The sequence below is a fragment of the Eumetopias jubatus genome, unplaced genomic scaffold (assembly GCF_037043125.1).
Source record: "Eumetopias jubatus isolate StellerSeaLion01/CBP00866 unplaced genomic scaffold, mEumJub1_p1.0 scaffold_11, whole genome shotgun sequence".
Taxonomy (NCBI): Eukaryota; Metazoa; Chordata; class Mammalia; order Carnivora; family Otariidae; genus Eumetopias; species Eumetopias jubatus.
The window spans coordinates 92,541,216-92,612,626 of record NW_028274817.1 but is presented as its reverse complement, the minus strand read 5'-3'; positions in this window follow the sequence as shown (position 1 = coordinate 92,612,626).

Here is a 71,411-nt window from a genome sequence, read left to right as displayed (position 1 = left end):
GGTGTGCTCTTGGGCTGTGCCCTGAGCTGTGCCCTGGGCTGTGCTCTGGGCTGTGTGGCCGGAGCAGAGGAATCAAAGAAGGAAGAGAGGATGAAGTCAAGCAGGTGACTGCTGGGTAGACACCACTAAGGAACAATAGAGTTGCCATTAGTGTTGCTTTCACTCTGAGTGAGCTGGGAAACTTTGGACAGCTTTGAGCAGCCGAGTGATGTGACCTGACAGAGGCACACCGGCTTTGTCACTGAAACTTGACTGCAGGGGGCAGGGGTGACACAGCAAGGAGTCACAGCCGAGACTCAGGGCTGGGCCCAGCCTGTTGGCAGCCACCCATGAAAACAGTCTGGGGGTGTTTTGATGGGGGAGGCCAACAAGGTTTACTAACCAAGCAGATGTGGAGCAGGAGAGAAGGAAGAGAGACAGGGGGTTCCCGGGGGTGTGGGAGGAAGGGGTAGCTGTTTACTGAGATGACAGGTGGGGGGAGGGGGCTGTGCTGGGGATGGGAAGAGGGGGCACTGGGGAGGGGACTGTCAGGAGACACTTGAGGAGCCTTTCTGGCATCTTGCTGGTAATGTCAAGGAAGTTGAGCAGGCTTCCAGGCCCTGTTTCTGAGCGTTGGACCCTCAATGCTTCCCCCCGACAGCCCTCCATCTCCCTCCGCCAAGGAAAAACAAAGCCCCCGGGGCCCCTCAGCTCTTGGAAATGCCAGAGACCTCGTCACCTCAGGTCAGCCAACCCAAGGAAAGTCCACTCAGAGTGAAACCACTTCAAAAAGAGACCAACGTTCTGGAGTAAATAGTGAGAGAAAAAAAAAAATGTTTACCTGGGACTCGATCTTGAAAATGACACTTGAATCGAAAAAACAAGTTGTTTTATCTGTAATAAAATGGAGCTTCTAAACGCAACGGGGCACCAATTCTTAGCAGTAACAAAGTGCAAACAAGTTTGGTTGGAAGTCCGAAGCTTCCCTTTCCCCACGCCATTCGCCGCCCCTCCCCCGCCGAAACATCTAGAGGCCCACCGGCCTCCACTTCACCCTTGACTTTCACACACCATCTTAAAGAGGGGCATTTTAGCAAAAAGATTCAAGGCCTTCATCAGTTATCCCAAGGGTCTCTCTTGACTCTTTGTTCTTCAAAGGGCCCTCTTTTAGAAACTCCCATCATGCCTCCTGCTTGGGGGCCGCCTCTCCGGTGGGGGCCGAGCCACTCACTCGGCCAGGCCCTGATCAGTGGCTCCGGGGACCATGGGAGCGACTCGCCTTCCTTGTTTGCACGGACTCCTCCTCCCCCAGGGCAAGAAGGACGCGGCTGGTGAGGCAGGAGGGAAGTCTGGGCAGGGACAAATTTCATGCAGTCAGTTCCTTACCAAATATTTCTCCAACGTGACAACGTCTGCTTACCTACACAACCACAGAGCCACGGCCACCCAGAGAGCAAATGTTTGGAGAATGAGGAGCCCCTGTATGTGGCCAAGGGCATTCTAGAATGCCTGGATCCTGACCCCGGCTGCCACCCCGCGAAGGCCACCGTCATCTAAGACGCCAAAAATGCGTAGACGTTTCCCCATCCTGCAGCTCCTTTCTGCAACCTCAACGTCTTTCTAAACCCCGGGCTCTCGCATTTTCTCCTTTGTTTGCCTGCGTTTTTTGTTCGTGGGCCCAACTCCCGAGGCAGGGTATTACCCCTGCAGAACTCTTCCCCCACAAAGCTACGTTTTATGTAATCATTCCAAAACTCACAGCCTCTGAAAACTTTGAGGAATGTTATTAGGCCCTGTAGGCCAGAAGGGCCGTTTCCAGGGTAACAGCAGCTCCACACTAAGGAAGCAAGGCCTTTCCTGTCCTGCAGGCCTCTTGGGGTTCAGGCCGCTGGAGAGAAACACATGCCCGGAGCCGGAGGGACACTTCCAGGGGCCCTTCCCCAAGGGGCCTAGCACCCACGACCAGGACACCCCTCCAGTCCCCATGCACTCGACGGCCACACCTCCTGCCTCAGATAGCCCATCCCCGTGGTCTTGTCATAAATCCACCCATACGTGTCCATCCGCACGCCCCAGTTGGTGGTCTGGAAAAGTGGGCATAGGCGTGAGAGAGACTCCCGCGCAGAGTTGGCTTTGCCACGGTGTAGCCCGAGGCCGGCCTGGCTTCTGTCTGGAGCAAGGTGGAAATGAAAACCGTGTCTAGATGGGAAAGAATGCTCTTTCCAAGTGATCAGGTGACTCCAGGCCTGGAGAGCTTGACTGTGCTGTGCCTCTTTGACCTTGGCCTGAAGATAGAACACCAGTGTCCTTCTCGTCTGAACAAGACACATGTCCTTCATCTGATAGGGAAAGTTGGAAATGACGAGGGTGGCCCTCAGGGGAGCATTCTGGAATTGCTGTCCATGTAAGGCTTTCTCTCTCCCCTGTGTTTGTTGGCCTTCTACGTTGCCTGATCCAGCCCAGCTCTGGCAGGACTGCTGAAGGAGACCCAAGTTCGGCCCGTTAAGAGATACCCCAACGCCCCCACTCCTGCCACGGGATTCATGACATCTCGCTGAAGTCCAAGAATTGGACTGTAGAGCTCACGGGGCCAAGGCCAGCCTCTGTGCGCCCCACCCCCGCTGCCCCCATCAACAACAAACTTGGCCTTGGCCTTGAGTTTACTTACAAGTTTCTTAGGAAAATTCTGAGCTACGGCTAGAGAAAACAGATGTTTCTGCCAATGACACTGAACTTGCCCTGATTCATGTGGAGTCAGACCTTCTGATACCTCCCGGGTGTCAAGGGACAAAGAACAGGGAGCCCTTGGGATTGTGGGCTGTTCCCTTGAGAATGAGAGAGCTCAGAGAGAAAATTAACACGTGAGACAGCGTAGGGGGCAAGGGCAAAGCTCAGTGGCACTATTAAAATTCAATAGTGGACACCTGGGTGGCTCAGTCGGTGAAGCATCTGCCTTCGGCTCAGATCGCGATCTCAGGGTCCTGGGATCGGTCCCAAGTTGGGCTCCCTGCTTAGTGGCGAGTCTGCTTCTCCCTCTCCCTCTGCACCCCCTCAAATTAATAAATAATATCTTTTTTTTAATTCAATAGCAATTCACAGAAGGAAGCTTTCAGGACAGGCCAACTTGAAAGTGGGGGGACGGGTGGGAGGATCTCGGCTAAAGGAGAAGATTTCCACAGAAGGGGGCAGCCAGGCCGGGGAGGGGCGGGCAGCAGAGCCAAAGCACAGAGGTGGGAAGGCCCCTGGTCTGCGCAAGCAGAGAGAACAAGCCACAGGAAAACAAGATCTGCTTACTTCATTTGGAGGACTTTCTAATACAGACCGAGCCACTCAACCTTTACCAGTACCCTATTATAGGGCACCTGCTATAGGCCAGGCACCATGTTGGGATCCGCAGGGGATCTGAGGCTGGTTCAGCAGCACCAGGACAGAGCAAACCAGGACAAAGGATCAGAACAAACAAAGTAACATGCTGTGTGAGTTTGGGTCCCCCAGAAGCCCACACCGAGACAAGGATCCGAGTAGAGTGGTTTATCTGCACCCGAGTGCAGGCAGGGAAGGGAAGGCAGCCAACAAGCAGGTGACCACTGTGGGCTACTGAGACTCAGTCCAGCTGGGGACCTCTGAGACCCCGCGCAGAACAATCATTCCAGAATGTTCTGCCATAGGGTGACAGAGCTGGGGTGTTCACCCACCAGCTTCCAGGGGTCATCGGTTGAGGGCTGCTCCCAGGGAGAATTAGTCCCCTGGCACTTCCTGCCTGCTGGGTGGCCAGAGACAGCCCCCAGGCGTGGGGACACAGGTGCTGGTAGCTGTGCGCACAGAAATGGGGACTCCAAGGGCGTGTGGGTGAAGCATCGGTAGCATCTGCTGCCCATGTGGTTGAAAGGGGGGGGAAGACCCAAAACAAGCCTCGAAAGATCCTCGGTGTTAGATATGCCGAGCAAGGGGGGGGTGGGGGGAGTAGTGCATTCTCTGTCATAGAAGCAGCATGAACAAAGGCAACCAAACAAGGGTCCTGTCTGAGGGGGACCGAAAGGTGGGGCTTGGCCGAGAAGATCAGAGGGGGCCCCGGGTCACCCCACAGAGGATGCAAGGCCTCTGTGCCAGCCCACAGCGTTACTCCTCATTTCCTGAGCCACGGGCAACCACGGAAGGCATCTGAGCAGGGGTGGCGTGGAGCCGTGTTTGGGGAACATTAACCTTGCCAAAAAGCAAGGGCAAAATTCAGAGGTGGGGCAACTGGGTAAAAAGCCCCCACACGAACCATGTACTGGCCACGGAGCTGATCTTTTGGCCAGGGAGAGAGATGAGGGGCGCTCCCTGTGGCTGGGGCCCCAAGCGCAAGGCCCCTGTTACAGACTCGAGTGGGAGTTGCTCAAAGGGGGACCAGCCCCTCGGCGGCCCATCCCGATGATTCCTTCCGGCAGAGATGTGGGCGCGCTCATTTCTCTTCTATTTTCTTTCTTCCAAAAAATCGCTTTTGGCCTCTGCTTTCCAAAAGCTTTGCTCAGTGAGTTTAAACAGCCTCTCACAGCATGGCCGAGCAATCACAAACAGCGCCTGGTGGCTCGCCTGCTGGTGGCTTAAAAAACAATTGATGACTTTTAATCAGCTGAATGAGCATGGGACAAATGACAGCATGGCCCTGAATACGGCCCAGACGTCATCGGCTGACATCAGTGGGGAGGAGGGACGTGCCCTTCTGGCGAGCTTCGGAACAAACAGAAGCAGTTTCCTGGCCTCTCGGGGCTCCAGGAGGCAGCCCGGCCCACACCCCAAAGCCACAGCCTCCTTCCACACCTTCTGGGGAGACCAGGAGAACCAGCGCAGGAGCAGCAAAGGGTAAGCTTCCAGAAATTACAGAAACCCGCACGTCATGGCGGGAGACCTGGAAGGCCAGGGCTCCGGGCCTCTGGCCGTCCCTGGTAACCTGGTCAAGTCGGTTTGGCTCCAGACCTCAGTTTTCCTCTCTGGCAAATGGGGGCAATGAAGACAAGCTCGCTTCCTCTGTTAGGTGGCCCCACACGTGGGATAGCTTTAGGAGCGGATGACTCTCTAAATAGAGGACTCAAGTGAAGGGTCCCTTTGTCTGTGTACTCCGCCCCCCCACCCACCCCCAACCCCGCGCAGTACCACTGCCACAGGCCGCCCCCCGCCTCCCCCTCTCCACACACCAGAGGGATACTCGTCAAGCCGTTCGGACGGAGAAGCGCAAAATTAGAGCCAGTGAAGCAAAAAAGGGCTTGAAAATGAAGGTATCTGTTGAGTGCTTCCTAGGTGCCAGGCCCGGCGCTGAGCTAAGTTTACGCCATCACTTCATGATCCCCATCTTACAGACGAGGGAACAGGCCCCGCCCCCACACAGTGTGAGGGGTCTGAACCCAAGCCTCCCTGGGGCTATAGCTTTGCTCTTGCTCACTCGTCCAGCTCAAACCACAGCAGCAACGTAAAGAAGTTAAGAGGCTGGGGGGACATGTGGTCCAGTGCAGGAACATATAAATTCTATTAGAGAAGTGCCAGAAGTCTGACTGGGCAGCTAAAAGCAACACTCGCAGGCCATGCCTCGGTCAGAACCATAGCAACGCGAGACCTCTATGCCCCTATTCCTCGCTGATCATCACAAATGATGGATCAAGAATCTGCTTTCCAGGATTCTTCTTTGGCTTCCGACTATCTGGACAGCAGACTCTCCCGATACCTTTGGTGCCCACAGGGCGCCTTCTCCGTTTTCCTTAGACCGCTTCCTGGTACAAAGCTGCCCCTCTCCTCTCCCAGCCCATCCCTGGGTCCGTATCTCAGACCTAGTTCCCGTGCACAGGACGAAATGCAAACTCTTCAGCCTCCCCACAGGTTAACACCTACCTGCCCATCCCCCATGCGATCTGCAAGACCTGCACACGGTTTCTCTCCTGGAGAAGGACCGCCTGCCTTGCAGGCTTCTGTTGGTTTGCCTGGGAGATGGACCCCAAGATAGAGGCCAGTGTACAGCCGGTTGACTGGAGGGAACAGCTCCTGTGAGGGGCTGAGGGCAGCAGGACAGAGCGGAGAAGGTGGACTACTTGTGCCGTGGCAACAGAAGCCTCAATCAACCCCATGGAAAGTTCTGGGGCAAGGCTGGCCTTTTAGAGATGGCCCAGATTGAGGCAAGAGTGAACCCTTGGATCCCCCCTCCTGTAGACCAGTCATTGAATACAAGTTGGCCCCCAGGGAGGGGGGTGTGATGTTGGATAAGGCAGCTCAGCACCCATGAGCTAAGGGCAACTCTGAGTGGGCAGCCATCCCCCCTGCTCCTAAAGGGGGGGTGGGGTCTGGGTGGTGCACCACAGCACCCACTACCCCATCCAACAAAACTCCTGCTCACCCTTCGACTGGCAGCCCCAGCCTGATCCCTCCTTGCCAGACTCCTCACCACTACCGGAGCACCTGGGACTCCCCACTATTTCAGTCCTGATGGCTCACGCTTCCAAAATGTCAGATAACACCTAATCCTCCGTCTCCAGACAGCGGTAAATAGGGATCACCTCTACCACCCGAGCCCAGAACACTGTTCCTGGCACACAGAAGTCCCTCCCTAAGTGCTGAGTTAGATGGATGTTGCATGAGAGGTGCCGGCAGGCCCATGGGAATGTCCCAGCTTCCACGATTTCCACTCTGTCAGTGCCTCAAAGTGTCTACGTGGCTTATGCCGATGACAGGCAGGCACAGAGAAAGCTTGCTTCTACAGCCAACCTGGCAACCTCTCTTGGTCTCGGGCCAAGAAAGTCCTGTCCTTGTTCCCTTCCCTGTCCAGCGTTGTGCTGCAAGTCCAGTTCCTAGCTAAGAGGGCCAAGTGCATTTAGAGACCTCCGTGCCAGGGAAAGCCCAATGCCACTGCCAACAGCACTACGTCGCCGTTCTTCTGAAGGAAATTACTATTGATCCCACAGCTCTCCTCCCCATGCTGTTTGCCGGGGACAGCCAAGGATTCCCGTGCCAGCTGGGCTCCCACACGGCTCGCCTGTTCCTGCACCAGATGGCCAGACCAACACCCTCTGGCTGCCGCACGCCCCCGGGAGACTAGGCTCTGACGTCTATCCGCCTGGCTTTTTATGCGCGGAGGACGGCGGGGTCAGAGATTACAGGGCCAACCACATTGCAATAAAAATCTCGGCGCAACGAAAAGATTTCCAAATCCCGGTCATTAGCGATGTAACCAATGAGGCAGGAACACTTTTTCTGTAGCCTTGACTTTCACTGCTCATTCAACGGATATCAGCCAAACGCCTACTTGGCCAGAGGGATGCAGTGGCAAACGAGACCGTCCCTACCCTCAAGGAAGTTACAGTCTAGCGGGGTGTAGGTAGGGCCACTACATCATTGCTCGTTCAAGCCCGGGTCGCTTTGGACAACATAAAGGGGTGCGATTGATAGTTAAGCCAGGGCATTGGGCATGAACCAGGACTTGTCCCAGGCCAACGGGGACACTTGGTCATCCCAGATATAGACACAACATGACCCAAATGGGGGAGTTCAGATCATGGGGGCATGGTAGTGTTAGGTCGTGCCACAAGGTGGCGCAATTGAAATACTCGTAACCTTTCTTTGTTTTTGTTTTGTATCTTGATGAAATCTAATTTTTCTTTCCTTTGCCACAGAGCAAACAGAACCCTTCCATGGCGCGCTGGAGCCAGAGAGCGCTGGTTATGTGAGAGCCCATCCCTAAGTGTTCACTAGTGTAGCAAGCCAATTGTTAGAGACACCCATTAGTACAAATTAAATTAAAATACTGTCAACTTCATTTAAATTTAAATAATTAAAAATATAAAATTGAATAAAGCACATTAAAAACAAAGGTAATAAATACTCAAAACTCATGCTTTCCTAATGACTTCTCTACAGTTCACAATTGCCTCCGTTTCTGAGGTTACGCCGTCGTATCAGCGTGGGAGAAATGCTATTTAATTGTGTGCTACTGCACACCTCTTCCCAGCTCCACGGTCGGAGCCATTGCATGAGACTAGCCTTGGTGAATATTTACATCATGGAAATCAACAGATGCTACAAATCCGGGCTTTGTTGGGGGGGGGGGCGGACAGCCAGTTGCTAAGCATTTACCAGCATGCTGCTGAAACCCACACTTAAGCTTCATCATTTCTGTGGCCAATTTTCATGTACTCTGGGCAGTTCTATCACATTCCCCCAAATTACAATGTCTTCCCGCCTCAAGAAAACAAACAAAGTTGGGGAAGGAGGGGGTCCTGTTCCTCCCATAACCTCATCTGGACACTCAGGAAGGGGGAGCCCATAAAGATCGGCCAGTTCAGTGCTAAATGCCAGGATGGCGGTGAGTCAGGGGGTCCCACAAGCCAGGCTCTAGGCTGCTATGGAGAGCTTACCACCCCCCCACCTCCCCCACCCCGGGGTGTAATGGACACCTAACATTTGCATGTTCAAGTTGACTGGCGGGCGGGCAATGGCGGGGAACTCAAGACGTCTTGTCTGTGATTGGTGAGATGACTTTGGGACTGCCCAGGGCACCACCACTCCTGCTGTCTGAGTGAGTCAGAGCCACGCTCCACAAGAGGGTTAATTGGAAAGAGTTTAGCAAAGGGACTATTTACAGAGGTGTGGGCAGACGGCAGAAACCACAAGGGCTAGGGAAGTGCCCTAGGAGGAGTGACAGCAGCAAGCTGCTCCCAGGCCCCTGGGCTGAAGAGGCGGGGGGGGGGGGGGGGGGGGGGGGGGGGGGGGGGCTGTTAACACAACAGAAGAGACCACGCAGCCCCTCACCAAACTGCAGCCCCGCCCCGGGGGAAACTGATTCCCCTGCCTCTCGACTCCTCCCACCAGCCGGACTGCCTGTCACTGTGTCTCATTGCCCAGACCCAACCAGAAGCCAGTGGCCAAGGCTGCCCAAGTGATCTAGTCCCCGAGGGCCAGCCTCCTGGGATCCACAGGAAGCCGATGGGGGAGGGTGGGGGAAGGGAGGCAAACAGATCTGCCCACCAAATATGGCACTGGCCTCCCCAGTCTGCAGGTCCCCAAAAGCACATGCCAAGGACCCCTCACCTGCATGAGGCCTGACCCAGCAGAACAGACCGCAGGCTGGCTGCCGGTGTAGAGACAGACAGGCCATGGCCTGACAGAGCCATACCAAGGAGCCAAAGAAGAGCCATCATCCAAAACCATGCCTCTGACCCACGCTTCACATGTGGAGGTGTCTTAGCTCCACACGTGCCCCTAATTAAGCCTCTGCACAGCTGTGGATTTTACAGTCATGCTAATAAAGCTTATTGTGTAGGACCCTTCGCTTGCGCAGACCTTTTCCAAGGCCCTCGTAGGGCCTTGGCCATTATAATTTGGACCTCCGCACTGTTTTTGTGAAAGAAGGCCCCCAAACTCATATATACATCTTTAGGTCCCCAAACTGGGATCTGACCATGCCCATGTGAGAAGAGAGGGATTGGGCTGGTTACTCCGGTCTCTCCCGCCAAGGGTAAGCCCACTCATGGGGTCCGGGCAGGCAGAAGTCAGGCCACAGGATATGAGGACTCTCTTGCCTCCCCGTCCTGTGGAGAAAGAGGGGTTTCTGGGCTGCTCCCTAGAAAGCAAGACCTAGGAGAGAAGGCTGCACCCCTGCCCCCACCCCCTCCTCGTCTCTCAGAGAAGCATTTCCCAAAATCCCCTTCACCCGGTTCTGGAAGAGGGTTACCAGATATGGGGGTAGGCAGAGGCCTTTTGTGGCCAAACACTCTGGAAGAGATTGGCACCCCCTCACACATGCAAGATTCACAACGTACATTAGCATAGTGAAGGCTCCGGAGAAAGAAAACGTTTGGCTCTGTTTACTGTGGGGGTTGCCCGAACTTCCTGGAGCTTCAGCGGAAAGCGAAAGGATGGGTTGAAGTGAGAGAAGAGCCCTGGAGGCTGAGGGCGCGGCCCAAGTCAAGGCCCAGACTAGCCTGGACAGCTGCACAGAAGAGGCCGTGGTGGCCGAGCAGGGTGGGCTGGGCTGGGGGAGACGGCTCAAGCCAACGATGCACTCGGAGCCAGCACCCCCCCACCAAACCAAAGCAGCTCTCCCGGTCCCCCGCCCCCTTGTCATCTTCTGTGTGTAAGCAATGTCTGGGGGGCGGTTAGGCATGGAGGCAGACCTCGGGATGAGCACATTCTCATGGAGTCTCTCCTCCAGAGCATCTGGCTCTCTTCCCCGCAGAACCGGGGAGAACCACAGTGCCCGGGGCCCCCTGGCAGCACATGGCCCTGCAGGCCCCTCCGACGGGGTGTACACTTCAGACTGGTTTCCCAGGAACCGAGGAGGGTCTGGAGATACCCCTGACCCCCTTGTGACCAAAGGTACTGTCCCCATGGGGCTGCAGCCTGGCACCATCAAGTGAAATTCGGCTCCAGGGGGAAAAAAAAAAAAAGAGCCTATAGGGGTGGCACTGGCCGACTCAGAGGCTCTACAGCCCGGGGGGGCCCCGCTGGGGGCCGGCCGCAGTCCCTTGAGCCCTCAGCACTGCCGGGACGGGGGAAGGGACGGTTCACAGACTTAGCCTCTTTGCAAAGGTCGGAGGATGAACAGAGGTGCTGTAGGAACAGCTCGCAGAACATCTGACCTTCGAGAAGCATCCCTCCCGGCCGCTCTCCTTCCTCCCTATTGAGGGCCTGTCCTTTCTCCCCAGCGAGAGTATCTGCGGATTACATCTCCCAGGCCAGAGTGCAGATGAGGCTTTGCTGTGCAGCCTCAAATTACCACCCTCCTTATGTCAAATATAACACATTCTCCAAGCTAATGACCTCTGCCCCCTCCTTAATAAAACAACCCTCCACTTTCCTAGAGCAGGCAGAGACTCGAGCAGTCCCTTTGTTTTCCAATGAGAGGCTTTTTCTCCCTGATTCCCGTCCTTTCAGTCTGATTTCTGCCTGTGTCTCCTCTCCCAGAGCAGGGCTGCCCCAGCCTCCCCCTCACCTTGACCCCGGGTGGAACCCAGTCTGGGGGGGGGGGGGGAGTCTCTGATTCAACATACAGATTGGCGGGGTTGGCATCTGGCTCAGAGTGGCCATTCAGAAAGAGTTCTGGGTCAGAGTACGGTCTGGCCTTGGGACTGACTTTCCAAGAGCAGCCGGGCAAGCTGGTGGGTAGAGCCAGCCTTTTTGGCAGCAGGGGCCCTGGGCAGAGATGGGCCTGACTATACCCAGGAGCAACGGGAACAATAAATACAAGTCACAAGCAGCAGCTCGGCCAGAGTGTGGCGGCTGGCCACCTAGCCCTAGAGGGGCGCAGGAGAGCGCCCGGTGCCTACAACCTTCTGGAATGGAGCAGAGGCGTGGCCGAGAGCTCCCGGCCTCCCCCTTGACTGTATATGGCCCTACACGCACGAGGGTCCTAACCTAAAATGATGGAGAGCCCGGGAATCTGAGCGTTGCTCACTGTGGCAGCTCAGGTCCTCCAGGTAGCAGACACCAACATGGAATCAGACGTTCAAGAGATTTACTGAGGGAAATGCCTGTGAAGGATAAGTGGGGGAGGGGCAGGAGTAGGAAGGGAGAACAAGTCTGACCCTTGAGAAGAGAGGGAAGGAAGGCGGTTGGCGTGGGAAGGGCCTCAGGCACAGTGCAGCTCTGAGAAAGTCTCTGCCAGGCCGATGGGGAGCCGCAGAGCAAAGACAGCCGGTCCGAGAAGTCCTGTGCCAGGCAGAGTGGCCCAGCTCTGGGGCCCCCGTCGTGCTCAGTCATTGGGTGGGAACGGCCTGGGCAAAATGGGACCTCAGCAGGAATGCTGCAGCAGATCCCAAAGGGAAGATGCAACAGCTGGGGCTTGTCAGCTAACAGGCAGTCCTTCCAGAACATTCCTCACTGAAGGAAAGCCTGGGCGGTGCCCTCCCATGGCTGCCACCATCCTTTTGTGCCAAGGCAAGAGAATGTATCAGGGAGGGGTGCTGGCTGTAATCCTGGTCTCATGACCTCAGATAAATTTTTCCCACTTCTAGTTTCTTAGTATGTGGATGAAGAGAATTACCCATCACCTCACGGGTCCGCATCTCTGTGAGGAGGCTAAACACCTTCGATTCTAGTTATCTTAATCTTGGAGCTCCTTGAAGGTAGATACAGAATCAGAAAGGATCCAAAGGATCCGGGGAATGAGGGGACTCCACCCTAGAGACGAATACATTCGAGTAGAGTAGGAAAGGGTCCCCGACCCTCTTGTCTTTGCAAGTCCAGAAGGGAGGTGGGGCTGGCCTGAGACCACTCAGACACCCAGTCATTGATTTGATTATTCCACAAAAAGTGTACTGAGCACCTGCTCTGTGCAGAGGACTACTACGTGCCCACAGAAGGCCTCGAGTCTCCTGAGGACAAGAGGGGCTTGAGCAGGAAGACCCTGTTTCCCGCTCCCCCACCCCGCAGGCTTCCTGTTTTCAAAGGAAAGGGGCAACGTTCCAGATCAATCCCACTTGGTTCTAAGGGAGAGAGATGAGCGGGTTCAGAAGTTCCCAAAAAATGGAGAGTATAATCCCAATGGTTCCCCCACCACCAATTCACAAAAACATGTGAGCGCATGCACACACACACACACACACACGCACACACGCACACACATACACACACGCACGCACACACACATACACACGCGCGCGCACACATGCATACACACGCACACACATACACACGCACGCACATACACACATGCACACACATACACACGCGCGCACACATACACACATGCACACATACACACGCGCGCACACATGCACACACACATGCACACACATGCGCACACACACATACACGCGCGCGCACACATACACGCGCGCACACATACGCACACACATACACACACACACAGAGAGCCATCTCTGGCATCATTAATAATTTACCTTTGTAGAACCCTGTACAGTTTACAAATATTAAAGCATTATCTCATGGTTTTAATCACAACAACCGCTTTGGGGTAGCCTCACTCCTCCTGATAATGAAGTTAGGCTCACAGATAAGCCGTCGAGTAGGGTCAAACCCTTCCCTCAGAAAAATGCGTACCTGCTCAAAATTTTGCCCACACTTTCTTGGGGCTTTGCAGTTCTCTGCTCCAAGTCCCTGCAGGGCCGCCTTGGGGGTTCACCCTCCTCCTCCCAGTCTTAAGCTTTGGCCTGGTGGGACTGAGGCAGCTAGACCGGGCAGTCCCTGGCTGACATCCAGAAGAGCATCTGTGACACCACAGCAGGATTAAGAAGAAATCTCCCCGGCCAGGATGGGCACGGAAGGGTTAAGGGGGTGTAGGGTTTTGTTTTTCACCTCTGAGGACTCTGTTATGGGTCATTAAGAACACACAAGGCCGAGGGAGCATTCCATTGGCTGGGCTGGCCTCCGCCGCCGCTGCTCGGCTTCCCAGCCAGATAAGTCCTGTGCAGGAGGACAATCCAGCTTCCCAGAGAGGCAGATGGGAAATGGCCCCCAGATAAGGGCTGTCGCTCGCAGTGCGGGAGCCACCGAGAGGCTGCATTTCTTGTTGGCTAAGGAGGGGGAAGCCTTTCCGAGGAGTCCCCTGCACACTGCCGTTCTAGGCTGCTCGGGAGGGATCCTCCCCGGGGTGCAGCATGGTGCCAGGCAAAAGCGGGGCCGGGTCCCCGCGGTGGAGAGCGGTTGGGGGCGGGGGGGGGGCTCCAGCGAGGCCACGGCCACCCCGGCCACCCCCTGCCGGGCCCAGGTATAGCTTACCACCCGCCACACACCCGGGCCTTCCAGCAACCTCGCCCCCACCCACCACCCAGGTGGTACCTGTGCCCGTGCAGGTGAGGAGAAAGGCCTGTGGAAAGCACCATTACTGATAAGTAACAGCCCCTTTCAGGTTTAATGACACGTTGCATCCATCCTAAAGCTCTAAAAAAAAAAAAGAAGAAGAAGAAGAAGAAAGGAAAAACAGCCCTCTCGAGGGACGGCGCCTCGCGCCTGTAAATAGGAACGACAGGCCGGGGCGCGCGCGGGGGAGGGCGCGCGCGGGGGAGGGCGCACGGCGCGGCGCGGGTGTGTAAATTAACTGGGGGCCGCCGAGTAAATACATTACACACGGTATTTATTATGCGCGCGGACCTCGGAGGGGCTCTCCGGCTCCCGGACGTGGCCAGTATCGTCCCGAGCGCCGCAGGCCGTGCCGCCGAGCGGGCCGGAGGGCGGCAGGGGCGCGGGGGGTGGGGGCGGCTCTCCGTCCCGCGGCCCGGAGCCCCCCGGGCAGCCCCCTCCCCGCGGCCGGCGGTGGGGGCGGGGGCGGGCGGACGGCGGGGAGCCGTGGCCCCGGGCGCCGCGCGGGCGAGGGGCCGGGCGGGGAGGGCGGCGGGGCGGGAACGGGCGGCGCGCCCGACCCCTTAGCATTCCGCCGGCGCGCCCGCCATCGCCGCGTGCGCCCCCGCGCCCCGCTGTAATTACCCCGATTACCAAATGAATCTCGCGCTTTTGTGCTCGCCGGGCGGTGGGTGCGGGGAGGCAGTTCTAATAGTTGTCATTAGGGCCAGGGGGAGGCGGGGCGCCGGGGGCTGGGGGTGGGGAGCGCGGGGGTGGGGGGAGGCCCGCCGTTCCCTCGCTCGCTCGCTCGCTCGCAGGCGGTCCCGGGCGGCGCGCAGGCCGCTGCCGGCTGCTGAGTAATGATTTTTTTTCTAATTGGAGGCGAACAGCGGCCCTAATGGATGGAGCAGCTCTCGGCGCGCTCACTGCGCCCGCCCCTCAATCAATACCGCTCGCTACGACCGCCGGGCGAGCTCCCCCGCCCTTCGTGGTCGGAGACGCAGCGGGGGCCCCCGATCTTCCCCCCAACACACACACACATACACCGCGCCCCCCACGCCGCCTCGGCCCCGCCCCTTCTGTCCTCACACCACGCCCAGTCGCCCCGGGCCCGATGGCTTCTCAGCCCGCGCAGGTTGGGAAGAAGGCGCGGGGCGCAGGGGGAGGTCGGCCCCGGGACGGCCCCCTCACCCTCCCTCTGCGACCACGCTTCAGCAGAACGCCCCAGGCCCGGAGCAGAACAGGGCGCGGGCGGCCGCCTCCGAGGGTTTGCGCCGGCTGGTCCGGGAAGGGCTCGCTGAGTGCAATTAAATCCCCACGTTCTTTCCTCCCTGGGCCCTCTTGGGCCCCTTCGACTTTCCGTTGGAATAGAACCGTGGTGCATAGACACACACCCTGGGGTACTGCTCTCCCAGAAGCCTCCCCCCCCCCCCCCGGTCTGTTGAGCTTGGAAACTGGACAGGGAGAAAAGTCCTTGGGGATAAGGGGTCAAACGTTCCCCCCGTTTGGCTGGCCCGGTTCCTGCCCGGCTACTAACTAGCTGGTCCTCTTGGGCAAGGACTCCAACCTGGGGGCCCTTGTCCTTACACCCTTGGTCACTGATGTTTATCCAGCCCTATAAGCTGGGCGCCTGGGGTACAGCACTCAAAGGAATGGCCAAACCTTCCTACTCCTCTCTGTAGTTTGCAGATCCTCCCTCTTCCCCCGCCCCGTGAGAAAATCGGAAAAGCTGGACTCCTGGAAGGCCCAAGCTGCCCCACCTTCTACCCTTGCTCCATTCTGAGCACTTTCTGTTGCTGATGGTCATTCATGCATAGCATTTAACACCGCCCGACAAAATAAACACTTGTTTACTGCCAGTCTTCACTACCATGTAATCTCCGTAAGAACTGGGATTTTTGTCCCTGAATCCACGCAGCACCTAAAACAGAACTTGGAACATAGTAGGTGCTCGATAAATATTTGTTGTATGAATGAACTGAAGGAATTTGAACTTGGCCCAGCTTCTTCATCTCCTCTCCTGGGAACAGACAAGACCTTGGTCTCTCACCCCTTGGGCTCTGTGGCACATTGCATTTTCCAGAAATGGCCACAGCCATATTTCTGGTCCCACGTGGTTCTGCTCTTCCAGAACCTTGCCACGAGCCCCCTCCAGCAGGAGGGGGCTATTCCTCCTTCACTTGAACCTGGCCCAGGCTTTGCAACTGCCTCCATGAACAGACTGGGTCCCAAGTGCTGCTGACTTCCTAGTCTAGATCATAAAAGGTGATACGGCATGCATCTGACTCTCCCTCTCAGTCACCCTGAGAAGCCAGCCACCATGTTATAAGGAAGCCCAGGCCACATGAAGACGCCAAGGCAGGTGTTCTAGCCAACAGCCCCAGCTGGCAAACAGCCAGCCCAGCCACCAGCTAGGCCAACGAATAAAACTTCAAATGATTCCAACCCCCTGCCTTTGAGCCACGCTAGTCAATGCCAAGCGGCATCAAGCAAGCTGCCCAGCTGACACTGAGTGGAGTAGACAGGCTATCCCTGCCAAGCAGTGCCCAAGTAGCAATTCATGAGCAAAGTAAACGTTGCCATTGTAAGTCACTACCTTGTGCGAGTTTGCTGCCCAGCAGCAGAGAGCTGGATCTCCCACTCCAGTGCCTTCTCTTCGGCCCCCAACCTCCTGGGCACACCATGGGCCTCCTTGTCACCAGACACAGAGCTACCCCTCCTCTGAGGCCCTCAGCTCAGGGCACCATGCCGTCAGCCAGCCACTTTTTGGAGGGTCCTCAGTCCCCCACCCCACTGCCGCGGCCGCCTCCATAAATGTCAGTCCACGAGGAAGCCAAGCTGGCCCTTCTCTGGGCCTGCTCCTGAGAGGCCCAGCTCAGCAGAAGGAAATGCCTCTGCCTGGCTGATTGGTAGCCCCTCCACCATACCTACTCATCGTGTTACCTCTTCCCCGTCAGCTCTCTCCCAGCCCACACCACCCCCTACAGCAATGCCCCGCGTTCTCTGCTCAGCGTGCACCTCAGCCCCACACGTTCCTCTCCCCTCCTGCTTCACGGAGGCCATGGGAGTCACGGACTAGAGCCCCCACCCTGGCATCTCGCCATCACACATCTGTCCACACCACCCTGTCCACCCGCCCTCCGGTTCTGAAAGGAGAGCATCTCTCTGCCCATCTCACAGCCAGTCCCACCCTTGGACTCTGAGCCCCACCTGCTCAAACTCTAGGGCCCGCCATGCCATAGATCTCTTTGGGATGGTGGGGCTAATTCTATGTCTGTGCCTTCCCCGCCACTAGCCGCGTGGCTCCTCAGCACTTAAAATGTGGCTAAAATGGCCAAAGAGCTGAGTTATTTTATTTTATGGTTTATCTTATTTTATTTTAAGTAACTGAAAGAGTTGACCATGGCCAGCGGCTCCTGTATTATGTGGTGACGTTCTGGAGATTAGTCCCTCCCTCCCGCACCGCCTGAGCCTCACCCTGCCCATCAGCAATTAACAGGTTCTTCTCTCTCTCATCCCCTTCCAGCTATGGCCCCCCTCATCTTTCTCTCGTCCTTTGCCGCCAAACTTCTTGATGGATCCGTCTCCGTGGCTACTTCTCCCACTCGAATATCAGCCCACTACCATCCAGTCCCCCACACCTGCCCCCTCCCTGAGTCCCGAGGTCTGCACGAACTGACTCCTTCCTTCTCAAGTCCTCCCCACCTAGTGAACTCTGCTCCTCTTGGAAGCCTCAAATGAAAAGTCCCTTCTTCCAGGAAGCCTTACCTGATACTCCCATCCCCAAGATAGAGTGGGTCTCCCTGCTGTGTGCTGCCAGGGTACCCAGCTCCCTGGGACTGTGCGCATCATCGTTTATCACAATTGTCCGTGTAACTGTCAGGCTTCCCTGCAGACTGGTTGCCCCGTGAGGGTGGAGACCAAGCTCCCTCACTCACCACCAACACCCCTGCGCCTGTCCCAGGCACATAACGGGTGCTCAGGAAGTATTTGTTGAACGAAAGCCCTGGGAAGAGGGGGACCAAAAATCACAACCTGGGGTGGACGGGGGGGGGGGGAGACTATAGCTCAACAAGCTCGTGACCCGCTGCCTCAGTGGAGGGCCCAGTGGGTGGGTAGGAGCCCTGGGGAAGTAAGGGTGGGGCGGGGAGGTGGAGCTGGGGGTTGGCAGAGGCTTCCCAAGAAGGTGACACCTCCAGCGGAATTATTGAAAGGACTGAGAGCGTTTACCAAGTGGGTGGGGCAGGAAGTTATTCCAGGGAAAGGAATGTCATGAGCAAAAAGCCAGACAGAAAATGGTAAGGAACAGAAAGAAAGGGAGTGTTGGCATGAGGGGTTCTGGTTCGATGCCCTCTCTCTGCCACAGCCTTACTTCCCATCCTGGGACTGCCGATCCAAGATGCCCAAGGAAAAAGGGAGATTTTCTCTGGCTTTCAGGGTGATCTGTGCCCTCGTGCCCTCAGCTCAAGAGCCTAAAAGATGGTGTTTGTAGCCAGAGGGTCAAAATACCTGAGAAGGGCTTAGGTAAACATGCAGGGCGGGCTGCATCTGGAGAAGAGCCCACCCAAGGCCTGCTTGAGCCTGCACCTGGCCCTGCCCGTGTTCACATCGAAGGCCTCCTTGCGAAGAGGGTGCAGTCGTGGGTCATGCTCCTCGAAGCTGCCCCCGCCCCCGTGGGAGTCTAGCAGTGGGGTGCTGCTGAATGTTTAACAACCGGCTCTGGGCTGGGGGAGTCTTCATTTCTAGCATTTGCCAATTTCCATAAAGTAGATCCTCCTTCCGTAGCCAGTTCGAAGCTCCTGACTTGTCACTGGACGCAGAGGTCGGAAGAGATACCCACAAAGCTGACTTGGCTGCCGGGAGCCACAGCCAGCCCCAACACACCAGTGGGTCTAGCCCTGTGACTGAATGAGCAACAGGGACTCCTAAGTACAGAGGGCCGGGATGGGGGGCCGAGGAATCAACAGGAAGGGACAGAGTAGGAGCCTCCACTGTGGGGGGGGGGGCATTAGCTGGGCTGAGGTCCTAGAGGTGGCGGCACCAGATGCCAGATCCCAGCCCAGGGCATCGCTGGATGGTCTGGCCCAGCATGTGCTCATGCCTTGGCTCTCTCTTGCGGGTTACTCTCTAGAACCCAGGCCTTACATGGGGTGAACCCTTGCTACATTTCTAATTGCGAAGCATGTGCAAGAGCCGATCTGGACCTTTCTCCCGCAGGTGTCAGGGAGAACGGCTCTAGAAGGCTGGCCACAGGCTTGGGAGAATTGCTCATGAAGACAAGACTCCCAGGAACCCCTTGGAGCGGGCTGCATCACCCTCAGGCCACGTTCTCCCACTCCCATCCCCTCCCCCCCTCTGCCCCCACTGAGTCAAGATCCCTTTTTATTTTTTCCTCCTTTGTACAGAAAGGAGAGGGTAAGTCCCGCTCAAACCGGCTACTGTCCAGGAATTGGTGAGAAGGAGACTGGATGACACGGTGCACACGGCAGAGGACAGGCCAGTTCCCGAAGCCCCGTATGGTCCCTCTGATAACTGCCCTGGTGGCTCTTCTTCATGCTGGCAGCTCATTAGGGTTCCTGGGGCCAGGCCAAGAAATTGCCAAGGACAAGACAGGCAGCCTCCTCCTGGAAACTCCGCGGAGCCCACTCCCCTCTGAGGCCCTTCCTCCAGTGTGAGCGAGGGGGTGAGTTCCGCTGAGCTAGAACCGCGCCTGACAAGTGACACTTTGACGAGAGACGCGTTGACGAGTCCCTGGGGAAGCTGTGGAGTCTGGTTCCTGCAGACGGTGTCTCCCCTGAGGCAGTCTCCGTGCTTGAGTGCTGAATGCGTGTGTGTGCGTGCGCGTGTGTGTGTGTGTGTGTGTGTGTGTGTGTACACATCCTGCTTCTCTGAGGAAGATTCTCAGAGCTCCACATGCAAGCTTGACAGAGGCCCTCCTGCACACTCGTGGTACGCACGGGCCTGGCCAACAGATGGGACAAACCGGCCACGGGCCGCGGCGTTGAGGAGATCGCCCCTGGGGTTGCCCTGTCCTCACCCACTCGCTCTAAGCCGGTCCCTTCTGGAGCTGCAGATCCTACCCGCATATGGCAAGGGAGGGAAGATCCAGCCTCCAGGCAGGTAGAGAAACACAGAAAACACGGTCCCTCTCTTTAGAGAGCTTGAAATCTAGGCGCTATAGAAGATGGTAGGGGTCATGTGTTCCATAGAAGCAAGGTCACAAGGAAAAGCTTTCTGAAAGAGGTGGTATGTGAACTTGGAAACTGCCCAGGCTGACACCAGCCCACGGAGATGGAGCGGGAAGGAGGGCTGGTTTTATGTCCCAGCAGGGGCCTTCTGCGGGGAGCCAATGGAACAAATGTGCGAGAAGAAAAGAATCAAAGAAGCTCCAGAGGCGGGACAGTGTGCCAGGCCTCTGGTCCCCCGGGTCGCCTTCCAGACATCAACAAGCAGCTTCAGCATTTCCTTGGTGTCTTGCAGGGAGCGTGCCAAGGTCACACGTGGTCCCCTTATCGGATGGCTCTCGGTGTCACCGAGCCTCCCCCTGTACTGAGCCAAAAGATGTGGCTCCCTTGCTCTTCTCCCCAGGGGCCTGGGAGGGCAAATCCTACTCTTCCACAGACAGCCTTTCAAATATTTGAAACAGGGCGCCTGAGTGGCTCAGTTGGTTAAGCGACTGCCTTCAGCTCGGGTCATGATCCCAGAGTCCTGGGATCGAGTCCCGCATCGGGCTCCCTGCTCAGCGAGGAGCCTGCTTCTCCCTCTGACCCTCCCCCCCCATGTACTCTCTCTCTCTCATTCTCGCTCTCTCAAATAAATAAAATCTTTTAAAAAAAATATTTGAAACAGCTCTGTTTCGGTTTTCTACCGCTGCCTAAGGAGCATCGCCAACGATCGTGGCTTAAAATGATTGACTTTTTCTCTCGATGGATGAGCCACCTTGCAACTGCACCCGGCTGGGGGCCTGGCTGGGTCGGGGTCACCCCAGAAGGCCGCGGTCACATCTTTGACAGTCAGTGCTAGCCGTTGGCTGAGGTGCCTCTGTTCTCGCTGGGCCCCTCACCAGCAGGATGGCTCAGACTTAGCAGGCGTTCTGTCGGTTCAGCGGAGCACAGGCAGATGTTGCCAGACCTCTTAAGGCCCCGGCTCAGAAGTCACGTGGCAGCGCTTCTACTGCATTCTGGTTGGCCGAAGCAAGTCACGAGGCCGGATTCAAGGGGAGGGGAAATAGACTCGCTCTTTGGTCTTTTGGACGGGACCAGCGTCATGCACACGCAGAGATGGGAGGAATGGCCAAATTTGTCGACAGGCTGCCAGAAACCACAGAAGGCACTGAGGCACAACTCCCTCAGCCTGCAGAGCGCACATGCTTCCAGAAGCTCCTGACAGGCCCCAAGTTCTTTCTTCAAAGCTGTCCCTCCCTCTCTGAACCCACTCTGGGTTGGGCATCTCCCTTTTAGGCCTGCCCGAGAACCTCCTTCAGGGGGGCGGTGGGGTCATCTGAGCAGCCTGGAGTGTTGACGGCTTTCAAGAGCAGATCGGGGGAGCTGAGCTGAGACCAGGGCAGGCTCTAACCTCTAAGGCAGCCCCCCAGATTGACTAGGGCCAGAGGATGGGGTGAGGGAGAAGGACCTCCTGAGAATATTTAGAGCTCTCCTCATCCGAAAGGCCCTTAGGAAAGAAAGCTTCCTGGCTGGTAAAGACTCCGGAAAACCTGTCACACAGCGGAACAAAGCATTCTTTAAAAAACCCTAAAGACTCTCCATGTCCCAGCTGGTCCCTGGGAGCAAACACGGCTGGTTAGGAAACCCGTAGTGCTTAGTTGGCAATTAATCACTTAAAGCGCTGTGCTGTCCCACGTATTGTCCCAGGTCGTTAACTTAACTCTGCCAGGCGCTGGGTGGAGCCTCGAAGACAGACTGCAGACTGACCCAGGACACCTTCTTCCTGGCATTTTGGTTTTCTATAACAAATATATTAGCCTTTCATACCAAGATAAAAATGGTATAAACACATTCAAGGAGCCCCTGACAAAGATGTTCATTGCCGTATTATTTACATTAACAGAAACATGAGACTAGCATCAGTGTCCAGCCACAAGAAAATAGCTAAATAAATGACGACAAATTCAAACCATGACGGATTTGAAGCATGACGAATTCTATGGGGTGCAAATGCTGAAGCCACTCAAAATGATGCTGTGTAAGAGTTTTTCGTGATAGGGGAAAATGCTCATAATAAAACACAAGACGAGAAAGCACACAGCATACAAAAATGTTAAAGGATTGGATCTCATTGCAATACATGGAAATTTGCTGGTAAGAGCTAGCATTTATTAAGCACCTACTATATGCCAGCCCTTACAAGACTCAAGTTTATTCCATCCTGGTAACAACCCTATAAGGTAAGTCCTATTCATATCCCCATTTTATTGTTTTCAAGATTTTATTTTTAAGGAACCTCTATACCCCACGTGGGGCTCGAACTCACCACCCCGAGATCAAGAGCCACACGCTCCCACCCACTGAGCCAGCCAGGTGCTCCTCATAGCTCCATTTTAAAATAAGAGGGGCACCTGGGTGACTCAGTCGCTGGAGCATCCAACTCTTGATTTTGGCTCAGGTCGTGATCTCAGCCCCACATTGGGCTGCATGGTCAGCACGGAGTCTGCTTGAGATTCTCTCTCTCTCTCTCTCTCTCCTCCCTGTTCCTCCCCCAACCCACTCATACTCTTTCTCTCTCTCTGTCTCTCTCTCTGTCTCTCTCTCTAAAATAAATAAATAAAATCTTTCAGAACAATAAAGACGATAAAGCTGTGGCACAGAGAAGTTAAATAACGTATCTAAAATGCCACAGCTCATGTTAAAGGGCACGGAATTGAACGCAGAGAGCAAGATTCCTCTCCAACACTCTTAACCGCTACGCTGTGTACGCACTTGTAACAGGCTGGAAGGAGATGTGTTAAAATGTTAACAGCGCTAATGTCTAGCTAGGGAATTACAGGTAGTTTTTACGGTCTTTGTTACACTTTTCTGTAGGTTCTAAATTGTCCACAATAGGGCATGATTTACTTTGATCACCGAGAAGAAATAATAATTATTTTAAAATAAGAATAAAAACAAATGGGATCCTTCGCCAGCCAAACTTTACCCACAGGACTTACAGCTTGCAGCCTTCCTTTGATGTTCAGACCGGCCGTCCTGGCTCCCGCTGGTTCCCCGTCTTGGCTCTCTCCTTGGGAAGCAGAGGCATAAGGCCCCTGCTCTGTTCTTGGCAGCTCTCCCCAGCATTTGACCGGACACCTCAGGTCCTAAATGACTGCAGAGAGGCAGCTGTTGCCCCCACGCAGAGCGCACCCCCACCCCTCCCGCCACCCCACCCCCACCCGCGCACCCCCCTGGTTTCACGGCCCCGGCATCTGGCAGACACGTGTGGCTTATCCCCACTCCTCCTGGTGCGGATCGTGCCTTGCACACATCCTGCCATCACCCACGGCAGTAGGCGTCTGAAAACACATCCACCCACTGGCTGCCCGACACAGGGAAGCCCAGAAACACTTGGGCAGTGCGGACAGCTCAGGAGATGATGGTGGGAGGGAGCATCATGCCAGACACAGATAGCCTACAGGGTGGGGAGGGGCGGGAATCCAGAAAAAACTACCTCTCGGAGGAGAGACACAGCATGGGCCAGTACAAAGCTGTTGGGGGCGGGGGTGGGGAGAGGAGCAAGGAGGGCCGGAAACTCTATTCCTGAGATAAAACCTGGAGGTGGGGTCTTGCCATTCCTCACAACCAGGAGGTCATCTTCAGATTCATTGACATTCAGCCCAAGCCCTAATGAGATTCGCTTTGTCCCTGTGAATGTCAGCCTGTATTTATCAGTCAGTCAACAAATATTTATTGAGTCCAAGGCAGGAAGTTACAAGGTACTTGGATTCGTGGGGGGGTGGGGAGGTATAGTGGGCCCCTCATCTGCCCCACTCACTCCCCATCACACACGGACACCAGCGCACGCGCGCACGCGCGCACGCGCACACACGCACGCACACACACACACACACACACACACATTTCGTAACTACTGACGTAGGGACTTAGGAGATTGGTTGGCAGATTTCATATGGTTTTAATGGATGGTTTACAGGCTGTTGGATAGAGCGATAGACCGATCATTGTTTCCTAATCTTTCTCCCCTCCCTGCATTAGAATGATCCCCCCCCGCCCCCCTAGACGTGTGATTTTGCAGTTTTTCTCACTAGAAATGGAGTATATTTCCCCACCCCTTGACTTTGGCTTGAGCGATGAGATGTTGGTAGATGCGATACAAGCAGAGGCTTGCATCGTGCTTGCAAAGAAGGGCTAGCCTTGGTGCTTCTGCCAGCATCGTGAGAAGAACAGGGCCCAGCTACCAGGAGGGCGCAAGGAACCAACCCAGACTGCCCTCCACCTCCCCCTGGATCTAGCACTACCGCGGCTAAGACACCAGGCTACGAACGGGAACATCCACTGTTTCTCTCAACAGCTCCACGAGGCAGGGCCCTTTTTACAGACAAGGAAACTAAGGCACAGTGAAGTCACCTAACCAAGGTCACACTGCTAGGGAGCAGCAAGTGAGGATTTGAACTCAGTGGTCCAGCTCCAGAACCTTCCAGGTGAGTCACTGTGGTGAAACATTCTCTCATCTCTCCTGACTCCCTGGGAACTTCACCAGCCAGTCGATTCTGAGCTCCTGGATCAAGTCCAGGCCAAAAGGAACATTCCTCACCTGTGGTGACCTGGTAGCTGTGTTTCGTCTCAAGCTCTGGCTGATAAAGACTCTGGAACATTCCTGCCCACTACCACCACCACCACACTCACCTTTTTCAGAGGCCCTGGGCCGCCAGAACTGGCCTGTGGCCCCATGACACCCCAGGAGGTGCTGGGTGCTGAGGATTGGCCTCCTGGTGAGCCCCACCGTCTCCCACACTGGAATGGGAAACTTCAGGCAAGGAATTAGACGACCACTTTCTTCAAGCCTCCTACCAGGGCCATGGGTTCCCTTGGTTACAGCCACCAGGGCCAGGCCCTGGACCCTTATCTCCAAACCCCCAGGCCCATCACAGGACTATCAGAACAGGGCTTCCACACCCTGAGAACTGCAAGCACAGTGTCTTGGCTTTACACTAGGAGAGGTCCCTCTCCATTCTACAGCCCTCTAAATGTCCCTATGGTTCTCTGACATGCCTGTGTGCATACAGCTAATATGTACACAGATATCATTTTCATTTTGATCTCTAGGTCTTGAAAGGAAGTCGGGGGGGGCGGGGTGATGGAGGTACTATCCATTACTATTAGAAAAGGAGATTTATTTTAGCCCAACACTAATGCATACCAAGTTCAGAAAATGGCTAAACAGTCTATCACTTTTCCCGAGTCCCTTCAAGCCCATGGGGAGCAGATCTCCATGAGTTACCACAGGATTTGGCTCTGAGCGACAAAGATAAAAATAAGAATGCCTCAAATGAGTCAAAAGTGTATTTCTCCTCAAATTCCAAGCTAGGCGGTCAGGGCTGGTACGGTGGCTCTGCTCCCTGAACCCCCCAGGACTATGGCAGGTCCTATTTTCCAGAACTGGCCACAGGGGTATCTCTCATCCCTCACGTTCTTGTGCAACATGACCTTGTCATTCCTCCCATGAGGGGGGCGGGGGGGGAGTCTAATCCCCCCCAGTAGAGGGGACTGTTTTGGCCAAGAGAGTTGGCAGAAGTGATGCTAAGAATCTTCTGAGAGTGGATCATAAAAGGTCGTGCAGTTTCCTTCTTGTTCCCTGGAACATTTCTGCTTGGGGCTAATGGAGAACATCCAACTACCCTGAGGCCGCCATGCTGTGAAGACGCCAAGCACATGCAGAAGCCATGCATAGGTGCTCCGGTTGGCAGGCCTAATCTTTAGTCATCCCCCAGCCCCCAGACATGCAAGCGAGGCTGTCTTGGGTCTTCCAGACCAGCCCTTCAGCCAGCTGAGTATCACTGAGTGACCTCAATCAACACCACCAAGAGCCAAAGAATTGCCCAGCCAAGCCCTGCCCGAATTCCTGACCCATGTAATCTACGAGCCAAGAAAATGGCTATTTCAAGCCACAAAATCCGGGGTGGTTTGTTACATACCAAAAGTAATGGAACAGGGATTCGGGTTCCATCCAGCTCAGTGTTCTGCCATCCTTGCGGGCAAGGGGGTGAGGGGGTGGCCTTGTCCTCATTGTTCAAAACGTTGTCTAGAGCTCCAACCATCACATCTGCGTTCCAGACAGTAGGATGTTGGGAGTGATGAAGAAGGGCAAAGGGCATGACCCAGCTGTCTGTTGAGGAAGATGTCTCAGGACATGACGTCATACTGGCTAGTATTTGGTCACACGGCCATACCTCACAGGAAGAGAGGGTGGGAAACATTGTCTTTATTTTAGATGATCCTGTGCCTAACAAGTTCTATTACCTGCGAAGATGAAGAAAAAGAATATTATAGCAGTGTGACACCACATCCAGAAATTCCTTCAGCCCTTCCTTCTTCCCCCTTCTGCAACACCCCCCCCCCCCGGGCTTATTTACTTCCACGCTTTATAGGAAACTCTGGATCTTCACAGCGAACATGCAAAAGACAAGGAGTGTTTCTCTGGCTAGTACTGAAGGCGTCTCTCGAGGCATAATTTTTGGTAACAACAAAGTCCCTGGTCTCTTTGCTTTCCAAAGACCCCTTCCCAAAAAGGATGAGGTAAGATGCAGATGGGGAGGGGGCGGGGCATCTGGCCTGCCCTGTATGTTCATTAACCTCTGTAAGGATGTCCAGCACCGGCTCATCTAATCCTTGGCCTAAGACAGGGCACTACTCTTATCTTCAGTTAACAGATGAGAAAAACCCGAGGCCCAGAAAGCTTAAGTGACTCATTCAAAGTCACACAGCTAAGGAAGTGGCAAGGACAGAAGGGCTGCCTCGGCCACTGTCACAGCTCATCCCGGAGCACGGAGGTCAGGTGCCAGGCCCCAGGCAATGGCTCTGTAAACACCACATGCAGGCGTGTCCCTCCCCTGAGCTCATCAGAGGTTCTGCATCGCCTACCGTGGAGACAGTGGAGACTGGGCGTCTGTCCTTCCTGCAGGCGATCACTAGTGAGTGTGCCTGAGGGCAGGAGGCCAGGGCTCTGTTTGATCACCTGCCACCTCTGCCAAAAGTAGCTGCCTTGACTCCTGTGAAGCAGGCGGGCTCCGCAGTGGGCCAGAGAGCTGGGGGGGGGGTGGGGGAGGGGGTGGGGGAGGGGATGGGGAGGGGCAGTGGCCACAGCTGGGGGAGGAGCTTCTCTTTCAGCTGGGGCTGGGTGGCACACGGGAGCTCCACGCCCCAACCTGAGCCTCCCCGCTGGCTCCCATCAGAGGCAGGCTCCTCACTGAGAGACAGGCAGGCAGGTGGGGGCAAGCCCCACGACTTGTCAATCAGTGAGCTTTGCTATGTAAAGAACCATGGCAAGTGATGAAAAAGTTCTGGAGACAGATGGTGATGATGGTTGCCCAACGATGTGAAGGGACTTAATGCCACTTAAAAATGGTGGAAGTGGCAAGTTTTACGTACTCTATATTTTACCACTGTAAGAAAACACCCCAAAACTCAGTGGCTTAAAACAGCAACCGTTTATCAGCTCATGAGCCTAGAGCTTGGGCTGCACGTTTATCAGCTCATGAGCCTAGAGCTTAGGCTGGGCGGTTCTGCTGGACTCACCTGGCCTCACTCACGTAGCTGTGGTCAACTGGTCCTCAGCCGTGCGGGCCCACCTACCTCCACCTGCCTAATCCAGGCACATGTTGTTGTAACCCAGGTGTATTCGCATGCTGACAGGTTGCAAGGGTCTCCTGAACACCAAGAAAGGGCAAGTCCCCAGTGCTCAAGCACTTGTCCAACCTGTGCTCATCATCGCTGTGGCCAAAGCAAGTCACGCCGCCAAGCCCAGGGTCCGTGTGGGAGGGAACTACAACACAGGGTAACTACAAGGACGTGTGAGAAAACCGAGGGCCACCACTGCCACCACTGCCACGCAGCTTGTCCGCGTACGACGTATGTGTGTGATCGCATAGGCACGCTCATAAAACAGAAAAGAAAGCTGGTTGCCCAAAGCAGTAGCTACTTCAATCATTGAAGGCACGAGATGCCCCCAGGCAGGAGTGCCGTTTCCAAAACTGAAGAACAGAGACAGTGAATGTTCTAGCATGAAGTCTTCCCACGGAGACCTAGAACAGAGCCCACATTCTCAGCTCGGGGATTTCTGCAGAATCTGAGGATGGGGGTTCGGGGCAGGCAAGCAGGGTGCCCCCAGCTCTTTCCCAAACTCTCCCAGCCCATTCACCCCTTATGGGGCAATTGGGATTCCAGGGTCCTGCTCCCCTCGGCACTGATAGGCTGCAAAACACAGTTTGAAGGAGGAGGGATGGGTGGTGAGAAGCAGGCAGGAAATGACTCCTTCCACAGTTTTCCTTGCTGCCCTGTCCCAGGAAAGAGCAGCCGGAGAAGAACGGCTGACTACCTTTCCCTCTTAGGGGTGAACCAGCTCTCTTCTGGGAGGAAGCCAGGTTGGGGGGATTGTCCGGCCCCGGTTACCTGTGGAGGGCCGGGCTAGCACAGCCACCTGGGCAACAAGAAAGCGGCCACACCCACAGCAAAAGTCTGCCCAGGGAGGTGGAGAGCCTGGGTCAGCCCATCAACCACCACTGAGGGACGCCGGGCAAGGTACTTAGTCTCATGCAGTCCTGCAGTCGGTTTCTTCGTATAAGTAAAATGACTAGATGAAGCCCTCCCGCGGGGCCAACTGAGGATCCTATGCCCTAACCCCCACATGCAACAGTCCAGAGCACAGAGAAGATGCTTAACAACCATTGCTGCTCTTTCAAAATGGCTCCCTCCCAAGCCCCAAGCCACGAGACAAGCTAGCTTCTGTGTCCTGGGCCAAGGTAACAGGGTAGTGAGGTTGCCTTTAAAGCCATGTCTGGGCAGCACATCTAACAGCCTGCCCTTCCTCCGAGGGCCATTACGGCAGCACTGCTCCCAGCCCCCTGATTCCAGGGATCCTACCCCCTCCCCTCTGCCAGGGAGCCACCCCAAAGTCTCCACTGAACATTGTCTAAGGCTGTCCCAACCGTCCCTCGGAACCCTACTCCTCACTTGCTGGGGCAGGGTAGGGGAGGTGGCCCTGACAGGAAGGAATTATGGCCTCTGGGTCGGGGGAAGGGGTCGCAAGCCATGGTCACCTGCAGGTTCCAGGAAGCAGGCCTAATGGCGGCCCCAAACACTGCCTCTCCAGAGTGCGGGAACCATGCGGTGGAAAGAATTTTGATTTTTGTCTTCCCTGGACCCCTCCCCGCCACCCAAAATGCCAGCTAGGAGGAAACAGAGACGAGAGAGCATTTTTAATGACTTCATGTAGCAGCAGTCCTGCAGGACGGAGCATCCTTTGGCAAAAAAAGGAATTAGGATTCTCATAGACTGGAGAAAGAATATGAGGCCAGGAGATGATGTTCTCTCGTCTCTACTCCATGAGGCCGACCACCCCCCAAACCATATGTGTGCGTGCACACACACACACCCATTCCAAATCCCCTTGGCTTCCCTGGATTTCACCACTCAGCACGTTCGGTTGTTCTGGGCTGACCTGCCTGGCACCTCGTATCATCAGGGTGCTAGAACCCAGGCTCTTTTGGCATGTTGACTTGGCAAACACTGCCCCCACCTGGTTCAGTTGGTTTATTGCAAGTTCATTGGTCTCCCTGTCCTCCCATCATACTGGATTATTTCTTACCATGTCGCTTACATGTTTTCCTCTTTCGTGAGGTAACGAAAACGTCTCTGCCTCCCAATCTTTACTTAGGGCTGAAGGAAGGGAGACAAGCCATGGCTAGGCGTCTGCACGTCACCGTGGCGCGGGGGGGGGGGGGGGACCCTCGGAGGCTCCCTCATTGGACTCTCTCCCCAGAGGTGGAAAAAGGAGAAGCTGCTACCTTTTCCTTTGGGGTGGGGCTGGGAAGGCTGTAGGCCTCCCGCTGTCCCCCATGGGCTCCCTGACTCCTCAGGGCCAGGGGAATATGGCCATCGTGAAACTGGGGAGCAGGTGCATAGGCCTGGGGCGCGGAGGCAGTAGGGGACCCTGATAAACCTGTCCTGGCTTTGAAGCTCTAAAGAGGAACTACCTCACGGCCTCCTTTCCCCAGGTTCAGAAACCTGGACGAATGGCCCCCGCCTCCTCCCAGGGCCAATGCCCAGAACCGGATGGAGGGGGAGGAGAGAGTGGGCTGCAGGGCTGGGGGGGGCAGCGCCTCCACGGCTGCCGCCGCCCCCTGTGTATAGAACTCCCTTTGTATGCAGGTCGCCGGCTGCTCCCCATGCCAGGTGCAGCTGCCAGGATTCTCAATGCGGTTTGAACACAATTTGCCAGTGTTGGTTCAGCTCCGCTGGCTTCCAGTTGGGGGGCCATATGCTGCCTTTAATCTGCCTGTACGATTCTCACCGATGTCAATAGGCGTGGGCGGGCGGGTGGCTGAAATGGCCCGAAAGCTGGGGCTGGGGTGGCGCTCCCGCTGCTGCCAGGCGGCCCCGCTCTGCGCACCACCGAGGACCACCGGCGGGTCCTCGCAGGAGGGCGGCGGCGCTGGGCGGGGGGCCGGGGGGGGGCCGGGGAGGGCCAGCCACTGCCGCCGTGTTTGGCTATGGCGCGTGGGAGCCTCTCCGGTAGGCCATCCCCAGAGCCGTCATCGGGCCTTCCCCTCCGCAGAGATGCCTGCCAAGGAAGCCGGCCGGGGAGGTGCCAGCGCTCGGTCCAGACTTCGCATTTCCCTCATTCTTTCTTTAATTGGATTTTTGGTCCTGCTGGGCAAAATAAGCTTTCCACTGGCAAAGCACTCCGGCCTCTTCTGAACGCACGATGGTGCCTGGCGGCTCTGGGTGGCTGGAGGCAGAACGTCGCCTTCCTCCCCCGCCAAAACATTCATTCCTTCTCTCCAGGGACGTGAGAGCGTGTGCACGCACACGCATGCACACACACACGCACACACACACCAGCACCATATGCACACAAACACACAGCCCCCCACCACTGTATGCACACACACACACATGCCACATGCACACGTGTACACACCACCACCATATGGGCACACACACACACACACCACGTACACACACACCACGCGTCCGCTCCGCCCGGTCCAGGTGAACTTGGCCTCCCTCTGAGAACTTCACTTTGAGGCCTTCTTCCAGCTACCCAGGTGAAGATCCTGGCTCACAATGGCCGAGCATCTGGCACCACAGCCTGAGCTGGGGCCCAGGGCTGGCTGTGCCTTCAGCAGCTGGACTGCCCCTCCCCGGTAGTTAGAGCCTTCTTCCCTGAAACCCTGCAAGTCCCAGGTTTGTGACCCAGCCACGGATTAAAGTGCCAAGAAGCCATCTCCCTTCCTTCCTTGACAAGCAGGCAAGCAAGCTTAACTTAGTGTTTGTCCAGGGGGTGGGAGGAAGGAGCTGATGGAGAAGCTGCCGGGCAGGTGAGCGGAAGTCGGCCTGAGAAGGGGCATTCTACCAGCAACACACGGAAGACATTTGGGTGCTCTGAGACCTTGGACTGAGCATTAGGGAAGAAAGGGAGAGGAGGAAGAGAAGGAAGGGGGAGGAAGGGGAGAAGGAAGAGAAGGAAGGAGAAAGGGAAAGAGGAGAGAAGAGAATGAGAGAAGGGAAGGAGCAAGGGCAGGGGAGAGAGGAAGAAAAGAGGAGAGGAAGGGGAGGGAGAGGGGAAGGAGAGCAGGGGAAGAGAGAGGGAAGGAAAGGGGGGAGGAACAGGGAGGGGAGGGGAAGGAACGGGCAGGGGAGGGAAAGGGGGGATGGGAGGGGGAGGGAGGGGAGGAGGGGGAGAAGGGGGAGGGAAAGGAGGGATGGAGGGGGAGGGAAAGAAAGAGGGAGGGAGAGGAGGGATGGAGTGGGGGAAGAGGAGGGCCAGAGAAAGAAAAGAGGGGAAGGGAAGAGAGGAGAGAGGAGGGGGAAAGGGAAGGAGGAGCCACAGAGATGGGGGAGGAAAAGAAAAATGAGCAGAGAAAAGGAAGGAGGGAGGGGGGAAAAGAGGGGAGGGAGGGATGGAGGGGGAAAAGAGGGGAGGGAGGGAGGGGGGAAAGGAGGGGAGGGAGGGAGGGAAGAGCCACGCCCCCCGCCTCCCCCCCCCCCCCCCCCCCCGTCTTTAAAGGAGATGAATGTTACCTGGCCACAGCTCTGAGGAGCCGCAGAGGTGAACCCGAAGCTCCCCCGGGTTTAGCCTGTGGGACCCTCACTGGCGCGCCCCCGCCCAGCTGCGAGCCATCCGGGCAGTCCAGCAGTCTGCAGCATCTGCCCCCAGGCCCAGGGCCCGCATCTCCCTGCAGCTGGGGCTTGCGTTAGAGCCGTCGCAGGAAGTCCTCAGCCCCAACAGCAGGCGGAAAGCTGCTGATGGTCAAATACATCACAATATTTCAGAGTCCCTGTTAACAAGCACCCATTAAAATTTGACAACCAGGTAGTGGCACAGAAAGCACTCATTTTGAAAAAAAACTTGAGCGCTTTCTGCTGGTTCAGCAAGACAAAGCCGGTTTACCTGTCCCTTGCATTTTAAGCCCGGAGGTTGGAGCTCGAGGCCTTAGCTCCTGGGTGCTGCCTGGTTAATGGAACACGGGTGTTTATTTGCCAGGCCACACCTGAACCTGGCTTGTTAATGAGCCTGCCATTGTAAGCTCACTGCCAGTCAGCCTGCCTTTTTTTAATCAACAGATAAAACAGTCGGTTATCAAGGATTAATGACTCTTACAGCATCCATATGAGGCTCGTATTTATCTTTTAAAAGAAAATGGAAGGAAGAAAAATGACCAGATTTTGTTTCAGTAAGCAGTTTAAAGCTGCTCTGGTACGTTGAATTCATTCATTCATTCATTCATTCAGTCACGTGTCTGGGAGAAGCCAGCAGGAGCCCCTTCCATCATAAGAACCTCTGACTGTGAGATAAACCCCCTAGTAACCAGATTAACTATGAAGTATGTCTCCGTCAGGTTTTAGGCATTAGTTCAAGTGTACTTTCTGGGCGTTCCAGCTTATTGTAGAGAGTGGCCCGATTCTGGTATTCCAAGCAGCACTTCGTTCGGGAGGAGGAAGAGGCTCCGTTTCCCCGCTCTGGCTTCAAAATAGAGCTCGTGTGTGCAATGACATTACCGTGCCGTGTTGACTTAACTGAGAATATCAATATTTTAAATAGGTTCCCATATGATTCATATACTTTTGCATCGCACCGCGTGGATAAATATCTCTCCACATCTGAACACACAGAGGCATACGTGCACGGTCACGCACACGTGCTCCCGCACATATGCACACAGACACATGCAAGTACCTGTATCCCATACACACGGACGTGACCGTGCAGAGTGTACGACTACGAAAATACTCCTTTGAAACTGTTTGGGGGCTTGCAACAGATATTATGACCCTGGGATCTTTTGTTCAGCCCCCCAACCTACAGTTTGGCCAAAAAACGATTGGCCTGCTCTCCTCCAAAGTGGGCCCTTCTGGGTTCTAAGTTGGCTATCTTCATGCTGGCCTCTTTTCTGAGTGTCTCTGTGCTCCAGGGGATGAAAGCTATCACCATTGCATGAGGATACTTGAAATCACAGCCAGAAATGTCAAGGTGCTCCTTCCCACACCATCAGCAGCAAGACATACTCAGGTCACGGTGCCAGCCATTCTGGAAATTAAATGCAGCACATCATCATGTGGCTTCAAAGAAAGGCAAATACGGGTTCTGGAGTGGGCTGGGGAGCACAGACAAATTCAAAGAACCCCAGTGTGGCCCATCTATTATAGCTCAACCTCTCCAGGTCTTTCCAGCTCCTCATCCATACCAGGGCGATATTCATACCTGATCTACCAGTCAGTGGGGGAGACAGAATTAGGCGAGAGAATAGAATTTAAAGGAAATAGCTACAGGGGATTATTTGCAGGCGGGGTAACTACCAGCTCAGTTCCCATGGGAAAGGTGTCACCTGGAAGACCTAGAACCCCTACCGTTTTGTAGATCCGTTGTTCTGGCCTCTGTTGGGGGTGGAGTGTGGAGAAGGAGTCCTGGTGGAAGTTTCCAAAAGCGCTGTCGTCACTAATAAAACTGCAAAGTCTTGAAAAAGCTTCTGGTCAATCTCATCTAAAAAGAATTGGAAATGCAGGCAAGGGGTCCTTTTGCCCGCACTGGGCCAGCCATTCCTCCTGGTGACCCAAACCCTCAAAACAGTAAAGGGCTTTGCCATGAGATACATATTAATTACAAAGGGAAGAATCATCACTTTACATTGGGGAAACCAGCAGACATCCCCTTGTCCAAAAGATGAACTGCCACCCCGTGCCTCCTGATACGAAGCACTGAGAAGGACACAGCATCACTTCTACGGTATTGTTGCCAAACATGCAGAACCTGAATCAAATCTTGAGGAAACATCGAACAAACCCAAGTTGAAGGATCATTTTGCAAAATAACTAACCTGTAATGCTTTAAAAAATGTCCAGGTCAGGAGGCCCCTGGGTGGCTCAGTCAGTTAAGCATCTGACTTCTGCTAGGGTAATGATCTCAGCTCCTGGGATGGAGCCCTTCCTTGGCTCCACGCTCAGTGGGGAGTCTGCTTGTCTCTCTCTCCCTCTGTCCCTCCTCCTCTCATGCTCTCTCTCTCTCTCAAATAAATAAAATCTTTTTTTAAGACTTTATTTATTTATTTGACAGAGGGAGACACAGCGAGAGAGGGAACACAAGCAGGGAGAGTGGGAGAGGGAGAAGCAGGCTTCCCGCAGAGCAGGGAGCCCGATGCGGGGCTCGATCCCAGGACCCCGGGATCATGACCTGAGCCGAAGGCAGACGCTTAACGACTGAGCCACCCGGGCGCCATCAAATAAATAAAATCTTTAAAAAAAATTGTCAGGGTCAGGAAGCCCAACTAAAGACTGAGGAACTGTCCCAGGTTAAAGGAAACTAGGGACCCAAGGCAATGGAATGCAATGTGTGATTCTGGATTGGCTCTTGGAACAGAAAAAAAAATTTTTTCTTTCTCTATAAAGGGCAGTAGCGGGACAATTGAAGAAATGTGAATGTAGATTAGATAACTCTATTATAGCCATGTTAATTTCCTGATTTTGATAATTGCATTGTGGTTATATAACAGAATATCCTTGTGTCTTAAGAAATCTATACCAAAGTATCAGAGGTAAAGGGTCATCATGTCTGCAAATTATTCTCAAATAGTCCAGAAATATCTATCTCTATTGCTAGCTGGCCAGCTAGCTATGTACTGTATGTCTGTCGACAGAGAATAAAGGAAATTAGTAAAATGCCAACCTTTGGAGAATCTGGGTGAAGGGTATATCAGCATTCTTTGTACTATTTCTGAAACTTTTCTGTGAGTCTGAAATTTATTTTAAGCTAAAGATGAATACGTACATAAAGGAGTTCGGGTTTCTCTTTGGAGCAGCAAGGAACAAGGGAGATGGGGAATGGCCTGGAGCCAAACTTGGTGAACACGGGGATCCCCCAAGGGTCGGTGGACGGGGTGGCCATGACCCAGCAGAGGGGAAATGGGACAGGGCCCAGCACTAGGGTGACCTCAGAAAAAGTGGCTTCTAGAACTTTCCACAATATGTACCTACCCTGAAGCAGGCTGGGAAAGTGTTCTTTATGGCCCAGGGCCCAGCATGGGGATCACCATTGAGTAGATGGTCGATTGGTACTGTTGCTGAGTGAATGAATGAATGAGTGAATGAGTGAATCAATGAATGAATGAATGAATATGCTCCTCCCGCCGCATCACACACAGGAGGGCAGCAGGCTCTGCAGGCCCGACCAGGGCAAGGCACCTCTGTTTACTGGCCCCAGTTGGAAGAGAAGGCTTGAGCGACAGTGGGAGTCGGAGCTCCCTGCATTCATCCGAAAGCTTCTGTGAGATTCATTATTTAAGCGACAGCACATCCCCCAAATAAACACGTGCGTCTTCGCAACCCGCAGCCGGGAGCACTATTAAACCCACAGCGGCAAAAGGCTCAGGCCTTCGCTGCTGCATGCAATTTCCAGCCGGCTCGCTATTCTTTTGTCACCGCCTTTTTATTGGTTTTCTCAAAGTGGTTACAATGCTGTTATTGTAAAACCCTCACACCAGAAGAGTGAGAGAGGCGGCCGTGCCCGAGAATAGAGCAATTTCTGCCAGGAGAGCCTGCACACCTGGTGGGGGAGGCTACCTAGCAAAAGGGGGGGGAGACGGAACCCTTCCTTTGCTCAGGCCCACTTGACCCACTTGTAAATCCACTGGGGGCCACGGCAGTCCTTGAAGTCCCTGGAGGGTAAAGGGCCTTAGTGCTTTCTGCCCCTTGGTGGGGGCATCTGAACCATCTCAGCAGCCCCCTCCCACCCAGGTTCTGGAGGCACGGGTGGGCCAGGCCCCACGTGGGGGTCAGCCGGGAGGACAGGAGGGGGGCTGTGACTTCACCAGCATCCCCACTGATCACCTGCAGCAAAGACTTTTTTTCACCCCACTGGGTTGTATGTATGGAGGCATAATTTGCATGCAGAACATGCGCATGTGTTAAACGTTCATACCCCTTTCACACCACCCAGCTCAAGAAATAGAGCACTGCTGTCCAATACAACTTCCTGCAAAGTTGAAAATGTTCTGAGTGCATCACATGTGCCTACTGAGGCACTTGAAATGTGGTTAGCGGCCACTCTATTGGACAGCACAGATGGAGAACATTTCCAGAAAGTTCCCTCGTGCACCTTCCAGTCAGCACTTCCCAAGAGGTGACCGCTTTTCTGACTTGCATCACGGTAGACCGGGGTTTCTCCACCTTGGCACGATTCCTATCTGGAGCCAGATCAGTGTGAGCACAAAGCTGTGCACCCGAGGATGTTCAGCAGACCCCCGGCCCCCACCTCCTAGAGGCCGTAGCACCCACCCCCAATCGTGACAACCCAAAATGTCTCCAGACGAAGCCAAATGTCCTCCACTGCCCTAGATTTGGTTCGGCCTCTTTTTAAACTTCGAATAAATGGAATCGTCCTGTGGTATATACTGTATGCAGCCTCTTCTGTTTATATCTATAGAGACAGTAGGAATGTATTGCTCAAACTTCCGGAGGCTGGAAGTCTGAGATCAGGGTGCCAGTGTGGTAGGGTGAGGACCCTCTTCCCCGGGGGCAGACTTCTCTCGTTGTACCCTCACTTGGCGGCAGGCTGTGCCCAGCTTCCTTTGTTCAGCACGGGGTCTGTGAGATTCATCCAAACTGTCGCGGGTACCGGTAGCTCGTTCCTTTGTCCTGCTGGGTAGCATTCCGCCACACGGACGTACCACAGCTTGTGTATCCATTTGTCTGCTGATAAACATCTGGGCTGTTTCTGCTTTGGGACCAGCATGTGCAAAGAGGCTGGGAACGTTCATGAACGGAGCTCTGCGCAGACAGAGGCTGCCATTTCTCTCGGGGACACGCCCAAGAGCGGGAGCGCTGACTCATGGGTAGCTACGTACGTGTTTAGCATCATCCGAAACTCTTCCATTCTACTCTGGGCCATTCCACAGGCCCTCCAGCAACAGATGAGAGTTCCGGTTTCTCCCTACCTTCGCCTGCCATCTGTCTTTGTCGTGTTAGCCATTCTAGGGGGTGGCAGGGTGGCAGGGTGGCCTCCACAAAGCCACCCAGAGGCGCCAGATGCAACATGCAGCCAATAACAAAAGCATGAGCACTGAGAGGGGCCTTGGAGTCACCCACCCTGCCCCCGGCCTTGGTGAGCTCTGAGTCCGGGAGCTGAGTGTGCCTTCAGAGCCCCCACGGTGGGGGTGTGGCAGGTATCTCCCCCCCACGCCACCCCCTTCTCTTTCCGCTCCTCACCTTGTAGGAGGGGAGAAGGCCCAGACAAGAAGACAATTCCTGGAAAGCAGAGTCTGCCTCACAAATGAGAATAGCAGGTAAAATGTTTTCTATGGGAAACCCTCAAGCCCTGCGCCCCCCTCAGCCCCACCCCACTTCCAACACACGTGTGCACGCACAGCCCTCCACTAGAGACACAGGCCAACAGCTCGTTCTCTGCAAGGGGAGGGATGATGTCGATGAGGAGAGACGAGAAGAAGACAAGAACAGCTGCTGGGCTGCTACTTGGGGAGCTCGAAACCGGTTGGCTAAGGACTTGTCAACTTTGGGAGGCCACGGCCTGCAAAGATTGTAAATTAGACACTGAAAGAAGGGACACACGTCAAAGAAATAAGCCCCAACCCCCACCCCCGTGCGGCTGCTGGTCTAATTTTCCATGGAAAATAAACAGTGCAACTCAGAAGTTGGAGATAATATAATGCCACCAGGACCTGGACTCAGAGAGCTGTCTGCGTTGGGATTGACAGAGTGTGACAGGTGAATCCAGAGGGGTTTACCAGAGAAGTCAGAAATCTGCAGCAGAGGAGAGCCCGGGATTAACCACAAGACAGAGGAAGCACCCCACCATCCAAACAAGAGTACGTGTCTTTTTTTTTTTTTTAGGATTTTATTTATTTATTTGAGAAAGAGAGAGCACAAGCAGGGGTGAGGGACAGAGGGAGAGGGGCAAGCAGACTCCCCACTGAGCAGGGAGCCCAACGGACATGGGGCTCGATCCCAGCACCCTGGGATCATGACCTGAGCTGAAGGCAGAGTTTAACCGACCGAGCCACCCAGGTGTGCCAAGAATACGCGTCGTAACATGCTCTTTTGCTCGGTGCTCTTTCTGAGGACCTCTTTAACTGCAATGTTCCCCTAAAATTTTACCTTGGGGAAATGTTACTTCTCTCACCCCCCCCCAAAAAATATTACCTTGCCTGCTTCTATAGTGTGTGCTCTCTTGTGGGCCACGCAGGTCTCTGACAACATTATCCTGTAGCAGTCAAGGGAACAAGGGGTTGGGGGACAGGGATGGGGGACCAGGGGTCCCCTGGAGATAACATCATGCATCCTGCAAATGGCTCGGGAATGAAATGGCTAGAATTGGGAAGTGGGTTTTCTGGCATTCAGAACGTGGACCTTAGTCAACCTAGACAGGGGACTTGGATCTAGCTCTCTTGCTCCTAGATGTCTCGGGGCTGGAACATTCTTACCCCACCAGAGGCAGAACTTAAAGTTGGCATCTGCTTGGGGAGAAGAGATGGGAGCCAGCCAGGAAATCACAGCAAGAGGGTCGTCAAGCTGAAGCTAGTACACCAAATGCTCCAGGTTCAGATTTCTCTTTATATGTTCTCTTTGCCCGCCTTTAAAATATTTACTAAAATGCGAGCTCTGTGAGCGGGGGCGGGGGGGGGGGATCATCCGCTTTCCTCAGAGCCGCCTGAGCGGACCCCACGAGGGTCCTTTCTTTTGCTTCTCTTCAGCAGAGTCGAGACAGGCAGACATTTCAAAAATTAGCTTTATTTTTGAAAGAGGAACAGAAACATTAGCAGCATAAAATCACACTCATTTCCCAAGTCCAGATTCCCGGAGGTGGGTATGGCTGGACACACAGGAGCACCCTTGGGGCCGAGCCTGCGCCCTGGGGTCAGATAAGGGAGCTGGAGTGCCAGCCAGCGGCCCCAGCTTGCCAAGGTCCCCTTCCTCCCAGCCTGCGAGCAGCCAGGGCCGTCTTCCTCCCAGACGCAGTCACCACCTCTGTCCCAGGACCTGCAGGGAGTCGCTTCCCTGTCCTTCTGCCTGGGAGATGGCACCTCCCGGGTCCCCTGGGTCTCCTCTCCATGGTGTGAGGGCGCAGCTAGCCTGCGGATGATTTGCAGGACAGCCGTGGTTGACAGCCAGCAAATAATAGAGCTCTCTGGGTCTCTGTTATCTAATCCACCTACCTCTGGAGCTTCCCTTGGCAACTCACTCAGGAAGCGCCCCTCCCCCCACGCCATCTGGAAGTGGTTTTTGAAAAATCTACTCATTATTGTTAAAAAGCAACACGTAGGCTTTTGCAAGATACAGTTACAACAGCAGCCCCTAAACTGTAAGTTCCTAAAACGGGATGCCTACTCTGTGCCCCATTATATAACCATCACCTAGCACACAGTAGGAGTCCGGTAAATCATGGTGGACCCAATGAAGAATTAATACATTTGCAATAAGGGTGCTCCAGTTATTTCTGCATAACAAATAGTTCCAAAATGTAGCAGCTTAACAACCATCTTACTATGCTCTCGGTTTCCATGGGCTGGGAATTTAGACAGGACACAGCCGTGATGCCCCGTGTCTCCGCCCCACGATGTCTGAGGTCTCAGTGGAAAAGATGCGAAGGTTCGGGGGGCTGGAGTCATCATCCTTCACTCATGGGTCTGGCCCTCAGGTGGAAGTGACTGGAAGTCTGGGCTCGCCAAGACGGTCCATCTGAGCACCCCCGTGCAGCCTCTGGGTCCTCTTGTTTGAAGCTGTCACCAGCTCATCCGGATTTGAGGGGAGGAGAGACAGACCCCCACCTTTCATTAGAAAGGAATGTCAGAAAACTTCGGGGTCCTATTTTAAAACCACCCCTAAGGGGAAAGCCCTGTCTCCCTTAAGGATGTTGCATTCATTCCTGCCGCAGAATTTAGCTCACACATCTTGCGCATGACCTGTCAAGCCCGGCCTGGGTCCTGTGTGAGGATTTAGCAGGTGAACAAAATAGACATTGTCTCTGCCCTCGTGTAGCCTGCGCTCTACTCAAGGAGACAGACGTTACACCAGTAACCATGCAAACAAATGCATAGTTACAGATCCCGATAAGCACTCTGCGGGGGGGGGGGGGGGAGAATGCCCCAAGAAAGATCAGGAAGGCTTGATTTAGATGGGAAATGGCTTGCTCCTCTAGGAGCAAACTACTGATGCAAGGTTTTAAGCGCAAGGAGTTGCTTTGGAGGTGCTTCCCGGGAGCACCAGGAGAGCAATGAGCCCCTGATAGAGGGCTGGGCCGGAAGCAGGAGGATGTGTCGGTAAGCAGGCTCCCGCCGTGGGCAAACAGCGCTCAGTGCTTCGGGGACATTCTGGCTGATGGTGCGGAACACACTTCGGATTGGCCCACCCGAAGGACAAGGAAGCTGGGACATCTACCCCCCAAATCCTAATAGCCACAGTGCGGGGGTGGGGGGCACCCAGTGTGGGCTGCCCTCCCCATGGGCCTGGCCCACTCTGGTAGCAAAGGGCCCTAAATGCTGGTGGAAGGAGCCCTCCCTTGGCTCTGGAGGTGCCTACCCCAGGGGTCAAGGGGGCCCTCCTTGGGCAAGCTGTCTTCTCAAAAGAGTTCAAGGATCAGAAGCATAGGATTTGTAGATTGCCCATCTATTTGTCTGTGTGATATGCGGAGTGTCACCAAACACCACCCCAGATGCCAGCACTCAGCGGGGGGACCTTAGATGGCAAATGCATTTTTGCTTTTCTGCCCCTGGGTTTGCAATGACTGTCAGCACTGAACTCCCTGCCCCCACCCCGCCCCTCCCCTTTGTGACTAATGGAAAACATTGACAAAATTGCCCATGGGCAGGCAAGGTGGGGCTGTGTGTGCCCAGGAGAGCATTTTCCCTTTGTGTGAGGTTAACTGCCAGGAATTGTGGGCGCCACACCCCACAACTCTGACCTCAGTTGAGCTTCCCTGCAGACAGGCTGGCCCACCCTAGGTAATTAGCAAGACACCATTCGTGGGGGGCTCTTTCTGCCTAGCCAGTTCCCCGGGGCAGGGGGAGCACTTTTTTTACAGGGACAACTGCTAAGTGGCACCCTTGCTGGATGTTGGCCCCATTCGCCTTGAGACCACGCCCTTGACACGTGCATGGTTGCTGTTAACCTGGCCCTTGGTGTTAAGGCTGGCAGGTGGCTCTCGGGCTCTGGACCCCTTAGTGAGATTCCAAGAGAACACTTACATGGCTCCTCGGCAAAGCTTTACCACTCCAGGCTCCACCGAATTGTGGGGCGGCAGCAAACTGGAGGTAATGCTACAAAACCACCATTTAATAAGCTAGAGCAACGGGAGGGAAAATAAGTGAGCAAGTGAGAGAAAATGTAGTTTTATTTTTAAATAGCTAAATCGAATTTCTGTAGAATTTTCAAACAGCGTTTGTCTTAATGACCCTTTTCCAATTCCACTGTTAGCAAATATCAAGTGTATACCATGCCCTGAGTTAAGCGATGTTTTTAAGTACAAAAAAGGGTAATAATGCTAATAATAATAATGACCACCACTGCAATGAAAGTGCTTAGCAGGGTGGATAGCTGAAGCCAGGAATGATGACGCCCTGGGCCACCCGTCTCCCTGCTGTGTGCTCCCCCCGCCTGCTGCTCACCTGCGGGCTCTTGAGCGCTCTCCCACACAGCGACCCATCCTTCCATCCTGCCAGGGTCACTGCTACCCTGAGGACAGCCAAGCTCTGTGTGTGTGTGTGTGTGTGTGTGTGTGTGTGTGTGTGTGTTTAAGAGACAGAGAGAGGGAGGGAGGGAGGGAGGGACAGACAGAGGGGAGGGGATAGGAGAGGGGAAAAGGGGAGAAGGGAGAAGGAGAGAGGAAAGGGGGAGGGGAACTGGGGAAGGGGAGGGGAGGGGAGAGAAGTCCACTGGGATGGAAAAGCCAGGAAGTCAAATTCCTAACCCAGGGATAAAGAGAATCCCAGCTGCACCAAGAACAGAGCAGTGGTAAAATCATTTAAACTCAGAATTGCTGACAGTGGAAAATAAACTCATCATTGCTGGTGAATGGAAACTTCAGCAAGATGGTGTCCTGGACCCTAGACCCCACACCCCACCCCACCCCCGCCCCATCCTGGGTATAGGGCACAGAAGGTTTGGTGGGTTGAGAAGGAGGGAGAGAGGGCCCCCGGGGGCTGCAGGATGAGGCACCTCTGAAAGCCTTCAGGCCAAGCTGCTACCAGTCCAGAGAGGCGGAGAAAGGAAGGCAGGAGGATGCGGGAAGGAAGCCCGGAAGCGGGAGGACTGGGAAGGGAGTGGGCAGCCTGGGGCAGGGAGGGTGGGAGCTGGATGCAGAACCCCAGGGGCCCTGGCAGGTGCGGTGGCCTAAAGCAGAAATCCTCGGAGGCGCTGGAGTCCCATGCCGGACCCAGGCCCCCCATGCCCATGTCCGGGGCCCCCAGAGCTTGGGCTTGGCCAAAAGCAGCAACCCTGCCTCCAGGGGCCCAGGGAAAGGCCTGCACGCCACGACTCCTCCCGACCCCTTCCCCTTCCCTGACCCCAGTCCCAGCTGTAGCAGGGTGCTGACCACTCATGGGAGGAGAGGGACAGACCCCTGGGGTCCCTTTTACTGAGGATGAGCTCCTGTCCCCCACCTTCTTACAGCGGGCACCTGCGTGCCTGTGACTCTCGGGAGGCCCGCCCTGGAGCGGCTCACGGGCACTGAACCAGAAGAGTCTGGGCGTTTCTGGCCCTGCTCCCAGAGGAGCCCCGAGCTGCTGACCATGCCCAGCGAGGGAGCAGGACAGCGCAGCTCCCTTGCCCAGGGGCAGGACAGCCTCTGAGGTAGGACTCAGCCTCCAGAGTACCCCCCCCCCGCCCCGCTGCCCGCGATCCCACCGAGCAGTGGCACTTGGTCTGAAATTGACCCCCCCTTCCCCCCTTCCGGGTGTCTCTGGGGAGCCCAGCCCTAAGAAATCACTTCCCTGGAAAGCCTCATCTCAGAGTCTGCTTCTGGGGAAATGGAAGTCATGGGGCTGCGGGCTGGGCAAGAAGAGCGGTTACTGTGGGTACGCACGTTACAGACGGTTCTCAGCTGGTCCTTGGAGCACGGTGCTCCGAGGAGGAAGCGGAAGCCTGCAGCGCTCAGAAGGGACTTACCCAGGGTGGCAGAACTGGTGAGCGGAGCAGCCCAGATGAAACCCAACTGTCGCTAGCTTCGAAGCCAACACTTAGTCCCTGACCTGAGGTGGGGAGCTGCAGGCCCTCCTGGGGGGAAGCCCTGTGGCTTCCCAAAGCAGTCAGCATCACCGGGCCTGGCTGCCAGGAGCCATCTGGGGCCACCCGAGTACCTAGCACGATGACCGAGGAGAGAACAAAAGCTCCATTTAAAGCCTCAGTTTAGCAGATGATGCCTCTGTGCTCCTGGGGAGCCAGTTCCCCCAAAACCCAGCTGCATTTGCCAAGCACCCAGAGGCCTTCAGCTGAGGGGCCCACCGGTTCATCAGACTCCCTGATCTTCCTGTGGGTTTTTTTTTTTTTTTCAGACAACCTCCAAGAGCCCGCACTTACTAGGAGGAGCTCGCAGGCTGCCAAAAACGCCCTGTGAATACATGTTCAGGGTTCCATCAGGAGCCGCCCACGGTGACTGATGAGTCATCAGATGACCAGCTGTCACCACAGCGCACTATTTATAGAAGGGGAAGGCCGGAGGGGTGCCTGGGACCTAATGTAAGGAGGGGGAGCATGCACCTAGTGAGGCCCCAGCTGGTGGGGGGCGGGCTGAGAGCACCTGGAGACTGCGCCCTCGGCTCCCCCAGGTAATGGAACGTGGGTCAGCAATCCTCCAGCACAGAGTGCTGCTGGAATTGGAAGGTGTGTCGGCACAGTGGTGATGATGATGATGGCTAGTGAAGGTCACGGAGGAAAAGTCTGTCCAAGGACTTCCCGCGCACCGCCTCCCGTTCTTCCCCTGGTATATAGGGCCAGAGCGCCAATTAGCATCCCGGGGGTTCAGGCAGCCCAAAGCGGGGCTCTGGACCCCAGGCTGGGCTGGGCCCGACCTGCACCGACCGCCCAAGCCGGCGGCCACTACTATGTGTGGCTATCGAGCACCTGAAATGTGGCCAGTCCAAACTGAGATGTAGCTTTTTTTTTTTAAAGGAAATCTTTTTTTTTTCTTTTTTTATTTGACAGAGAGAGAGACAGCAAGAGAGGGAACACAAGCAGGGGGAGTGGGAGAGGGAGAAGCAGGCTTCCCGCTGAGCAGGGAGCCCGACACGGGGCTCGATCCCAGGACCCTGGGACCATGACCTGAGCCGAAGGCAGACGCTTAACGACTGAGCCACCCAGGCGCCCCAAACTGAGATGTACCTTAAGCTTGTCCTAAAAGGCACACTGGATTTCAAAGGCTTCGTTCCCAAAAAAGAGTGTAAAATATCTCATTAATAATTTTTTTCTCCATTACCTGTTGAAATGGTAATATTTTGGATGCACCGGGTTACATGGGATATATTGTTAAGATTAATTTCACCTGTTCCTTTTTACCTTTTTAATGTGGCTACTAGAACATTCCAAATGACATGAGTGCCTCACATTTGTGGCTTGCATTATATTTCTATTGGACAGCACTGGGTTACAGGCTAGAGGCCAGAACCTTCAGGAAATCCTGGCTATGCCCTCTCCTGACAAATAAAGCCTGCTTCCTGGTTCAAGGCTAGGAGAGGCCAAGGCTGCCCTCCAGACAATGCCAGTGGCCAGCCACAGCTCCACATACGGGTCTCAGAAGGCCCAGGTGACGCACAAAAACCCCTGAGGGTCTGTGAACCTCAAACTTGTCCGTCCTATCTTCTGAAAATTCACAGCCTTCTGGAGGAAGAATGACGACAGTCGGCCTGTCTCGGCCTGTCGTACCCCCAAGAGCGTTCAGTGGCAAAAAGAGCAGGGGAAAATAAGGCCGCTTGACAAATGAAGCCACCCTTTCCCTCACATATGCAAACAGCAGAGTCAATCAAAGGAAAGAAGGGCAATGAGAAACAGAGAAATGCAGATGAGACAATTCACACCAAGAGGGAGAAACTGCATCCCAGAGACAGACACACGAATGTCGCACACTCTGCCCACTGAGACCCGGGGCCGGGGGGGCGGGGGGTGTGTGTGCTTGTGGGCATGTGCCTGCACCTCACGGGTGCATGCTGAGCAGGGGAGAGCCCTAGAGAAAGGTTCGAGAACAAGGTTCAAGAATGAGATAGACAGAAACACAAGGAAGAGACATACAGGAGGCAAAACCAAGCGGAGGTACAGGAGGCGGGTGTGTGTGAAGGGGGGCCAGCCTCCCCCGAGTGGCAAGGGCTACCCTTTCTTTCTGTGTCAGTTTAAATTATTCATGTCGGGACAATGGAAAGAATATAGCAAAATAAAAAATGCATCGGGGCCAGGCGTACCCTGGATTCATGTGTGGTGGAAACAGCGCTGGGAGGAAGAAGGGCTGCCTGCCCTGTGCCCAGGAGTGGGCTGGGCTTTAGGGGGCGGGGGGGGGGGCTTTCCTGCCAATCCTGTACTTCCGGTGCTGATGGAGTCAGGGGGCCAGGCCAGGAGATGTAGGGAGCTGCGTGAGGAGCCAGGTTCTCCAATCAGGCGAGGCCTGGTGGGCACCGGCCGCCCACGACCCCCTGCTACCCGCCACCTCCTCCCTCCCACCTCCAGTCTGGCTGATGCAAAGTGTCCGCCTCCTGCCTATCTCGAGCTGACCCCTCACTGCCAAGGGCAGTGTCCCCAGGTGACCACCAGTTAATCCAATCAAAGCAGCTTTATGTGCTACCAGGACAGGCTGGGGACAAGCGGCTGCCGCCACCCCAGGGCTCCCACCCCTGCCAGATAATGACATGCGGACAGAGACCCTCGGGAACATCCCCAGAAGAAGGCTTCCCTGAAGGGGGTGCAGGACAAATGTGGTGGTCTGCGCAGGCCAGCATAACAAAACACCGCACGATATCTAAGACTGGGGGGCTGAGCGAAAAAATTATGTCCTCACATGGCCTTTCCTCTGTGGGTGAGCATCCCTGGGGTCTCTCCATGTGCCCACATTTCCTTCTCTTATGAGGACACCAGTCAGAGTGGACTAGGGGGCCTCGTTTGACCTTCTTCACCTCCTTTCACGGCCCTGTCTCCAAAGGCCGTCACACTTATGGTACTAGGAGTCGAGACTTCAAGATAGGAGTTCTGGGGGACACAATTCAACCTATAAGAACAAAGAACAGAGAAAGACAAAGCCAAGCCTACACAAGGACCTGACGGGGCGGGGGGGGGGGTGGTTCAGGGTGGATGAGGTTCTCAGCGCCTGACAAACCCTTCTGTCTCCCTGCTTAGGGCTGCCTCCCAGTACATTTAGACAAACTGAGGGCCACAGTTCTGTGAGACAAGGGTTTGGGAGAATCTTCTGATGGCTGATAGCTACTGCCTTCCCGGGACCAGGGATGTTGTAATCCCATCTCCAGTTCAATACCTGGCTCCCAGCAGGAAAGAAGAACGGAGGCCTTGGGGAGAGCCTCTGGGTCCCAACTCATTCAGCGTCTTGTCACCAATGGAAGTGACTCCAGAATGAATTTGGCCTTCATTCACAAGGTAAATTGCAAGGTAAAAAAAAAAAAAAATTAAAGATAGAAAAAGAGTACTGTGGCAGATTGTATTTTCCAAAGTGGCCACAGCATGGCCCATGCCACATGCCCTTCTGACAATACGATGTCACTCTTCCCACCAAGAGCTGGAGTCTACGGCCCCTTCCCTTGAATCTGAATGGCTTTATGACAGTGGCACAAGTGTCACGATGTGACTTCCAAAGCTTTCTCTCTCAAGATCCTCACTCTTAGACACGGGCCACCATGTTGTGGGGAAGCCCAGACTACACAGAGAGACCTTGTGGAATGTTCTGGCTGACAGCCTCAGCTGAGATCCCAGCTAACAGTCAGCATCAATGGCCAGACATGTGAGTAAAGAAGGAATCTTTCAATATGACTTCAGCCCCAGGCATTGTCTGATGGCAATGGCATGAAAGAGAGAGAGAGAGAGTTGCCTAGCTGAGGGCAGTCAACCCCCAGAACAGCAGGACATGATAATAAAATGAAGACTGTTATTTTATTTAAAAAAAAAAAACAACTTTTTATTTTTTTTAAGATTTTATTTATTTATTTGACAAAGAGACCGAGAGAGGGAACACAAGCAAGGGGAGTGGGAGAGGGACAAGCAGACTCCCCGCTGAGCAGGGAGCCCGATGCGGGGCTCGATCCCAGGACCCTGGGATCATGACCTGAGCCGAAGGCAGATGCTTAACGACTGAGCCACCCAGGTGCCCCGAGAGCTGTTATTTTAAAGTCACTACTTTTTTTATGCAACAATAGATAACCAGAACACAGGCCACACACACACACACACACACACACACACACACACACACACACACACACATACACACACACACGCAGGCACGAAGTCCCATTCACAGGGTCCATTCAGAGGCTCCAGGCAGCAGGGATGGGTGTTCACTACATAGGCTCCGAGCCCCAGCTGCTGGGATTCAAGTACCTTTACCAGCACCTCTTAGCTGGACAACCTGGAGGAGTAAATTCATACCACTGTCTTGGGCGCCTCATCTCTGAACACGGAACCGTACTCGAGCCCTCCCCATGGGATAGTTTTGAGGATGAAATGTGATAACCCACATCAAGTGCTCAGAACCGTGCCAGGCATGCAGTAGACGCTCAATAACTGTTTGCCGTGCTATTAGTCAACATCTCCCCTTCAGCTTCCTAACAGGTGGGCTGAGAAACATGCCATTTCTGGCAGACACTCTGCTGACCATCTTTTTCCATCACACTGACGTCACCAGCTCTGCCCCACACTTACTTGTTTTGTCAAAATGTCGGCAGCTGGGTCCCAGGCCCCTCCCCCAGCCCTTGTGGGGAGCCCGCTCCCCCTCCCCCTGCGGTCTCTGAGCTCTGTTCCCTGCCACCATCATCTTGCTCCTTTGCCTTGCAAACCACTGATTAGCAGAAGACAAAACACTGGCTGAGAGCTGACCTCAATACCTAGGTTTTTTTTTAAAGTCCCCGGGTCTGGTCTAGTCCCCCACCCCCACCCCCCTGAGCTGTGGGGCACGGGATGAGCAGGCAGCGGATGCCGTCGGTTTGCTGGCCTTGCAAGGCCCTCTTGCCTATTCCCTTGTGCAGTGGCTGAGTGTTGAAGCCCTGGGGCACCTGGTTCCTCCTACACCCGCCTCACTGGGGTGGTTCCCACAGCCTGCAGCTGAGCAGACCTTGCCAGGGTGGTTCCAGCTGTAGCAGGTTCTCCTCACTTCCCCCGGGCCCCCTGGGGATGCCAGCAGAGGCAGAGGCTGGGCCTTCCCCCTTAAGACTTGGAGAAGTGGGGGGAGGGGGGACAGGGCACATAGAGGGAGCAGTAGGGACCCTCTCTGTCCTGCCCGGCCTCTCAAAGTGTCCCCTCTGCCTTTTTCTCCTCTTGATTCTGCCCCACCCTAAATCCCCTGTCTGGGGTACCCATGCTTCTCTGACCACCCAGATGTCTCATTCCAGGAAAGGAGGGGGCCCAACCTCACAGCGAACCATCCACGGGTCTTCTTTCCCCCTCTCCATTGATGGTAACTGGCTCCCCTACCCAGCAACATCCCCTCACACAAGGTCCTCCCTCCACGTGGCCACAGCCAGACCTCAGTGGATCCGTGGGCATCTCCTCCCCCAGCCTCCTGGGGCTGCAGGGCATGAAGGCAGGCTTTGGATGAGTTCACCACCTCTCTTACTCGGGAGAGTCCCTGCCCCAATCCTTGGATCGCCTTGAAAAATGATCCTTAGTCTCTAATGAACCAATGGGTTCTTTAGAAAGGACACCTGGAACTTTCTTTGCAGCTACTAGCTTTGTCAATGGGAGCACTATTGGTATCTGGGCCTGGACAAGTCTCCATTGAATGGGACAGTCCTCCCCATTGTAGGATATTAAGTGTCCTTGGCCCCCTGCCCCCTAAACGTCAGTAGCATCCCCTAGCCACTGTGACAACTAAAAATGAACTTCCATTTCCAAATCCTCCCCAAAGGGAGCGGGGAAGGGATGGTCCCTGAATAGGGAAGCACTGTTCATCTCTGGACAAGATTCTCTCTATTCCATGACAATCACTGAGCAGCATCTCCCCGAAGGGTCCATTATGCACACTTGATTGGCCCAATCTCCTGCACCTTACTCGACCCGGAATTGCCTCCACAGCACATGCCCTGCTTGCCCTGTTGGGCACTCACATGCACACACTGGGAGCAGGGCTCCAAATGGGCGGCGGAGGAGCTGGGTCCCTAACCCTGTTCCTCATTACTAAGGCTTAGGGGTGGGCTGCTCCTGATAGATCCTCTGTGGCAAAGCACTTCCTGACAAATCATGTGCCTGATTCCTCACCTCCCCTTCCATTGCTGGCATTACCTTAACAAAATAAAAATTCAAAAGCAACCATGATCGGAAGAGTTCTACTGGTGCTGTTTGTTCTTCAAGGTCTCTTGAGTCAAAATCCCCAGCTTAACCCTGAGTGCTCAGCTACTCTGTCTCTACTGTGAGGTTGGAGTCCGTACCTTAAAAAGAGAGGGGAAATATAGTCTAAAGAAAGAGGAATAGGGGCGCCTGGGTAGATCAGTCGGTTGAGCGTCCAACTCTTGATTTTGGCTCAGGTCGTGATCTTGGAGTCGTGAGATCGAGCCCCGCGTGGGGCTCCGTGCTCGGCGTGGAGTCTGCTTGAGATTCTCTCTCTCCCTCTGCCCCTCCCCCCACTCTCTAAAATAAATATTTTTTTTAAAAAAGAAAGAGGAATAAAATAATCATTCCTCTACTGTGTCAACCCAATACATCCACTTTTCAACATACCATTGGAGTGTTAGCACCTTCCACCTGACCCCCAAGCTACCTCTTTGCCAAAACCCATTGCCAGCCTGGCACTAAGTGTCAACACCTGGATCGTCCAGAAGAGGAAACATCCAATCTGACAAGGACATGGTTTTGACATTCCCACTGACAGAGCGGCACGGTCTATGGGTTTCACTGAAGTAGGTCCAGATACCTTGGGCAGTTTTCCTTCTTGGGACAAAAGTTCCTAACACTAGTAGCTTCTTACTAAAGTCTTAGAATCCCAATCTCATAGTGACTGCGTAGGCCTGAAAGTTTGAGGGCTTTAATCTTTGGGGGGTCCACTTTTGTGGAGCTGATGGAACCCATAGTCTCTCTACCCAGAACAAGACATGCATGCACCCACTCACACAGAATTTTGCGTGCAATCGTGAAGGCTCTGAGAGCCCGTCCACGGGTCACGGATTGGCAACCCAGTCCTGGTTTACCCCAAGAAGGAATCTGACGTAAAAGCAGCTCTGGTGGCCCCTAGAGCTATGACTTGGTTGTAGCCAGTGAGGAGACCAAGTGTCCAGCAGTTCTTCCTGAAATGAGCCAAGAGCCTCGGAAAGACAATGGCCACCATAGCTAGCTCCGCTGGTTTGCAAATACAGCTAGACAGAACGAGAGAAAGCTTCCAGAGCCCACTGTCACTGGCGAACACACCAAATTTATGTGAACGCTCTAGAGCACTGGTGAAAGAGCAAAAATGACCGCTCCACGCGACCACACAGATGGATAGCCCAGGCAATGCGGAGTGAAAGGAGCTAGACACTCCAGAATGCATACTGTATGATTCTATTTGTGGAGGTCCCAAACCAGACAAAACAAGTCTATACTCTCAAAATAATGGTTACCTTTTGGCCAAATGTCAATTGGGAGGGGGAGGGGGTTAACGAGCCTCGGGGACGGGTGCTGGCAATGGCCTGGATCTTGATCCAGGTGATCATGGATCTCTACTTACGTAAAAAGCCAGAGACCTATACGCTTAGGGTTGGTGGACTTCCCTGCACGTGTGTGAAATCTTCATTGTCTTCACAGTACAAAATGAGAAGGGAGAATGGGTTTCCCAGTTCGGCTGGTCTGGACAGGGCAGCAGGCAAAGGAGGGGCCTGGTGGGGGCGGGGGGAGCTCCATCTCTGAAGCCAGCAGGGAGAGGGTTTGCTGAACCCTGAGGGGGTCCCCACCTCCAGTCCCGGGAGGGGCACTGGGGGCGGGGGCCCGGTGGTGGCGGTGGTGGTCTTGTGGGCTCCTCCACGGGGAGGGGAGGGCTTTGTCAAGCCTTTGTTCTGGGAGTTGATCAAGGAAACGAGCTGGTAATGAACAGCAGAAATAACAGTAATTAATAATGGGCAGAATAAAAATGGATTTTAAATCCTGCAGCTAATTTGCCAGGAGACTTATTTCTGCAGCAGGCAGCCACTCTCCTGCTCTCTCCCCTCCTCAGGCGGCTAAGTAAACCAGGAAGTGGCAGGACCCAGCCAGCTCGGGGGGGGGGGGGGGGGGGTTGGGGAGGAGAGGCAGGGAGGCACAATAGCCCAGGGAGTGGGCACGGACTTGGTTACTGGGCTCGGTCATGGGTCCTGCACCCCACCAGGAAGGGTAGGAGACCCCAAACCTCAAGGACGCCTCTCTGAGGCCCTGCAGCCTCCACCACCCCCAAGATGGCTGCCAAGCCCAGGGAGCCACCCCCAGGGTAGCCCCTTGGACTCTTGGACCCCTGGGCCCTTGGCACATATCCCCCACCAATACTGTCCCCTTCCCGGGAGCCCAGGTTGCGTGGGGAGGGCAGCAAGACCACACAATGGAAGGAAAAGCCTTGTCAGAGGAGGAAGATTCTAATTGGAGGCCTAAATGCTCCAGAAAGATTATCTTTCCGGTTCCCCTTGTACAGAGAACAACTAACAATAGCCCCCCCCTTAAACCCTCACCTCCCTTTTCCTCCCCCACCTCCCCACCCTGCCCCAAACAGGCCGACTTGTATAGCTTTTATCACTCCATTAAAAACTCAGCGCTCAGGGATCCTTTGAGCTTCCTCCAGGAGTGGGGCAAAAGGCAGTGTGGGCCTCCTCCATTGGCCTCCAGTGCAAGATCTCTGGGGGGAGGGGGCCAGGGCTTGTGTGTGAAGGCCAAGTCTATTAAGACCTGCTCACACCAGTGTCTTTCAATGACCTCGCACGTGGCCGGTGGCAAAAACGCTCCCCTTCCCATCATGCCCTTCCCTGTGTGTCCCAGTTCCCCTCCAGCTGTCCCTGGCTTCTTACAAAGGCCCAGGCTCCAAGCCCACTGTTTGCCAATACCACCTACCCTCACCAACCCCGTACCCCACTTTGTTCCTCGACGTACTCATCAGGTGCGTGGGCAAAGCCAAAACCTGCGGGTACGTCTCTGTCTTCCACCCTGAGTCTGTTGGAGGCACAAGGCCTTAACCCCGACGCTGGTGAGCAAGCACTGGGAGCTCCTCAGTTCCCCCCACCTGAGTGGCTGCCTGCATTGACAAATGGATTTCTCTCCCTTTTCAACTTCAGCAAAGTGGATTCTTCTTGCTAAAGGCTAAGTACTCGCTGAGTTGCAAGTTTTAGAAAATGAGGCCATTGTGGGGCTATTTCTGAGGGAACGAAAGGCTGGCGGGGCCTGCGCCAGCCCCATCCACCTCCCACAAGAATTGGGCACCATTATTTTCACTTTGGGGAAAATTCCATCTCCTATTTCAAAAACAGCTGAATCTGGCTTCATCTTCAGCCAAAGGATACACCGTCAGGAGAGGCCGAGGCTTTCACTCTTGAAGACAGTTCAGAACAAGCGACCAGAAGGCAGATAAGGATGAAGAGAACTCGGCAGCATCTAGGAGGGCATTCTGGTGAAGCCCCTGCTCTTGGGGACGGGGGGTAGGGGAGAGCCCCCGGGACGCCATCGCAGCTGGGAGCACAGCCAGGCTCCGAGCCGGGGAGCCAGCCCCCCCGGGCAGGGGCAAGGAGAGGTGGGGTTCCTGCGGGTTTTTGAAACCAGTTGTCTCAGTTTGCCGGGGCCACCGGAACAAAGAACCACACACAGAGGGGCTTAAACAACAGAGCTTTAGGGCCTCACACTTCTGAAGGCCAGAAGTCTCCTGGGTTGGCTTCTCCTGAGGCCCCGCGTGGTCTTGCCTCTGGGTGGGTCCGTGTCCTCACCTCCCCTCCTTAGAGGGACACCGGTCAGGATGGATGAGGACCCACCGTGTGACCTCATTTTAACCTAATTACCTATTTAAAGACCCTACTCCAAATCCAGTCACATTCTGAGATCCTGGGGAAGGGGCAGGGGGCGGGGTGATCAGGGCTTCAACATATGAATTTGGGGGAAGACACAATTTACCCATAAGACCAGTACAGGGTCTCTCTTTCACCTCTGGAATCACAACCTGTTCAAACGCCGGGCAACGTAGTTCCCAGACTACGAGAACCTGCGGGCTGTGGACCATCCATAAGAGGGTCCTTGGCCACCCTTCCTCCCAGGCTCCTTCCGGGCAAATTCTCCTCGGTTTCCCAGTCCTGCCTCTTCCAAGAAGCCCCCCCTCCCCGCCCCGATGGCTGAGCTCACGTGAAAACTTTCCATTGCCAAACTCCGCTGCACTATAGGAAGAATCGTTGGGGTCCAGCTCTTGCATCCTGAGCATAAATCTGCTTTCTGAGTGAGGTCTTTGAGGATAGGCACCACACACACACACACACACACACACACACACACACACACACACACACACAGAGCCAGTATCCATTTCCTTCTTTCCTCAGCCACACAGTTTGGGGAGTTGAGGTTGGCTGCCCACCCTCACCCCCCAGCTCCAGGCATCAGCCTGATTGGCTTAATCAGACAACACACATGACTGAATTGCTTCAGTCAAAGTGAACATCAGGACTTTTGTGGGATGGCCGTGACACAGTCTTCCTTCTGGGCTGCGTTTGATCGTGGGAGAATGCAAGGCTTAGAGTATAACACTTGCAACTAAGGGGGGGGGGCAGGGCGCTGGAAGTCCCAGGGATGGGGTTGGGGGGGGCAGGAAACAACCACTTTGTGCAGCCACTAAAGTCCATTCAGAGGAAACAAGGCAAATAATGGGTGCCGGTGTCCTATTTAGGTCTTAGATCAAGTCCTACCTGAAGGAGGTTCTCCCTGGACCCTGCAGTAACATAAACCAACAGATTCCTTCTTTTGCTAACATCGGTTTGGGTTGGGTTTACAATGGAAAGATCACTAACTGATACAACTTCCTTGAGATCCTCCAAACAGCCTAGCCCCAGGAAACAAGGACGCTCAATAAATACTACAGAATCACAAAGTCACAACCTCTGATGGTTTTGTAGATGAGGAAACTGGGACCAGGGGTAAAGGGATTTGCCAAGTCTCGTGGCCAATTAGTAGCAGAGCCTGGATGAAAGCCCAGGTCTGCAGTCTAGTGCTGTCCCCACTGCATCAGAAGGGCCATTGTTCCTCCTGCCCTGCCCCTGCAAACCTTGTCTTTGGGGGGAGGGGAGGCAGCGAAAGCCAGTGAGAAGCCACAGAGCCCTCAGCCCCCCAAACAGGAAGACTTGGTTGCAAGCCAGGAGGCCAGAGGGGAGGTAAGGCAGGAAACTGAGCGGCTCCGTGTCAACCACATGCACCAAGTCACTGGGGACTGTGAGCAAGAAGCTAGTGCAGAGATGGGGGGGCAGGTGCCAACCCAGGCAGTGGGCATGTCAGTGTCCCCAGGACCTCAGAGGGCCCCAGCACATGTTCCAAAGAGCCCTCTGCCCTCGGGAAGGCTGTCCCCAAGTGGAATGGTGGGCTTGGCAGGCTCCAGGAGGGCAGAAATATGTGACCTGTGGAACAGAAGAGTCAGGCATTGGTCGTAGGCGAGCACGGACAGCCACCTGCATAGCAGTCAGGTGCCTTGGATTTTCCAGACCAGTTGGCATTTCAGTCCTCTGCGCTGTTGTCCCCAGAAGGGGCAAATGAACTTCAAGCTCCAGAAGGCATCATGGGCAAGGAAGTGACTTTGGGAAGAGTTGTTGAATCACTAATCCACTGCTATGGAACAAATCACCCCAAAACCTAGTGGCTTAAAGCAACGGCATTTGAGGATTTGTTTTCTTGTGTCCTGGGGCTTGCCTGGGCTCAGCTCAGCTGTTCTTGCTCTTCTGTGTGCAGTCAGACAGTGGCTGGGGCTGGAATCATCTGAAGGCTTCCTTACTTATAGGTCTGGTGCCCTGGGCTGGGAAGACTCCAACGTCGGGGAGGATGGGGGTTCAGAACACTGCGGATACCCCAAGCATCGCTCTCCAGCATGGCAGTTTCAGGGTAGCCAACCTTCTTACATGGCAGCTCGAGGCTCCCAACACCTGCGGAGAGAAAGAGAGAGAGAGAGAACCAGACAGAAGCCATGTGTGACTGAGCCTCGGAAGTCACAGTGTCACCTCTGCCTCATTCAATTCGCTGGAAGAGTCTGGCCCACATTCAAGGAGAAGGGACCTAGACTCCACCTGGTTGGAAGGGCCGTCGAAGACTGTTCAAACATGATTCTAAACCACCATAGCAGCCGTACTTGGCAAAGCACCAAAGTCAAGGAGCCCAGATCTCCAACCCAGAGCAATGCCAGAGCTGCCCAGGACCACCCAAATCAGGATTTCCCAAACAAGAGAGAGAAATCGAATTCTGTTGTCAACATGCCACTATCATTTGGGGTTTTTTGGTTACTCTCAGCCCAACCTAATCCTAATTAACACGGAGACCTTGAACGGCCATGTCCTGTTCCTGGCACAGAGCAAGTTCTCAAACCGAGACTGGGTAATTAAGAGCGGATGGGCTGAGGGAGGGAGGGAGGTAAGGGGGTGTGAGGCAGGGATAAACCGGACTTCAGATTTTATAAATGAGCTTACTCCGTTGTCTCAAAAATTCACGTATGTGTGTTAGGCTGTGTCCCAATGTTTATTTGTTAAAATGAGGAAACATGCAAAGGCAACGTAAGTACTAGGGAAGTGGAGTACAGAGAGTAAGTACCTATCAATGGAAGCAATGAATAAGTACCGGGCAGAAACAGACAAGGGAAGCTCCCCAAAGCACAGGCTTTCAGACGTGGCCAAGGTGCCCTGCTTGGCTCTAGGCCATGTCATGAAAAAGTCCTTTGTCTTAGGATCCTTCTCTTTTCCTGTCCTGCTCCTCCTTCATATCCACCCCCCGCCCTTCTTCTCTCTCCTTCCACAGCCACCTAGCACATATTCTTAGCACCCTTCCCAAGGAAACCAGGAATTCTCTGATGCCCTGGACAGAGGAGAGCAAAAATCAATCCATCTCTACTCCTTGGCAGGCCTGGCAGATATGGTGCCCGTGGTCCATCCACCCTTCTTTCCCTTCCCCACTTCAACCCCTGCTCCTGTCACCTTACCGCATCCTTGTTCCCTCCCTGACTTCGCACATGCTGTTCCTTCTGCAGAGATACCCATCTCCCCTTCCTGTTCCAGGCAACTCCTACTGGTCACTCACTACCCAGCTCAGACGGCACTTCGTCTAAGAAATGCCCTTATCCAAGCCTACCCAGCAAACCCAGTGGGGCAGGTACCCTTCCTGTGGGCTTCCAGAAAGCCATACTTACCTTGGTTGAAACAATCCCACTGCCTTGGTCTCTACCGAGAGATGCAGAGTTGCAGGGATGGCATGCTATCAATCATTGTGGAACCACTGAGAGCAGGCCTTCCAGAACATCTGTGAGAGTGGCTCTAACCGCTTCGTCCTCCCTGGATTACAGCAAAGACTAATCCAGAAGAGGGTGTCTGCTGTGTTGCAATACCTGGGATGAGCCTCTTCCTAGCATCTCTCAGATCAAGGCAGGTGGGCAACCCCTATATTGCATTTGGGGCTCAAGGAGCCCTGGGTATTCCTTGGGCTGATTCCCTGGATTTTGAGTTTTTGATATGTTTGATCAGTGCCTTTTCCACTCTTTCCCCGGACACTTCTTTTATGATAGATTATAGTTTTCAAATACGGCCACAGCAATATTTGCAGTCCCATAGGCTCTTCCAGAATCTTGCCACTCCCATCAAGAGGTGGTGTCTTTTTCCTCTCCCCTGGAACCTCAATGGGTTAGTGACTGTTCTGACCAATAGAACATGGTGGAAGTGATGCGATGTGCCTCGATGCTAGGTCATAAAATGCAAAGAGCTCCACCTAGCTCTCTCTCTCTCTTTCTCGCTCGCTCGCTCGCTCTTTTGGGAATCTGGCCCTGGGAACCTGGCCGCCATGCTGGGAGGAAGCCCAAACCGGCAGAGAGGTCACATGTAGGGGTTTGGCCAACGGCCCCAGTGAAGGGCTCGGCTGACAGCCAGCATCAACTGCCAGACATCTGAGCAAGTGAGCCTCCTTCCTGACAAGCAGGCTCCCCCCGCGTCCACAGCAGCAGAGAAGCCCTGAGAAGGAAACGAAAGGCACAGACACACGGTTCGCACTCGGGGTGAGAGGCTGTCGGCGCGAGTTGCATAGACGTTCTCAGCAAACTGTCTGCCACGGCCACAGCTGGAAGCGGGGGGGCGGGCCGCAGGGCACCAGAGGCAGCAAACGATCCAGCGAGTTCTTTGACTCATCTGTCTCAGTCTCCTCATATACACAATGGAGATCATAACAGGGCAGTTGTGAGGGATTAATGCAATAACCCACACAAAGCGCAGGCCACATTGGAAGTGCACAATAAATGTCGGTCTACTAGGAGCGAAAACGTTTGCAAAGTCCCAAGGAGATGCTCATGAATCTAGAGCGGGTTGACTGCTCTTGAGGGCCGTGATGTCCAAACGCAAGCACCAGGTGCTTGAGACCAACAGGGTGTTCTGGAATTCTGAAAACTGGGCTTTTTTAGATGCCTGGGACTTGGAATGTTGATTCTATACCAGAATATGTAGAATGGGGAAGAATGAGGGCAGTTTTTCTGCCACGTGGCAGAAGGTTCCCCCAGGTTGAGAGGTTGGCTGAGCAGGAGAAAGGTCTCCATGCCAACTGAGGGCCCCAGACAGGCTGGAGGCTTCTTATGGTACAAGGAAGAAAGAGGCACGAAACCGCAGAGAGGTTTATAGGATGGAGAAGAGAGGGGCCGGGGGCCTTGCTCTGTAGCCGCTAACAGGGGACATCTGCATGTCCTAGAGAGAAGCCTACATTTACCACGGAGCAGCAGAGGTAAAGTAGCCAGAGTTACATAAGGGGCCTCGGCGGCAGTCCCAAGAGTGGCCCAGATCCTGCACACCCCAGCACAACGGAGAGAGCGGCCAAGAACACCCAAGCCTCCATGGCACCCAGAAGCGCCAACAGAAGAGCCCTACCGGGGGTATGCAGTACCTCCAGGGCCAAGGTCGTGGCCACCTGGACCATCGGGGTTCACGTTCTAGTCCAGAAGGGACAAGCACAATTCATCCAAGGCCAGCGAACCCAGTGGGTGGGGCCAGGACGCCGGGCAACATGCTGACCCATGTCCCTTGCTCAGTGCCAGGGCGGCATAGGGCTCCCTCCTGCCCACCCCCGATACCCAGGGCCTCAGTTCACACCGGGGCAGAAGGGGCAAGAGAAAATTCTGGAGAGACAGCGTCGGCCTCCAAGTGACCATGATTTCAGTCTGACGTGACTGTTACCCTTGACTTGGCAAGTTCAAGTTGTCTACCATCAGCACAAATGGGGGCTCAAGAGCCCAGTTAAGACTCCAGTCGGGGAGAAATAAAGAAAAGCTACATCTTAGCACACCTGAGTGTCAGGATCTTAGGACTTCAAACTGCTCCGCAAGACTTTACTCAAGCCTTGGGGATAACAGGAGGGCGCGAAGCCGGAGCGGAGCGTACACATAAATACTCCCGCTGACAAGCTATGATGTTCTCCCTAGGGTCCGCGTCCCCGCGGGTGGGGGCAGCAGAGGAGGAAGGGCAGGATGTCAGGAGGCTGTCCAAAAGAAGACAAAACGTGTGAGTCTCCTTTCTGGATCCTGCTGCCTCTCTCAGCAACTCTTAATTACCAGCAATCAGCTCTTAATTACCTACAACAAGAGAGACGAGGGAAAACACAGATAAATGAAATCCATAGATAATCCCCAAACCCCAATTTGGTCGATAACATCATCCAGCTTCCCCAAGTAACCTCTTGCCAGGACTCCTGATCGCCCGTGTTGCAGAATACAAAGATTCCCGGTTCCCAGTCTTTTCCTTTTCCCCATCCTTGTCACCCCTGCCACTGATGCAGGGGAAGAGCCAGTGGGCCCTAAATAATGCCCAACTGGATACTCTTTCCTCATCCCTGGGAGACAGCTGCCAGGCTTTAAACCTCCTGGCGCTGGACCGTTCACTGTTTGCCCAACAAACAGGAGTGTTGGCTGCGAATTCAAGCCACCTTGGAGGACAGGAAGAGGGGACAAGGGGTTCCAAGGGCGAGGGCCTTCGGGACCACAAGGGGCCAAGGACCGCTGTGGGCCACCGTGTGTCCGCAAATCCGAGGGCCTCTCTGTCCACACCTGAGGCAGGATGGACACCCGGCATGGGAGACTTCTAGAAGGAAGGTAGGTTAGAGCCTGCAGAGCAAGCAGAAATAGAGGAAAGATAGAGCATCAAGGCGGGGCGGGGGGGGGGGGGCTCCTGGTTTCCTGACTTTTCCACAATCAAGGATTCTTTTTTGTTTTTTAAGATTTATTTATTTATTTGAGAGAGAGAGAGAGAGAGCACGAGCAGGAGGGGCAGAGGGAGAGGGAGAGAGAATCTCAAGCAGATTTCGCACTGAGCACGGAGCCCAACATGGGGCTCAATCCCACGACCCTGAGATCATGACCTGAGCCGAAACCAAGAGTCAGGCGCCTAACCTACCAACTGCGCCACCCAGGGGCCCCACAATCAAGGATTCTTAAGTGTTCTTTAGTCTTGAGTGGGTAGGCAGGGCGTACACCCCCGGCCCTAGGCCTGGGCCAGCAGAACCTGGAAGAGCTGCCTGTTCTGCTACAAAAGAATGTCTTGTGGTCATTGCTTTGGGGAAATTGCCCAATTTTGACCCAAGGGCACCAAAAATTGCGCCCAGTATTCATTAAAAAGGAAAAAGGATGGAGCGCGGGGAGATGCAGAGAATTAGCAACACCCCCCCATCCCCTCTCCTCCTCTGCCCCTCTCCCCACTCCCCAAGGCCAAGGCAGTTGTGGGGATGGGTGGGGAGTCCTTTCCAGTCCCGTGGAGTAGTGAAAGTTGAACCCAAACCCAAACATGGTTCTCTCTTTTCTGACTTGTCTTTTTTTCCTCCAGTCCAGTTAGCACGGTGGACAAGCCAATGCTCATTCCCGCAGGCCTCGTTAATGAACCTGCAGTAGCAAATGTGCCTTGTTATTGCTGGAAACCTGGAAGCAGCACGCTCCCCACCAACGTGCAAATACCACACAGAAAGGTCCCTCTCCCTGCTCCCTCCCCTCGCCGCCTCTTCCGCCTCTCCCAGGGCGGTCTGCACCGCTAATGCCTGCAGCTGAAGCTTCCTGAAGCTCTGGAGTCCTGCTGGGCAGACTGTCCAGGGCTCACCGCATTCCCCTCCATCACCCCCTCAACCCGGCTTTCTCCAGAGCCAACTCACCCCCCAGGGGGCAGGCACGCTGAGAGTAACCCCCCCGCCCCCTGGCGGAGGCTGCTAGGGATGAAATGCTAGCACCCACCCGGCCCGCACACCTGCTCCCACGCCTGGGATCGGGCACCTTGAAGGGGGAGGACCACAGGGGGCGTAGGCTGAAGAGGAGATTAAGGAATGCTGAGAGCTGTTCAGGCCACAGTGTGGGGGGTGCTGGCCAGGCCTCAGCCCCCACCCCCACCTCAGCCCTGACCGGTGCTGGCCCCTTGGGCACTGTCAGTGGGCACTAATGCGACCAGCGCTAAGTCAATTTCGTCACAGGGAGACAGGAATGATTTTTCTCCAGTCCTCTGCTTCGGCTGCGTCTATCTGCTGCGATGGGGACAGTTGGTTCTGCCTCATGAGATCAGATTTTCCAGGCTTTCTGGCCTTTTCTTACACGCTTAAAGACAACTTGAGTAAGGGAGAGGCCAGGAGAGAGAGTTGGAGAAAAACACGGGCTCCAGGTACAAAGCGGTTTCCTACGGTCCGAGGGCAACCCGTTTCCGGGGGTGTCCTGATGCATCGCTCCTGTCACCTGGCCACCTAGCATGCCCGAAAGGCCACGGAGCACCTCAGGGGAGCTACGCCAGCAACCCTCCTTGCCCAAATGATGGGAAATCAAATGATGCAGGGAAGTTTTTAGAAGGGAAAAGAAGAGAGCAAGAAAGACGACGTTCAGTTCGATCTCCGTCCCGTCCCCCGCCCCCCCCCCCCCCCCCCCGCCTCCCGCTGCGGCGACTGACATCATTGTCTGCCAAGCAGAAATTGCCTGCCTTTCTCCAAGCCAGCATTCTGGAGCTGTTTTCTGATTATTTCAATCAGCCTAATAACATGTACGTCTGACAGTGGCCTTGGCGGTGTGGAGACTTCGGGCTTTCTGCTGGCTCCTGCAGAGGCATAACTGCTGCTCCCCAAAGTTCACACGCACGAGGGAAAAGGGGTTTGGATAGATTTCCCGACCCCAAAATATAACCATCCCAGAGTTTGGTTCTAGGTCCAGCAGTCTTTGCACCTCGACTGGCTGGAGCCGGGGCCCCACTGCTGGGTCTAGCTGGAGCGCAGGGATGCTCGGCCAGTGTCCTTGCAGACAATAGCAACTGGCTCTCCCGGGTTCTGGTCATTCCTGTCGGTGGTCCGCAGGCCTCGGGGCCCCCATGGGGAGAGCCTGCTGTGGGACTTCCCCTCTCGGCTTGTTACTTCATGCCAGGCATGTGCAGAGGGGTTGCCAGCGAGGCCGTGAACATCTACAAGAGCAGAGAGAGGACAGAGTTCGTTCAACGCTATCCATCGTGTGCAACGGAGCCCAGAGAAATGGGCACAATTCACTGGGCTGTGCTTAACTCAAGGTAGCTCTCGAGGTATCCAAGGTTACAATAAGGCTCCTATCGAGCTAGAAAAAAACATTCAGAATGGCATCGGAGAAAGTTAACCAATGTATTATATAGAACTACATTTATTAGAATAATAACTCTCAAATTCTGAGTGCCTGCTAGGAGCGGGAGCACCGCCAGATGCTTTTGCATACATTACCTCGGCTAATCTTCACGACAAGTAATGCAGATACTACAATCACCAGTTTCATTTCGGAGATCTGGAAAACCCTTCGGTGAGTTAATTTTTTTTTCTGCAATTGCAAAGGCTCCCTTCTCTGGGCCTACGTGTTTGTAAAACACGTGCAATCCTAAATAACCCCTAAAATTTTGACCATGATCTTCAGAAAACAGTGCAGGAAGATGTCCATCTTCCCGGATGCCTAACTGATGGGAAGGGGTGGGTGAGATGGAAGACTGCCTTCTGGCTGCAGGTGCACGTGAGCTGGGGCAGAGAGCTGTCCCCCAGGGGCCCCCTTGAAGCACTGCCTTTTTTTCTTTTCTTTTCTTTCTTTTTTTTTTTTTTTTTTTTTTGGCTATTCAGTCCCTGATTGGAAGTTTCTTCCTGACACCAATGCACACACACGCGCGTTGGTTCATATCTTTCTTCTTGTTTGCAAGACATTATCAACAACAGAACTATCCTGAATATTTCCCGGTGCTCATCATCCTGCAGCTTTTCAAAAAAATGGAGAGGAGATTGTCATGGAGCCTAGAGAAGCTGATGTCCACTTCCCACCGCAGGGGGCAGAACAGCAATCAAGCAAGGCATTCATTGAACATCTCTGCGCTGGACTCCACAGAACTCACAAAACCTACCACCCCAGCAGGCAACAGTGTGTGGTCCTCACTGAGCAGAGCTGAGCCTTTTTTCTTTGGGGGCGGGGGTGGGGAGAGGGAGACAGAATCCCAAGCAGACTCTGCATTGTGCATGGAGCCTGATGCGGGGCTCGATCCCATGACCCCAAGATCACGACCCAAGCCAAAACCAAGAGTCAGGTGCCTAACCGGCTGCACCACCCAGGCGCCCCAGAGCAGAGCCTTTCTAGGTGAAGTCACTAAAATAGCAGGGTTCCAGAGGTAGGAGACCAATCAGTCCCCTAACCAACACCCAAAGGTGTCTCATCTCCCTCACTGTTGATATCTTATGAAGCCACAAACTTACTTCGATGATGCAGTCATTACTCAAAACCTCGAGAAACTCCATTTTTAAAACCACTGCCAGAGGTAATTAACAGACCCCTGAAGAACTCCATTTCATCGCCTTAAACTTAGTCTCATGTTTGCTCCCTCCCTTAAAGTATTTTCCCAGAGTACGGGCAATGTGTCTGGGAGGTGATCCCAGGAAATGCAGTGGAGAGAGCGGAGAAAGTGAGAGAAGAAGAGGGGAAGACGGTGGGGGGGGGGGTCCTCCTGCGTGGCTCAGTTGGTTAAGTGTCTAACTCACAGTTTCAGCTCAGGTCGTGATCTCAGGTGGTGGGATCAAGCCCCACATCAGGATCCACGCTCAGCTTGTCCCCCTTTCTCCCTTCCCCTCCCCTGCTCACACTCTAAATAAATAAATAAATGAAATCTTAAAAAAAATAAAAATAAAAGAAGAAGAAGAGGGAAAGATGAAAAGAATGCATTAACAAGCTGATTTCCCCAGGGGACAACTGACCTATTTGGGACCCTCCCAGAGACCATGCAGAACACATTTTCGAATTGGCCCACCCAGTAGCCACGAAAGAGAGACCCTGACCCACTGCCTCCCCTGCCTGGGAGGGTGCTCATTCCCCAGCACTCACACTGCTGTTATCCCGCCTGCAAGCCACAGAGAAGTGCCTTCATCCCTTCCAAGGCCAGACAGCCCCTTCTGGCAGAGACAGGCAGGAAGCCATCTGCAGGTACAAGAACTGTCAGCAGGGGCCTCTGGGGTGGGCATCTGCTACAGATCGGGATGACTTCTGAACCGTCAGCAAGAGATCAAACCCACCTTCAGAAGGTAAAGATTGCTATCAGCAGAGCTCTTTAGGGGAGTAATAATAAAGGCGAACGTTTCTTCAGTGCCCATCGCGTGCCGGCTGCTTCTCTAAGCGCTTTCCACGCACCGACCCTTGTCTCTCTCACACATCTGTATAAAATAAGCACCATTATTATCTCGCTTGGCAGATAAGGAAATGGACTGCCACAAACTTCAAGGCAATTCTACAGACATCTTGGAGCAGTGAACCCATCATTGGAATAAACAGGTGATAGTCTGAAGGAGATAAGGTACATTAATATGTATATATATAAATAGATGTATATGCAAATGCATTGGGGTGTGTTCATTCAAAGCAAAAATAGTCTCATCATGTCTACATGAATTGGTGCATACCCAACTGAATTTTGACCACCCTAAAGGCCCGAGGATGTTAGAAGCAGGAAAAACATGTACTGGAAATACTTTATGGAAAAGATGGGCTCAGAGTTGTGGTTGAAAATTGAGGAGCCAGCATGAAATAAGTTCTAGGGCAAGATGGAGTAGGGCATGGAGGGGCCAGTCCATAGGGCGTATCAGTTAAGATGTCCATAGTACCGTTCGCCAAGTATTTTCACCTCTCTGCTACCCTGACATATGGTAGGATTGTATCGTCTTGCCCTCCTTTGATGTTAGATGTGGCTATTTGACTTGATTTGACCAACGAGATATTAGCAGAAGTTACTTGTGTCCCTTCTAAGTGGAAGCTCTCAGAGTAGGGCATGATTCACCACGTCCTCCCTTCCCTTGGAGGTGATCACAGAGCACAAATTAAGATGGATTCTCCATCCCCTTGGATACACCTGAATCACTATGACAAGAAGAGCCCATCTCCCTGCCAACCTACAGAAAACATGTAACATGAGCAAGAAACAAACCTGTGTTATTGTGTTGTGAAGCACTGAGACTTTAGAACTGTTACTACAGCATACCCAGCCGATCTCGACCAACGTGCCAGGTTATGTTGCCATAACAAACAACCCTCAGATCTCAGGGGCTCGGCAAATAAATTTCACGTCCTCGCAAGGTTCATCACAAGGCAATGGATGAAGGAGGAAAGGTGCTCCACTCCATATAGCCACGCAGGGACTCAGGCTGATGGAGCTTCCACCATCTGGAACATTGCCATTGCTCACCAAGCAAGGATGAAGAGAAGTTGGTGAGTCCTACAGGGCCTTCCCATTGCCACAGTGTAAAAGTATCACACATCACTTCCACATATATTTTATTCGCCAGTACTGGTGGCCAGCTCTGCCTAGATGCAAAGGGACTGGGAATTGTGATCTCCCCCACGCCCAGGAAGAAGAGAAGAATTGGCTATTGGCAAGCACTAATAATGTCCTCCACACCTGGCTCCAGAATACTGACAAGCAATGGGCAGTTGGAGGTATGGGGAGTATGGGGGGGGGCGGGGCACAGGTGAGAAAGGCTTTGGGAAGCCAGAACATGACCCATGAAGCATTAGGGAGCTACTGTAAGCATATGAACAGGGCAGGACGTGGAAAAGGTTGACTTAAGTAGCATTAGACCAGCAGTCTAATGCTGGACACACGGGTATGCCAGGGCCAGTGGAGGTGGGGTGGGTACTGTATGCCTCTATTCAAGGAGGTTTGCTGGGAGATTGTTGTATTAATCTAGGCTTGTGGTGATAAGGGCTTGGCACCCACTGTTGTCAGAGGAAGAGAGATGAGGAGCAAATCCTGTGACATCTTAAGAAAGAGAAAGCATGGTATATTGGGAGCCCATGTTTTGACGTCAGACAGACCAGGATTCAAATCCCACCTCTGACACCTACTAGCTTTTTGAACTTGGGCAAAATACATAACTTCTTAGAGCCTCAGTGTTTTTACCTGCAAAATGGGGGTAATAACATCACTTACCTTATATAGCTATTGTAAAGATTGGAAGATGAATGATTATGTTTGTAGTTGACAGATGGAGATGGTGGTGGGGTAGTGGTGCTGGTGAACCATAAAGGGACTGAGATGAAAGCTTTGGGGAATAAAATATCTAGAATTAGGGGGCAAGAGAAAGAAGAGTCTCCCACTACGTAAAGTGCAGAAGTCATACTCAGAGAATAGAAAATGAACTATGAAATCCAGGATCCTAGAAACCAAAGGGAAAAGGAGTTTCAGTAAGAACGCTTAAGCTCAAAGTGGACACAAGAGATATGAACGGCCATTAGATTTTACAAGAATAAAATGACTACGACCTGGTCATCGTAGGAGCAAGTTAGTGGCAAGAGATTAAGAGGGACGAGGCATCTGAGAGGTGGGGCCCAACCAGTGTAGACCTCCCTCATAAAGAGTTTGGCCACAGTACAGCTCCCAGCTGGCTCAATTGATAGAGCACGTGACACTTGATCTCAGGGTCATGAGTTTGAGCCCCACATTGGGCACAGAGTTTACTTTGAAAAAAGAAAAAAAGAGTTTGGCCATGGAAGGGAGGAAGAGAAAAGGACCTGTATCAGTCAGAAATGCTTTTAGCTGCAAGTAACAAGATTTTTTTTTTAAATCAAAGATGTAAGAAAAGAAGTCTCCATAGAGAGAGAGGAGAAACATTTGTAAAAAGGCTTTGCAGAGTTGAAAGGATCAGCCATAGAGGGGCCAAAACACTCAGTAACCAAAATTAAAAATAAGGCTCTATTTAACTTATAGCTCCTTTCTTTTCCTAACAGATCTTTACAGAGTATTGACATTGAAGCACCCCAATATTTGGATGAGGTTGAGCCATTTTTCAGAGTCCATACAAGCTAACCCCAATATCTCCTGTCTCCGGGCCACCCGGGAGAAAGACTCCATTTCTCAGTGAGGTGTTGTCATGTGACTAAGTTCTGACCAATGGGACATAAATGGAAGCATGACGTGTCAGCTTCCAGGAATTTTCCTTAAAAGACAGCTGGTCTGTGCCTTTTCATCCCTTTCTTTTTAGTCACTTCCTCTAACTTATCCTTAAACATGGGCCTCATGGCTACCATCTTGGACCATGAGGCTAAAGGCCCCTTTCTTCAAAGGGTAAAACATGGAGCTTAAAGGATCCCAGGTCCCCAGGGATTTCATGGAGCACAGCAGTCATTCCTGCTCTGGACTGCGGCCAAAGCACATCTTCCCAGACACAGTCCCCAGAGAGGAGAGACAACTGGCCTGGATACCCCCCAGGGCATGCTCTGAGATCTACGTGGAGAGACCAGCCTTCTCTCTGGGGGTAGCGGTCTCACAGAGGGCCACCCCCAGTCCTCCTAGGCACCACTTTATAGGAGGGGGGAAGTGAGGTCCACACGGCCCTCCTCCTCCTCCTCAGGCTGGAGAAACCTTAGAAGGAAGGTGCCCGAGCAGCCCTTCAGAGCGGCTTGTGAGACACTTGGCCTCAGTATTGGCTGGCTGGCAGGAGGACAGATTCTGATCTCAGTTGTGCATAGCTAACAAGCAGTGACTTCACATTGGCGAGGCGAGCCGATTTGAGTGCTTTCAAGGACAAAATGTGTCCTGCTATCTGGAGGTGAAAATCGGAACCAAGTAGTACCACCTCACTGTTTCTAGAGGTGAAGGAAAATCTTTTAGAGGCTGATTCCATCCCTGTTCTGACCTGAAGGTCTCTCCTCAGCCACACCAGCCTCGCATCCCACAGGAGCTTCTACGTCGTTTCCCCTTACGATTCATCCAGCACATCACACCTCTTGCCTGCTTCTGTAGTCATCTTTTGGGGAGGTATCTCGTCCCCCTCCAGGCTCCCCCATGACCCCATTATGAACCCCAGAAGAGCAGAAACCCTGACTTACTCACCTCTGTAAGCTCATGAAATAGCACATGCCTGGCAAACAGCACATGCTCAAAAAATGTTTCTGATGAATCGTGACTGCATGTAATTCGGTGATCTTGGCTTGCAAATGAGAGGAAGGAGGTCCAAAGACATCATGTATGCCAATCCCCTAATGCCGGGCCCACCTAACAAAGCCACCTCTAGTCCATTTCGAAGACCCACTTCCTATTGCCCCCAAAGTTTCAGAGAGGACATCCGCCAAGCCCTCCTTGGTAAAAAGTAGTGATACAGATTTTTCAGTCACTAGCCTAAATTTCTCCTGTCGCACTTTATAACCACTCCATCTGCTCTTACAGTCAGTGTGACAGCCCAGCTGCTCACTGCCGTCTACAACCTGGGCCGGCGCTTAGCTGAAATGCACACTACAACAGCTGTACTGCTTGTTAAAATAGTGAACTGCTTCTGTACCATGTAGTAAATAGCCACTGCTCCGGGTCCCCTGCAGGTCCCCGCCTGCCACCCTGCCCACCCTCGGCCACTCCCCTGGGATGCCCAGGGAGCCTCCAGAAGCCCCGATCTCCGACACAGCTCTGAATGGTGGGTGCCCAGTCATGGCACCCCCGCCCTTCTCTTCCCCGAGCTGCAGAAGAATGACACCAGCAGCCTGTCGTCCCCCCGCCCCCGGGCATTGATGTGGATCCAATGGCAGCAACCCTTAGCAGATGTGTGGGTCCTGTGCCAACCACAGATTGGGGATGGGTGCTATGAGCTGTCCACAATGAGAGGAGAGGTGAAGTCACTCACCGGGGACGGTTGGGGCCCAGATGCCCAGAGAGGGGACATGAGGCCAAAGCCTGGTCTTTGAAGCCACCGAAAGCCAGGATGGAGCTGGACTGGATTCAGCTGGAGTCAGACCCGAGCGGGATGCCCAGGAGAGACCAGGTCCTAAGCTGAGTGTGAGGCCAAGGCCAGACAGGCAAGAAGCAGGCTTCTCTGAGCCACTGGCTCCTTCTCCCTAGCCTGGCTTGGAAATGCCCAATGAGAGGGCAGAGTATATTCCAGGAGGCAACCAAAAAAGCCCTGAGAAATCCCAGGGGAAACTGAAGGTGCCCTGGAAGTGTCTGTCGGGATGGTGGGTGGCCGGAAGCAGAAATGAAAGAAAAAGGAAGAGAGAAGCTTGCAAAATGTAGCTCTTGCGTCCATCCATTCCCCCCAGGCCCCGGGTTATCATGTCCTGCCCCTCCATGGCCGAAATCAGTGGCACTAGCCCACGTTCTGGGGGTGTGGGGTACAGTCGGGCAACCAGACCTCGCAGCGGACATCGGAACCAGCTGCGGGGTGGGAGCAGACGGCACGAGAGCTCAGACTAAGCACGAGGAACATACTGAAGGAGAGAACAGATGACAGGAGTGACCTCAAACCAGAACACAGGATCAAAGGATCAAATACCGAGTGGAAATTGGGGGGCAGGAGGTGAAAGAAGGAGCCCACTTGTCGGCGTAAATGTTAGGACACAGGCACAATTAGAGACCCAATGGGTGCGCCTATTCTGACGTCAGCCGTGGGCCCCCCCATATCCCTCCAATCCCGTTGTCATGTTTGCGCGTGCCCGGAGGCCAACACGCGGTCCCGCGGCCGGGGGACTGTCCTCAGGCTGCCGGACTCACTTTGCCCGCGCACACAGTTAGAAGTGTCTAGCAATTTGAACTGGGCCCTTAACAGATAATTGGAGCTCCGGGGAGGTAGTAAACATTGTGGGCCCCCTTGTCCCAGACAAGGGTCAACTCTGAGAGGTGACCTGCCCTGTCTCCCAGAGGCCCCTGCAGGACCAAGCTCAGATACCCTCCTTGGGACTTGGTGTGGTAACACACCCTGGCTCGGGCCCCTTCCCTCCCCATCCCAGTTGCACATGCCCCTGTTTGGTTTCCCTGACAGCGGCTCCTAACCAATCACTTTCAGATATATCCCGGACTCAAGGTCTTGCTTCTGGAGTATCCAACCTAAGACCCAGGGCAACCCTTCTCAGTGAAAAACCCCACCATCTCTCCCACTGCCCATGCTGGAAACCTTAGACGCCACCTAGACCTGGAACCCATTCTCTCTCTCACTCCCACATCCAATTCACCAAATTCCCCTCTCTCTAGCCCCTTCATGTCTCTAGAATCTTCTCTCTCTCACACAGGCACGGTCCTGCGTGGCCTACTGAAACAGCTCCTCCCAAGGCTCATCCCTTCCTATCTTGACCCCTCCAATCCTTTCAATCTTTTCTCTAGGACAGCCTGAGGGTCCCACTGCAGCGGGCCTGGGTTGGGGGGAGGGCTCCCTGCTGCCTTAGGCTGAAATCTAGTCCTACATGTGCTTGCAGGGCAACTCTTACCCTGACCCCCCACACCCTTCCAGAGCTGAACACCGAGCCAAGTAGAGCCAGTGAGACCCTTCTCCAGAATGTTTTGACCTGGAATGGAGAAATGGGAGTGAATCTCTGACCAGGTGGCCGAAGCTGTGAGATACAGTGCCCCAAAGCATCAGGCATTACATTCTCTGTCACATGAAGAAACTAGTCTGTGTGAGAGGGAAGAGAGATACTAACGAGCAGAAAAGAGATGGAGAGAAGAGGTTCCCGAGTTCCTAGTGTCCCGAGCCCAGACACATCGCTGCCTTGAGCTCTAGGAGACGCCCGTTTCCACAGATATGATGGCGAAACTTTAACTCCATTTTCCTTTAAGCTAGTTTGAATTGAGTTTTGTCCCCTGCAACAAAAGAGACTTACTTAACTATTAAGCAAATGTCAGAGCATATTGTAAGCACTGGTTTGTTGGCCCCCTTCAAGTGGACAAGCTCCCGCCCCTGTCTTCTCTCCCACGGAATCAGGGCATCCAGCACAGTGCTTCGCAGGTGTAGGTGCTCGGTGTGTGTGGCGGCCATGGCGTTGGCCGTGGCACTGAGTGGGACGGCTCCACGTTGCTGTAGAACAGGCGCAAGCGCAGACTGGTCATTTCATCTCTCCAGGCGCTGCCCAATCCAGCAGCTCCTGCATCCCTTCTTGTGCCCTACAGGCAGGCAGAGGCGGATGGTGGGGCACTGAGCACTGTGACTCAGCCCAGTTTGGTGCTTTAGGAGCCCAAAGGGGGCATCTGACAGCTTGAGCGACATTCCTAGGCAGCTTTGGGCCTGGTGCAGGGACATGTTGAGTTATGCCCCTGGCAGGGGTCTGGCTGACCCTCACCAGAGGGTCCGGAGTGGGTCTGCTGCTATTCAGGGGCTCTTTCATTTCCAGAGCCTGATGATGAGGATGTACCGCAAGGGAAACCCATTACTGCA